Source organism: Ipomoea nil, unplaced genomic scaffold (genome assembly GCF_001879475.1).
Source record: "Ipomoea nil cultivar Tokyo-kokei standard unplaced genomic scaffold, Asagao_1.1 scaffold2280, whole genome shotgun sequence".
In the NCBI taxonomy this organism is placed as follows: domain Eukaryota; kingdom Viridiplantae; phylum Streptophyta; class Magnoliopsida; order Solanales; family Convolvulaceae; genus Ipomoea; species Ipomoea nil.
The window spans coordinates 3,463,679-3,535,767 of NW_017618708.1; the positions used below are offsets into that span (position 1 = coordinate 3,463,679).

At 40.2% G+C, this 72,089-nt stretch overlaps 2 protein-coding genes and 1 long non-coding RNA gene across 3 annotated transcripts in view; 1 reads left to right on the forward strand and 2 right to left on the reverse strand.

Moving 5' to 3' along the window:
- Positions 1-13,999: 13,999 nt before the first annotated feature.
- On the reverse strand, positions 14,000-15,076 carry LOC109150802. The gene has a single exon (XM_019298779.1). The coding sequence runs from the start codon at positions 15,074-15,076 to the stop codon at positions 14,000-14,002; it is 1,077 nt and encodes a 358-aa protein (XP_019154324.1).
- Positions 15,077-47,853: 32,777 nt separating this feature from the next.
- On the forward strand, positions 47,854-54,936 carry LOC109150702 (protein PRD1). The gene is made up of 9 exons (XM_019298687.1): positions 47,854-48,341; positions 49,213-49,322; positions 49,402-49,574; positions 50,023-50,355; positions 50,761-51,727; positions 51,821-52,529; positions 52,610-52,890; positions 52,964-53,630; positions 54,532-54,936. The coding sequence occupies exons 1-9, from the start codon at positions 47,910-47,912 to the stop codon at positions 54,769-54,771; spliced, it is 3,912 nt and encodes a 1,303-aa protein (XP_019154232.1). The 5' UTR covers positions 47,854-47,909; the 3' UTR covers positions 54,772-54,936.
- A 16,084-nt stretch (positions 54,937-71,020) lies between these two features.
- The window catches only part of LOC109150897, a 9,601-nt gene continuing 8,532 nt past the window's right edge, over positions 71,021-72,089 (reverse strand). The window contains exon 3 of the long non-coding RNA XR_002049245.1: positions 71,021-71,240. This is a non-coding gene — a long non-coding RNA (uncharacterized LOC109150897). The remainder of the gene's footprint in view (positions 71,241-72,089) is intronic.

A 72,089-nucleotide genomic window follows, 5' to 3' on the forward strand; every position in this document is an offset into this window, starting at 1 on the left:
TGGAAAATTTTTGAAAGAGATTCTAGCTAAGAAAAAGAAGTATGGGGAACGAGAGATGGTAGCTGGGGCACAAGAGTATCAAGCGTTGACCCCGGGAATTGGGAGGAATATACCTAAGCATAGAGATCCGGGGAAGTTCACAATTCCTTGTGTGATTGGAGGCCGACCTTTAAAGGGATCCCTTTGTGATTTAGGAGCTAGTGTGAGTGTTATGCCTCTTACTCTTTGTCAAGGGTTAGGGTTGGGAAAACCAAAACCAATCCAATTCACCTTAGAAATGGCGGACAGATCCATCGTAAAGCCTATTGGAATCCTTGAAGATGTCCCAGTTCGTGTGGACAAGTATTTTGTGCCTTGTGATTTTATTGTGATAGATGTCCAAAGGAACTTAGACGTTCCACTCATTTTGGGGAGACCCTTCCTAGCCACTATTGGAGCAATGATTGATGCAAGGAAAGGGTCCATGATTTTTGACTTTGGGGAGGAAAAGGTGGAATTTAATGTTCTTGATGAGCCAAAAATCATTGAGTGCAAGTCAATCTTGCACATCGATCCTACTCTCAAGGTGTCACATGATGAGTATTTGCATTTGAAGAGTCTATGGGGTGATGAGATCAAACTCGCGGATCAACCGGGATGAGCACTCCATAACCAGGTTAGGTCGAGCTAGCGACGTTAAACTTAGCGCTTCATGGGAGGCACCCCATGTTATCTTTTATTTCTTTCATATTTATTGCTTTCTAGTTTAATTTTATTGCTTTCTAGATTCATTTTATTTAGTTTTATTGCTTGCTAGTTCGGGATTATTTTATTGCTTTTTAGTTTTCTCTTTTCTCTTGTTCTACTTTTCTTTTGCATCAGGGATGATGCAAAGTTTTAAGTGTGAGGGGGAGGAATCATTAATTTGGGGATATTTCTAAATTTTTAAAATTTTTGCTTTTGCTTGGATGACTCATATGATATTTTTGGTGAATAAGTTACTTGTCTTAGCATGCAGTTACAATTATTCTCTCTTGTTGGTTTGTGGTTTGTTTTAGTGGTGCTCGCTGCATCTCAATTTGTGATGGATGATTTGAGGTGTAACACATATTTGATCTATTCTCTTGCCAATAGCTTTGTTAACCACTTAATAATTGGATTAGTTCTTGATCTTGTGTTTTGCATTGCTAGTGAAGGCTTATGTGAGATTCCGGTCATGTGTGTTTTGCTAGAACTTGCATCATTACTCCCTAAGTGATGTCTAAGTTTTGCATGTTTTGAAGTGATTTAGGCCATTTTTGTTTAGCCATAGCCTTTAAACCTGTCCCTATATATATATTTTTATCCTTCGTTTCCCCATTGTGCCTTTTGTTTGTTCAAATAAGTGCTAAGCACTTATCCCCCCTTTGTGATTGTTTTTCTTTGATTTACCCATTATTATAACCCTTAGCCCGTGGCCAAATATTTCCCTTCCACCCTTGAGAGAATGAAACTCTTATCTTTATCTTTTCCGTAAGAAGAGTTTTATGGAGTTGTGCTACGAAAAAAAAAAAAGAAAGCAGCTAGTGTTACAAATCTTCAAGTGTGGAGGTCATGAAAGTTTGGATTAAAATTATCTTGCTATATCCAAAAGAAGTCCAAAGACAAAGAAAAGAATGAGAAAAAAAAAAAAGATTGAAAGTTTTTGAGTTTGGATCCCCACTTTACCAAAGAGATGCTAAGTTCTTAAAAGAAATTTGCTCCTTGGTATTATGATTATCTCATCTCTTCCAAATTTTGAAAAGTTTAGATAAATTGTGACATTCTCTCTTTTTGATTAATTTTTCCATACCACTTCTTTGTTAGCCATCACCCGTAGCCCCATTACAAGCTTAATAAAGTCCTATTTGATCTTAGCATGCATTCTTAGATTTGATCTAGGGGAGTATGAAAGGCAAGCCTAAGGGATCTCATTCATGAACCGTATCTTGCATAATCTCAACTGAGTATTTGTGCACATTTGATCCTCACATGCTTTAAATTCTTGGTGCTTGGTTATTGGCTTGGAAATGGGTCTCTTATGTGCCAAACTAATTTGATTCTTGAAGCTTGTTATTTTGTAGCAAGTGGGTTGGTGGTTTGAAAGGTTGTGCAAGAGAGAGCATGAGTAATTTGTACGTTTTGACTTGTGATTTTATTCCTTAGTTTTGCTTGAGGACAAGCAAAAGCTTAAGTGTGAGGGGGTGATGTTATCACATCTGTGCTTGTTTTTATGGTTATTTTGAATCATCCAGTAACTAAGTTCTTTAATTTTGCTTATTTAATACATATTTTCCTTGCTATTATCATTTAGTCATGGTTCATACTTGTTTTGAATGTTTTACGGTGTTTGTTAGTGTTTTTGAACCATTCTAGGTCAAAGATATGAGCAAGGGAAGTTCAAGGATGAGTTTTGAGCAATTGTGGACAAGTTCGGGACCCAGAGGACTCGACGCGTCGAAAATTTCCAGTAGCATCAGAAGTCGAGACCATCAGGTCTCGACGCGTCGAGCGAGGCGTGAAGAGAAGCCTTAATCACGACAAAAGGGGCGTTGGCAGCAACTCAACTTCAATTCCATTCAATTCCAAATTTCCAATTCCAACTTTGATTTTATAATTAAATTCTTCCATTTTATTTATTTAAATATAGGAATTATAATTCGAGTCCAATTTTGTACAAGATTCCTATTTCATCTCAACTTTGTACCCACTATAAAATCCCTCCTTCCTCAACCCTAAACACACCGAGAGATTTTTAGAGTTCTTTGTAGACAAGAAAGAGAGAAATCAAGAGGCTCAAGTCGTCTTTGGAAGCAAGGAGGAAGCCAGGGAGATTTGGGAGAATCGCTTGGTTAATTCTTGTACTCTTCTGATGATTTGTAATCCTTTATTCACATTTGCTATGTATAATTTAGCCATGCTCGGCTAAATTCCTTAGGGATTTTTGGGTGAATTTGTTTATGAACCTATGTGCCTAGTTCGTTAATTTCTTAATATATTTATGTTTGGTTTTATGATTTGTGTTGCAATCTTGTTTTAATCTGTTGTTGTTGGTAGTTAAAGGCCTAAATTACTAGCTTCACAGTCATGTTTGTGTCACCAATGGGAGTTGGGGCATAAATTAGGGCACACACGATTGCACCTAATGGTTGGTCCTTGGGAAAGGGGAACTTATTAGGGGAAGTTTATTCTAGATTATTGCTCATCGGGAGATGGTAGTAATTAGGAATAATTGAATGTTGATCTTTGATCTTATTGGGTGTTTAAGCCATGGGAGTGGAAATTCACTAGGAATAGAGATTACGGGAGTAATTCGATTCCACTTTGCATTCCCACACAAATCTTAATTCCAAACCAAATATTACAAACGTTAATTGGCACTAGGTGATTAAACATTGTGATCCCAAGAATCCTATTTTGCTCTATTGTCTACAAAACCTTGCTACTTATTTTATTCTGCTTGTTATTTTATGCAATTAATCAACCTTCAAGTTTTGTTCGGACTAGTTTCATATGAGTAACCTAGTAGCTAGTGATTAGTACACCACCTCTCTGTGGTTCGACAACCCGAATACTCCGGGTATTATTTGTTTGCCCCAAATTACAGCAATCATACTTATATCAAAGAGTTTTCATGATGACGCAGTCTTGGAACACCAACATGTTATTAAAGGTTGGTGTTCATTTAAATTTAAATTCTTTAAATATTTTTTTTCTTTATAATATCAGCAGCATTCTTTCTCTTGTTTGTATTATATCAGGTTTTTAATATAGTTCTAGATAACCATTCAATTTTTCAGACTTTATATGTCTATATATGTAGTGGTCTACTTTGAAAGGTAAAAAACCATTCAATTTCTCAGAAGTTATATGCATTGGTAAGGTAAACAGTTGTATATTCACCTTGTACAAAACAATAACAGTGAAGGAAAATAATATTGGAATCTGTAACTTTAAAAAGACAGCATTAATTAGCCGAATTATGGACACATTTGTCAGCAAACGACATCGTATTACGTGGGCGGTAAAATGAAATAGACAGTAACTTATGTGCAAAACGACATCATTTTAAATGGGCGGGAGAATTTTTTTGGCAAGAAGTTTTTGCTTTATTATAGAGTTAGATTAGATTAGATTAGATAAAGATAAAGATAAAGATTTATTTATTTATAATTGTAGAATTCATATCTATTGTTGGTTTTATGACTTTGGATAGTCAACGGCAGGCCAACACTACCGTTAGAATATATATGGAGAAAATATACATATTTTGGGCCTAGAGCCCTACAAGAAATAAGAATTCTAGACTGCTTCATATTGAGAGTCTTAGTTACATAATAAGACCTAACTCTACCATATTAGAAATAATGAGTCCGATTCTAATTATATTAGGAATAACATGTCCAATCCTTGACAAACTCTTGGGTTGCTCTGTACTGCGTGTCTTTCTTGGGCTTCCTTGGTCCAGTTGTTTTCTTGGGCCGATCCATGTGGCCCAAGCCTAGTGTATCATCCATCATCTAGTCCCTCATTTTCTTGAGATTTCGTGAAATCGATGTCTCATGAAAGTATCTTGAAATATTCCTTGATCCGTTAATCAATAGTCCATAATAATGATAGTATCAATAGAAATAATAATAGTAGGGACGGAAACTAAAATGAAGCTGCTTAGTGGATATTCTCTTTTGTTCTCTATGTATATTAGTGCCTTCTGTTGTCACCTTGTGGGTCTCCTGTGAATAAGGAAAATTCAAAGCTGAGTTAACAAAAGTCAAACCTCATACACTCCATCTTCCTTGTAGTGTCTTGCGTTGTCAGGTATTGGAATCCACCAAATCAAAATGTGAAGAGGCAAAAGCTTAAGTTGGTCTTGTTAGAGACTTATCATAGGACGAAACGAGTCACCACCACCCTATAACCATTTCCTTCTTCCTTCCATTGGATATAAATATGTATCTTTTGCCTTATTTATTTATTTATATATATATATTTTTTTAATAGACATTACCTACTCCATTAAATAACATCTGCTCAGTTCCCTTTTTCTCTTCCTTGCATATGTAGCGGCAAGTTCCTCTAATATAGCCATGAAATGGCTAATCCAAGGATTCTAAATTTTAACTATTTGGTGTTGTAGAAGGTGAAACCTTATGCAATAAAGCAGATTATCCTTCTTCCTACTCCAAGTTTACTGTTGAGGCAAAGAAAGCTATTTCCAGATTCTACACTCCTTCTCTGTATCTTTCGATCCTCCATCCTCCTTTTTTGACGGTGAAGTGTGACCCTGACGGTGGCAACGTAGATTTTCAGTGCAACTCATCTCCTCCAAGCTGGTTGGTGTGCTTCCATCCGGAATCATAGATAAGCCCCTCCTGTGTTTCTCAAGCTACTTCCATTCTTCTCCATTTTTTTTTTTTGAAAAGACCGGACATTGCTGCGGCGGATCGGAACCATGCCAGTCGGTCGCTGCGACCGACCTGGCTTCGTTCACAGCTGGCCGAATTGGCCAGCTGTGACCATAACGTTATTTTTTTTTGTTTGTTCTATAATATGTATTGTATTATATATATATATATATATATATATATATATATATATATATATATATATATATAAAATAAAATATATATAGATTCTTCTTCTCCTTTTTTTTGTACATATATATATATATATATATATATATATATATATATATATATATATATATATATATATATATATATTTAAGAAAAATCTCTTCTTTTTTTTTTTTTTTTTTTTTTTTGAGAAAAAATACCAGTACGATTTGACGTAGTCTTGCTATTTCTTCTAGGGTTGCTTGTGGCTCCTCGGCTCCTGCATTTGTCATTCTGCGGTTAGTTCCCCACTCATTCGTCCTTTTGTTGTTTTCTTTGGGGCGGTCCTATGCCTAGGGTAGTTTATTCTTCTTCCGAGTCGCAGTCCGCATCTGGACCTTCTTCTATTGTTCCTGAGGACTCTTCTTCCTCGGATGCTAGTTCGCTTGCTTTCGCAGGCGGCCCCTCGGGGCCTTCTGTGGTGTCTAGTTCATTGCCTGGCCAGCTCGAGTCTAGTCCTATATTGTTGTCTTCCTGCTCCCCTTCTCCTTCTATCCATCGGGCTCTCGTTCCTCCATCTTTGCACATAGGTCGGTCTTCAGGCATTTGTTTGCCTGAGTCCCCCTCGTTTTCTCCCTTAGTGAGGGGGCCGGGTGACTTTGAGGATATCAGTCATCTCACCTCTCGTACGTCTGTACTGGATTCTGCACATTGCGAGTATATCCGTGTGCTACTAGGTCCTTCAGTTGATGTAGTTTTAGATAAGTCGCGGTTCATTCATGATCCTCCCGAGGGTGGTTATGTGGGCCTATCTTTTACGGCAGTTGTATATGGATTTCGTATTCCCCCTCACCCACTGTTTAACGAGATCTGTAGATACTTCCGTTTGGTTCCCGGTCAGTTGACTCCTAGGTCTTTTAGATTCTTAGTGGATTTTCTCAGGCGGTGTTGTCATCTCGATGTTCCTCCTACTCTTGCTCTTTTCATGCAGCTCTTTCATGTCGCTGTAGTGGGGTCCCGATCGCTGGGTTCTATCCAGTTCTCCCAGCGTGACGGCCTGCGTTTTTTCAAGGGTACTACGCAGTCCGTCAAGCACTGGAAGGAGAGTTTTGTTTTTGTTCGCCTTGCTGAAGGTACCTTTGACTTCTCCACTTCTTGGCCTTCCTCTTATTTCAAGTTAGACCGTCCGCCTACGCCGACTGGGGTGTTAGCCCGGCACATTCGGGCTTTCCGCAACTTTGGTTTGTGTTCAAACTCTGTTTATTTTATTTATTTTATTTTTTTTTATTTTTTTTTATATCATCCGCCTTGCTGACTACTTCTCTATTTTCCAGCTAGCCCTGGCGGGGGGTCGGATTCAGAGGCGGACACTCTTCCTATTCCATTGACTCGCCGACTGGATACGGTGATGGCCACCCGTGCGGAACTTCTTCGTGCGTAGTTTCATCGCCAGACTCGGTCACAAACCGTTCAGCCTCCTGCTTCCCCGTACCCTTCGGCAGCAAATTCTCCGGACAAGGGTAAAAGACCCAAGGGGGGATCTTCAGGTTTATTCCCTTCTTCCCCAGTTAATGATGTTGGCGTGGGGCTCGGTTTAGGTTCCTCCGAGGCCGCGATGGCCCTGTCAGATGGGGGGCAGGTTCGTCGACGGGTTTTGCAGAAGAGGGCTCGGGAGGAGCCCGACCAGGGTGGGCAGGCGCCACCGGAGTCGGAGTCGCGACCTCTGACCCTGACTGTGGATGGTTGGGAGGATTCCACCATGAGTGGCAAACGGCTTAACTTTAATCCCGTAGAGTAGAGAAATGGTGTTATCTTCCCTCTCGATCGGCAGGCTCTGAAGTATCTTGGGATTGATGATCTTCACAAACGGTTGATTGCTCAGCTTTATCGGGTGCGTTCATAATTGTCATAGCCTTCCTTTGGTTGTTAGGCTTTTCTTTTATTATGCTCTTCTCTCTAACTCGCTGGGTATTTTTCCTGTGACTAAGCTGCTTCGGTTGGCATGGAGACCTTCGAGCGTTATCGAGCGTGTTCCTCGGAGGCAGGGGATCTCCGCGCCCGAGTAGATGAGTTGTTTGCCCAGCTGACTGATCTTTCTTCCCGTTACCAGGGTCAGGTGCGCGAGGTGGAACTTGGCTTGGCGGCCAAAGCTGCGGCTCTAGGGGCGCAGCGGGCTGCCGAGGAGGGTCGTCGAAGGGCGGAGGAGTTGCTTCGTTCCGCCGTAGAGGATTATCGTGGTTCGGAGCTTTTTAGGCATGATGCTTTGGAGGCGATTCGTTAGACTCCTGAAGATTTGGCGGTAATCAGCAAAGAGTGGCTATCTACTCCCGCAGGTGTTCAGTATACTAGTGTCATGATGTCGGAGGACTATTATGAGGGGATGCGACATATGCAGGAGGATATCTATGGTATTATGAAGTCTGCTAATCCCCATTTTAAGCCGGTAGACTTGGGTTTCCCACCTCCTTACCATCCCTGGGTTGATCGTCATTTGAACGAGGAGCCTTCTGCGCCGATGGGTGTTGCCCCTGTTGTGCCTCCTCCTGGATTCGAGCCATTGTTGAGTGCGGGCGGAGGAGGAGAGAACCCTTTGGATCTTGGTTTCCTTACTTCATCTGCCGACCTTCAGGGATTCATTGGTGTTTCCTTTGGGGAGTTGGACCCAGGCGAGGTTGGGCAGGGGGAAACCCCAGGTTATGCTTCCGCTCCTTAGGGTACATGTGGCCTACTTTTGGTGGTTGTGGCGACTTCGACATTCTAGCTTGCCTTGTTACTTTTGCTCATACGCCGGGTAGTTGATGATTTGGTCGCTCTATTTTGTCTGTACGCCGGATAGTTGGTGGCTTAGTCGCTCTATTTTGTTTATTTTGCATGTACACCGGATAGTTGGTGCCTTGATCGCTTTTTTTTTTTTTTTTTTTTGTTTATGTACACTGGATAGTTGGTGCCTTGGTCGCTCTGTTTTGTATATGCTGATTTTAGTTTCAACTCATCAACTTTTTGGCTACCCTGCTCAACTTTCGAGAGCATCTTCCGTTCTCTGTCAGTATGTTGTTTCACCAAAGGTTTATTAAGAACGTCTCCCGTTCTCTGGTAGTATGCCCATCCACCAGTGGCTATTGAGAACGTCTCCCGTTCTCTGCTGTTATGCCATTCCACTGATGGCTATTGAGAACGTCTCCCATTCTCTGTTGTTATGCCATTCCACTGATGGCTTTGGAGGACGCCTCCCGTTCTCTATTATTATGCCATTCCACCAATGGCTTTTGAGAACGTCTCCCGTTCTCTGCTTGTATACCGTTCCACCAAAGGTTTATTAAGAACGTCTCCCGTTCTCTGGTAGTATGCCCATCTACCAGTGGCTATTGAGAACGTCTCCCGTTCTCTGTTGTTATGCCATTCCACTGATGGCTTTGGAGAACGTCTCCCGTTCTCTATTATTATGCCATTCCACCAATGGTTTTTTGGGAATGTCTCCCGTTCTCTGCCAGTATACCATTCCACCAATGGCTATTGAGAACGTCTCCCCTCTCTGTTGTTATGCCATTCCACTGATGGCTTTGGAGAACGTCTCCCGTTCTCTATTATTATGCCATTCCACCAATGGCTTTTGAGAACGTCTCCCGTTCTCTGCCAGTATACCATTCCACCAATGGCTATTGAGAATGTCTCCCGCTCTCTGTTGTTATGCCATTCCACTGATGGCTTTGGAGAACGTCTCCCGTTCTCTGCCAGTATACCATTCCACCAATGGCTATTGAGAACGTCTCCCGCTCTCTGTTGTTATGCCATTCCACTGATGGCTTTGGAGAACGTCTCCCGTTCTCTATTATTATGCCATTCCACCAATGGCTTTTGAGAACGTCTCCCGTTCTCTGCCAGTATGTACTCTATTTGACTGCTTTTACTGACGTTGTTTAATACTCTAATGACTTCTAGACTCAGCCTTATGTCCTATGACGCTCCGATTATTCTCCTAGAGCCTCTATATACTACACTAAGCCCTTCACCCTTAACTCCCCACTATTAGATTCTCCACCACCTGATATTGTAGGGCTCTTTATCCTAGTAGCCCCATTCATTTTGTTTCATCGTGAACTGATTATTGCTTCATGCGTGACCTTGTTTTATACTTGTCCATCGAGCGTTTGGTGAACCGCCGATTTGTGGTAAGATGAATTGGCTATTGATTTGTCGAAATGACCCGTTGGGATGACTAGCCGGGGTGATCATCCGTAAGAATTCTGGGGAGGTTCAGGTTGGTTTGGATAGGGTGTGAGTTTGTTAGCCCCTACAAGGGGCTAACTACGACCTAGCTTCTTTGAGATGTTGTAATGTGTTATGTTTTTGCGAATCATGAGATGTGTAATCCGAAATAAAGATATTTTATTACGAAACTAATAAAGGTAAATAGTACATGAGGATATTTGTTATGAAATTCTCATGCGGGCTACTGGTAAAACCTTTTGAGGCGATTTGAATTCCAAATACGCTCAATCAGCTTGCCTTCCATAGTTTCCAACTTGCAGGTGCCTGGTCTGATGATTGCCGAGACTCTGTAGGGGCCCTCCCAGTTCTTGGCTATTTTCCCGCCTTGATTTGGTAGGGCGGCTTGTCTATCTCTGAGTACTAGGTCCCCTATGTCAAAGTACCTAGGCTTTACGCGTGCATCATGGTATCTTTTTCACAGCTCGTTGATATTCCGCCATTCGGTGCTGAGCTGCGTCTCTTCGCTCTTCGAGGAAATTCTTTTCTAGTTGCAGTAGCTGCTCATTAGCCTGATCCTCATATTGTTGCACCCTACTCGTGGGGCATAGGACCTCGATGGGGACCTTGGCCTCGAACCCATACGTGAGGCTGAATGGGGTTTCCCCGGTTGCCCGTCGCGGTGTGGTTCGATGAGCCCACAGGATGTGGTCGAGTTAGTCCACCCATGCACCACCTTCTTCTTCTATTCGTTTCTTTAGTCCATCCATGATTGTTCTGTTCGCGTTTTCTACTTGCCCGTTTGCCTGGGGGTAAGCCACCAATACCTTGGTGTGCTTGATAGAATAATTTTCATAGAATTCTGTGAAGTCCTTGCAATCGAACTGTCGGCCATTATCAGTGATGAGATGCTCAGGCAGGCCAAAACGGCAGATCACTTTCTTCCACAGGAATTTGCGACACTGGTATTCGGTGATGGTTACCAATGGTTCGACTTCGATCCACTTAGTGAAGTAGTCAATAGCAACTATGCAGAACTTGTGGCGCCCTGGCGCTTGGGGTAGCGGTTCTAGGAGGTCTACACCCCACTTAGCGAAGGGTATGGCTGTGGTGACCGGTGTGTAGAAGGTGGCCGGTCAGTTTTGCTTTTCTGCAAACTTTTGACAAGTATGGCAACTTTGAATCCTTTGGATGCAATCTTGTGTCATGCTGGGCCAGTAATATCCTTGGACCAGTAATTTTCTGGCCAGGGTGTTCGCTCCCTGGTGGGCTGCACATATCCCGCTGTGGGCTTCCTCAATTACTTGCTTGGCTTCGCTTGGTGGGAGGCATATTAGTAGGGGTCCTCGGAAGAATCTTTTGTCAGCTGGTTGTCTACCAATTGGTAGGCTGGGGCCCTTCGCTTGATTTTTGCGGCCTGTACAGGATCAGACGGAAGTTCTGCATTCGTGATGTATCTGGTTAGATCTCGTATCCAGCTATCCGGAGATTGGATGCCTACTGGGGCTACCATTGCGATCAAGAGGGATTCTGTACTGGGCGCGTGGATGACCTCTCTCTTGCATATGTGAGCTAAGTGTCCTGGGGTACCTCCCAGGGAGATCTTCAAGAGTAGGTCAGCTTCTATGTTTTCCGTTCGGGGCACGTGTTGTATTTCGTAAGCGTTCAATTTTCCCAGCAATCCTTCAGTAACATCCTTGTACATCCTCAAGTTTTCCCCTCTAGTCTCGAAGGTGCCTTTGATTTGTCCTACAACGAGTCGTGAGTCTGTTCGAATGCGAAGTTTAGGTGCTCCAAGGGCGGTCGCAAGCCGTATGCCTCTGATCACTGCTTCATATTCTGCCTCGTTGTTCGATGCTTTGAACTGGTATTCTAGGGCATAGTATACTTTGAACCCTTCTGGTGAAGTTAGCATGATTCCCCCTCCACAGTGTTTGGTGCTGGCTGCTCCGTCTGCACTCATTTCCCACCAGGTATTCTGGCTGAAATCACTTGTCCCCCCCCTTTGGTCTCTTGATGTACATTCCACGATGAAATCGGCCAGGGCCTGTGCCTTGATGGAGGGTCGGGGTTTGTACTCAATCCCATATTGGGTCAACTCCATAGCCCATTTCACCATTCGACCGGAGGAGGTGGGGCTCCTCAGGATGCCGGCGAGTGGTTGGTCTGTGAGCACCTCTACGGGGTGGGCTTGGAAGTATGGGACTAACTTCCGTACTGTGGTGATCAGGGAGTAGACCATCTTCTCCAGGGGTGTATATCGTGTTTCTGCCCCTCTTAGTAATTTGCTGATATAATATATTGGATGTTGTAGCTTCTCTGCTTCCCGCACCAAAACGGAGCTCACTGCCTGCTCCGATACTGCCATGTAAAGGTATAAGGTTTCACCTTCTTTGGGTTTGGCTAGTAGGGGTGGGGATAACAGATATTTCTTTAACTCTTCGAACGATGCTTGATATTCAGGGGTCCATTCGAACCCCTCTCTTCTTTTGATCACTTCGAAGAATGGTAGAGAGCGCTCTGCCGATTTGGAGAGGAAACGGCTAAGGGCTGCCAGTCGTCCCGTCAGTTTTTGGATTTCCAGTAGGTTGGTCGGCGGTTGCATATCCAGTATGGCTTTTATTTTCTCGGGGTTTGGTTCTATCCCTCTCTGTGTGACCATGTATCCTAGGAATTTTCCCCCACGGACAGCGAATGCGCATTTCTTTGGATTCAATCTCAGTTTATATCTTTCCATGAGTTGGAAGCATGCTCTAAGGTCTCGAGAGTGCTCGGGGGCTTCTTTGCTTTTTACCAACTGGTCGTCGACATAAGCCTCCATGCTTTTCCCAAGCAAGCTGTGAAATATTTTGGAGACCATCCTTGTAAATGTTGCTCCCGCATTTTTCAGGCCGAACGGCATCACCTTATAGCAATAGACTCCATCAGGTGTCAGGAATGCCGTTTTTTCTTCGTCGTGCTCTTCCATAAATATTTGGTGGTAGCCCCGAAAGGCGTCCATGAAGCTAAGTAGTGCGCAGCCGGTAGTTTGGTCTACCAGTTGGTCTATTCGTGGAAAGGGGAAGGGGTCCTTAGGACACGCCTTGTTGAGGTCAGTATAATCGACACACATTCTCCATACTGGGGGCTTGGGTACTAGCACAACGTTAGCCACCCAAGCGGGATAGGTGACTTCCCTGAGGTGTCCGATCTCTAGTAGGGTGGAAACTTCTTTTTTTACGAATTCTCTTCAGTCTGCCGCTAGGTGCCTCTTCCGTTGCATGACTGGTCGAGTGGCCGGATTGACAGATAAGCGGTGGGTAATAACCGACCGGTCAATTCCAGGCATGTCTTCAGGTCCCCAAGCGAATAGGATTTTGTACTCTTTCAGTGTCTGTAAGATACTCAGGTGGACCTCTTCTGTTAGTCCTTTGCCTATCTTGATCGTTCTATCTGGTCTGGAGTCATCTAAAGCTACTTCTTCTAAATCGGCTGCGGGTTCCGGCCTTTCCTTAATCTCATCTCCTTTGGTTTTCTCGGTGATAGTTTGGACCTGCAGGTCGCGTTTCCCAATTTGTCAACAACAAAGGAGGTAGCATGATCGGGCCACATGGCGATCGCATTTAGCGATCCCCACTCCTTCGGGTGTTCGGAATTTTAAGCACAGATGCTCGAGCGACACCACAGCCCCCAGGTCCTCTAAACCCGGGCGCCCTAGAATTACGTTGTGCGCGGAATTGATGTTAACAACAACGAACTCCATGTCTAGGGAACGGACCCTTGGGTATTCTCCTATTTCCACAGACAAGGTGAGGCACCCCTCAGCCTCTACGCTATCTCCGGTGAACCCAGCAAATGGTGTCCGCACTAGGTGTAGTTGTTCTCGGGACAGTCCCAGTTTGTTAAATGTCTCGAGGTACATGACATTGACGCTGCTGCCAGTGTCTACAAATACTCTCCGGACGGTGGTCCCGTTGATGTCCACGGTGATGACAAGGGCATCGTGGTGTGGTGTTGGGCCGTCCGGGAGGTCTTCATCAGAGAAGGTGATGATGTCCCTCCGGCCTTTCTTGATGGGGGGTCTATGTTGCACTGCGCCTACATATAATTGTCTAGCCCAACGTTTCCTCTCGCGAGAGCTGTCTCCAACCGCAGGCCCGCCACAAATCATGTGGATCACACGCTTGTGTTTCCAGTTTCGATCGTCTTGCTCTTCTGGATTCCCCTCTTGTTAGTTGGGTGTTTTCTGTTGGGGCCTATCCCTAAGTTCGCCGGGAGGGTTCCGGGCTGGTGCCCATGGAAGTTTTCGCCATTGGTTGGGGCGAGTAGTCGATTGTCTTTTCTGGATAAGCTCCTCGATTTCTTTTTGTAGGGTAGTATTCTTCGGTAGAATGTCCTGTGGACCTGTGATATCGGCAGTATCTGGCTCTTCCCGCGGCCGGCCGTTCCTCCGCCTTTGTGGGTGGTGGTGGTAGGTTCTCTGTAGGTCGGGGTGGTTGGACCTCGTGCACGTGCCTTGCCCCGAGGGTGGCGACTGCTCTGTGTCGAGGGAGAGGTGGCCCCCGAATGACGTTAGATCTTTCTTCCCGTTTAGTCGGTCGGTCCGACGGACGCGTTCTCGTTTTGTCACGGGGTCGTTTCGCTTCTCGCCTTATTTTTTGTTGCAAAGCTTCTTCTGTTTCCGCGTATCTGTTGGCCCTCTGGACGGCCTGTGCATACGTGTCGGGGGTCTCCCTTCGTAGACTAGTGAACAGATCCCCTGACCGGAGGGCTTCCATGAATAAAGTGAGGGCCGTTCGGTCGTCCAGATCTTCTACAACCTGTACTTCCTTCTGCCATCTTTTTAGGAACTCTTTTAGTGTCTCAGTTTCTCCTTGTTGTATGGCAGTCAGGGTCATGAAGTGCTTCTTTGTTTTCATGCATCCTGCGAAGTAGGTTAGGAATTGTTCGGGTAAGGTTTCGAAGCGATCGATGGACCCTGGTGTTAGGGATAGGAACCAGCGCTGCGCTGCCCCGTCCAAGGTTGAGAAAAAGGCGCGACAGTACATGGGGTCCTCCGCCCCTATTACCATCATCTTTTCCTGGAAACCGACTAAGTGATCGCTGGGGTCCCCCGTTCCATCGTAAGTAGGCATTGTCAGACACTTGAAGTCTCTTGGCGCGCGATATTCTTGGATTTTCATAGAGAATGGACTGGCAGACAATAAAGATCGAGCAGTTGGTCGATCTCCCCTACCCTCGACCTTCCTTTGGAGGTCTCTCACCTCCCTGGCGAGTTCTGCCGTCCCTCGATTTCGGTTCCCCTGACCAAGTTCTGGAGTCTCTCCGCTACCCTCCATCATGTCTTGCAGAATTCTTCTTCGATCGGGATCCCCTTCCCTTGCCCCTCCCGTGTGAGAACCGGTTGCCTGGGTGACCTCCACCCGTCGCTGGGGGTTGAGCCTGACTCTTTGTTGCGGGCTTTCTACCGGGGGGTTTCCGAGTTCAGGCTGTGGAGCGGTTTCCCGTTGGTTCAGGGGCCCTAAGCGGTCAAGGACGGAGATTGCACGACGGGGTCCCTGGGGTGGAGCCGATCTCTGTGTTCTTTCAGGGGGCAAGTTCGTGTTGGGCCGTCGGTCGCCGGCGATCTGGGTGGTATTGTTTATCCGGGAGGGTTCTGGGGATCCTGCCCTTGCAGCCTGGCCCTGATGTAGGGCCGCTAAGTAGCATGCGGCGGCCTCTACTATCTCGGGGGTGAGTTCCACTGGCTGGGTCCGTGGGACACCAACGGCCGGTGGGCGTGCGTTCGAACGGACCTCTTCCTCTCTAGGGAAATATGCTGATCGTTCGGTACCTGTGAGTGGGGGCGGCTGAGGGTTTCTCTCAAATCTCTGACTGGTCTAGTGACTGCCTGGTTAGTTCGAGTATTTCGTTGTGTAGTTATCATGCTTTCAGGGTTTCGAGGGACGAACGATAACTTTTCGTATTGATCCCCACGGACGGCGCCAATGTTGGTTTTATGACTTTTGGATAGTCAACGGCAGGCCAACACTACCGTTAGAATAACGAGAATATCGGAAAAATATAGGAGAAATATATGGAGAAAATATAGGAACTTTGTATTGAAGAGTATTGCTCGTGAATAGAGAAAGTTGTCCCTTCTCCTCCATGTGAGGGGTCTATTTATACATATTTTGGGCCTAGAGCCCTACAAGAAATAAGAATTCTAGACTGCCTCATATTGAGAATCTTAGTTACATAATAAGACCTAACTCTACCATATTAGAAATAATGAGTCCGATTCTAATTATATTAGGAATAACATGTCCAATCCTTGACAAACTCTTGGGTTGCTCTGTACTGCGTGTCTTTCTTGGGCTTCCTTGGTCCAGTTGTTTTCTTGGGCCGGTCCATGTGGCCCAAGCCTAGTGTATCATCCATCATCTATATTATTAAAGTAAGAATTATAGAAATGATAAATTACTAAATATAACTATGGTAACATTTAATTAAAATCTAAATAAAATCAAACTTACCATTGAAGAATGTAGGAAAAAATATTGGGTATGCATGTGCATGGTAATAATAATGTGAAAAGATAACAGAAAAAACGAACATAACTGTAGGGATATTTTTGTCAAAAAATTATGTAGTACAACTTTTATAGCATAAGGTACAAAAGAAAAAGTTAATAGAAAAAATGAACATAAACCAGGAGTATAACCTGGATTGAAACTTATTATGTTTTTAAATAATATAATATCAAATATTTCTACCCTATTACAATTATGTCCAATTATTTTAATTAACATTGCAAATAATTTAACTCTTTTGATTTATTTATATACTAGTTTGGTGGTTATAATATTTAAATATAATTATATGTAGGAATAATATAATTACATTTTTTGTTATAGATCGGAGTTATATCTTTTTTTGAAAGTCAACCAATAAATGATTGTATTAATGGAGCAAAGCTGCAATAGAGTCAGGAGGGATTGCATCCCATAACATAGACTGGTCCTGAGTAAAAGCTAACGAAGCTAAAACATGTGCAGATAAATTAAGCTGTCTAGAAATATAACTTAATGAGCAACAAGTAAACAAAGCCACCATCCTCCTACATTGATCTACCGTGACCCCAACATAAGACAGTATAGTCGTTGATTCCTGGCGCATGACATTTCTGAGCTGTAGGCAATCGGTTAGTATGTCCACATCCACTACATTCCTCTCGAGCAACCAGGATAAAGCCTCCTTACAAGCTAAGGCTTCCGCCATAAAAGGCGAGACACAAGTTGGCAATCTTCCATTCCGTGCTTACACAAAGGTCCCGTCCGACATGAGGAGTACCATACCATAGGTTGCCTCCCCCGTTGCATGTCGGTAGCCAACATCTACATAGCACCTTGGCCTGACGTGGGTTCCTCCCTCCAGAAATTAACGGAGGAGATAATATTTAACGAGAAAGTTAACGGATAATCATATAATTAAGGATAAATTAGGAAATCTCAAGAAAAAATTAAAATCTGATCAATCTGAGACATTCATTTGATTAAAAAATTTGACCGTCATTTTTTCTACCAATTATAGGCCTAACTCTCTTTGGCTCATATTAGTATAGTAGATATAGTAGATATATATCGCTTAGTATGCTAGCTATTATAAAAAGATAGAGGTGGTAGAATACTAAAAGTGTGGTCAAGAGACCTGGACAAGTGAGCACTCAGCCATTAAGGCAACATCCCGTAGTTGTAACAATTGTAAGTCTTAGATCCCAAGTAAACTATATTGGCACATAGGGGCATTTCGAGAATCGTTAGAGGTTTTTAAAAAAGTAAAAACGATCGAGCTAGAAGTATTGTGACATGACTTGGGGACCCAAAAGGTCAAAGGAAATGAATAAAAAAAGAATTGTCGAGTGAGGACCAAGGGTAATGATAGTAGTCACGCCATTAAAGATCAACATGACATTTGGTATGTTGATAATATTTTAGTATAGGAATGTCCAAATCATGCGATTTTAATGGCATTGAAAAGCTTCAAAAAGTCATTACAAGAAAATTCACGAATCGCGACAGATATTAATCTGTCGTAATCTAGCGATAGATATTGCCATAAAATAGCTTCTATTGCAAATTTACGACGAAAACGGCGATGAAAATTAATTCTGTCGCGATTTTTTGCACAAAGAGAAAATAAAACTCGTGAAATCTTGCCGGCAAAATATAACGACGGAAAAGGCAACGGAATTAACGACGGAATTGATTCTGTTGAAATTTTTTTAAAATTTTATTTCCCTCTATTCTTAAATGGCAAGGTTTTTTTTTTAATCAAAAGAGTAAAAGACTTAAAACGGCAGATTGAGTCACGTAGTCGCCCCAGCCCTAACTCCCTTTTCCCTAATCTCTATCTGCCGCCTCCTGCCTAGGATTGAGACACATACGCCAGCCGCGATCAGCACAGACGCATCGTCGCGACCACCAACAACGACCAAGCCTCGTCACAGCTGGCAACCCACTCACCATCAGCCCCGATCACAGCCGACAACCCACTCACCGTCAGCCCCGGTCATAGCCGGCAGCCCGCTCACCGTTAGCCCCAGTCACAGCCGGCAGCCCACTCACCGTTAGCCCCGGTTACAACCGGCAGCCCACTCATCACGACCAGCCCCCGTCACAGCCGACGACCTTCTCCGGTTCAACGGAAGCAACATATTAAATTTTGGCTGTGCAGTTACTGATCCTGAGACGTTGTCTATGATTAAGAAGCTCTTATGCAATGGGCTCAAGGGAAGCAACAAATCTCGACATTGTAACACCCCAGATTTTCAAGACATTTTAAGCTTATATAATAAAGGTAATATCTCATTACATCCCAAAGTATATCATAAGTGTACGGGGTGCTATGCCACACCTGGGCTAGAGAACCCAGGTGCACAGGCTGTCTAACTAATACCCATTGAAACACAATGCATAATATGGCACACAGGCCGAAAGGGAAACTACTCTACTTCTACGCTCCAGTTCTAGCGCGCTCCAGTGCTCTAGTCCTCTGTGCCTGAAAGCCAAATATATCTGTTCAGCGAGAGATGCTGGTAACCCACTCCAACGCGTTGAAATACAATACATATAGAGATATATATAGATATACGAAAACCATTTTGAGCATGAAGATATATCCTACGAACTCTAGCTTTAAAACCGGGATTGACTCGACAGATAAGGTCAGACACAAGCAACAGTTATAACGAGCATATGCAGTTCACAACAGATAAGGCAGATAAGGCAAAGCATAAACAATGATCATAACCCAACATGAACAATCCACAATATAAACCCCATAGTCACATCCCCCAAGACACTCGTAATCACAACTCGTCCATGTCACAACACATAACACACTTTGTTGGCGCCACAGGACCAATCGCATGCCAATACATGAGGGTCAGCGCATATAGCTCTGACACGGCCCCGCAGCACCCTGCCCCGTATCGCAACACGGAGGGGTCGATCGCAACCGACCGATGAACTGCAGCTCATCATAGTGTTTGATCGCAACCAAACAGTGGACCGCAGCCCAAGAGAATGTCATCTGACCGCAGCCAGGAAAAAGGACGAACCGCAGCTCGTATAGAAACGTTTGATCGCAACCAAACGGTGGACCGCAGCCCAAGAGTATCAATCTGACCGCAGCCAGCTTCTGAACCGCAACTCAGGATAACCAATCCGATCGCAACCGAATTGGGGTAACACACACATAACACTTAGCAAGCACATGCAACCCACATTACACATTAGGAAGGGGGAGAAAACGTATAACAAAACCTATGCGAGATCCATCACTTACTAAGAATAGTCCTAAGGGGTTCATACTTCTTCCACATAGGTCAACGGGATACCAATTCAACTAGCATGCAATATAATAGACTCATAAACCTACGAACGGTACCCGAAACATCAAACTAGACATAGGCACGATAAACGGAGTCCGTTGGGACACCACGGGGAACGGGAAACATCAAACGAGGAAGCCGGGATCCCGGGTGGGATGAATTTCCAGCGGGTAGCCGGTGGGTGGGGGGGGCCACCCGCCGGCTGCCCGCCGGTTTTACTGTTCCGGGCAGCGGGTCGCCGGCGGGCAGCTGCCCGGCCGCCGGCCACCCGCTGCCAGGCGGTGATTCTCGGCACCGGGTAGGTGGCGGGTCCCCTACCCCCCACCTACCCCCCCACTGACTCTTTTTCATCAATTGCGCCCCGGGAACCGTTGTGGAACCCAAAACCATGCTTAGACGCTTTACAACGCAATTAACGACAACACGTAGACAATTAACGGATCAATTACGAGAAACGAACGACACCTAACCTATCATGCTTTTCTAAATATAATCAACACCCAAACATGCGATTTCCCCACCCGATAATCCAAGAATAAGATCATACGATACAACCTAGGGTTCTAATCACTTTTATATCAACAAGAATACGGTTCGTCTTCTAATTGCAAGATTCGGTAAGAATAACACATAAACATCAAGAGCATCACATAATTATCAAGAACAACGCATAATCATCAAGAACTCCATATAATTACCAAGAACACCATAATTATCCAGAATCTCCCAATATCAAGATTATCAAGATCCCCCATGGGATCATCACATCAATTACCAATAATAATCATCATAACTTGCCAATACACAATAATATGGGGAAACCCTAAGGGGGAATTATAACTATGAAAATAGGTTTTGTTGAGACATGGGTTACCTCTTAGCCTTAATTAATTCCTTGGCTATGAAGGATCTTTCTTTAAGCTTCCTTGCTTTCTTGATTTCTCCTGAGGGGATTCTTGGAGCTCTTTTGGGGTAGTGGGGCGTTATTTTTGTGGGAAGTTCTAGGTGCCTCCTAAGTCCCCTATTTATATATTTAGGATTCCTAATTAGGAACTAATATTATAGGCTCGCTAATTCTATTCCTTTTGGAACTAAGGATTGGGTTTAGGGGTTGGGTTTATATATGAGGGCCCATGGACTATGGTGGGCCTTTTTCCCTAATTAATCATTATGATTTATTCTTTCTCTTGGGCTATTGATTAATTAATTAAATGGTTTTAGGGTCCGTAACACGGGGTGTTACACTCTCCCCCCCTTACAAGGGGCTTCGTCCCCGAAGCCCGGTGTTATAGTCCATCCTTTCACCCCTAGACACCTCGTAGCTCGGCCTCCTGATTAGGGTTGCGGCCTTACGTTTGTCTTGGCTTGGGGTAGGCTGAACTTTTGATGGTGTTGTGATAGAGAATTTTTCGGTTGTACCTCGGTTTCCTGCGCTGGAACTGGATGCACCGCGAGTGCCCAAGGCGGCCTCGATTGCTGCTACCCTTTGATCGAGTGCGCGTGTGGTGCGAATCAAGGATGAGAACCCTTCTTCCATGATTTGATTCTGCCGGTCGAGCTGAGCGAGTATGCGTTCGTTGACCGAACCCTCATTTTGTCCCCTCGGGTTCCCTCCTGGCTGTGGGTGCACTGACGGGTTAGGCCCGTCTTCCTCCTCTTGTCCCTCATTTCCCTCCGTACCTCCGCAATCTTGCATGGCTCGCTTCAGCTTTTTGTTGGAGATGTCCAATCGATCAACCAATTCCCTACGTTCCTCCTCGGGTTTTTGGCAAATTTCTTCGAGGGTGAGATAGTGTCCTCCCTCGGTGTAGTAGATGTCGTTGCGGCGGAAGTTTTGGGCATTGAAAACCATGCCGTTGGCGGTTTTGACCTCGGTGTGGCTTAGGTCCACCCCCTTTTTCTCCATGATCCAACTTAGGATCATCCCGTAGGGTAGGCTAAGCCGGTTGTTTGTTTTGCAGAACTCTATGTGCTTTAGCATGAGTGCCGGCAGGTTGAACTTGATTTTATGTTTTAGGAGATACGCAAATGTGCACTCCAAGTGTAACACCCCAGATTTTCAAGACATTTTAAGCTTTATATAATAAAGGTAATATCTCATTACATCCCAAAGTATATCATAAGTGTACGGGGTGCTATGCCACACCTGGGCTAGAGAACCCAGGTGCACAGGCTGTCTAACTAATATCCATTGAAACACAATCCATAATATGGCACGCAGGCCGAAAGGGAAACTATTCTACTTCTACGCTCCAGTTCTAGCGCGCTCCAGTGCTCTAGTCCTCTGTACCTGAAAGCCAAATATATCTGTTCAGCGAGAGATGCTGGTAACCCACTCCAACGCGTTGAAATACAATACATATAGAGATATATATAGATATACGAAAACCATTTTGAGCATGAAGATATATCCTACGAACTCTAGCTTTAAAACCGGGAATGACTCGACAGATAAGGCCAGACACAAGCAACAGTTATAACGAGCATATGCAGTTCACAACAGATAAGGCAGATAAGGCAAAGCATAACAATGATCATAACCCAACATGAACAATCCCCAATATAAATCCCATAGTCACATCCCCCAAGGCACTCATAGTCACAATTCGTCCATATCACACACATAACGTACATTGTTGGCGCCACGGGACCGATCGCATGCCCATACATGAGGGTCAGCGCATATAGCTCTGACACAGCCCCGCAGCACCATGCCCCGTATCGCAACAAGGGGTGGTCGATCGCAACCGACCGATGAACCGCAGCTCATCATAATGTTTGATCGCAACCAAACAGTGGACCGCAGCCCAAGAGAGTGTCATCTGACCGCAGCCAGGATAAAGGACGAACCGCAGCTCGTATAGAAACGTTTGATAGCAACCAAACGGTGGACCGCAGCCCAAGAGAATGTCATCTGACCGCAGCCAGGAATACCAATCTGACCGCAGCCAGCTTCTGAACCGCAGCTCAGGATAACCAATCCGGTCGCAACCGAATTGGGATAGCACACACACATAACACATAGCAAGCACATGCAACCCACGTTTACACATTGGGAAGGGGGGTAAAGCATATAACAAACCTATGCGTGATCCATCACATACTAAGAGTAGTCCTAAGGGGTTCATACTTCCTTCACCTAGGTCAATAGGATACCAATTCATCTAGCATGCGATATAACAGACTTATAAACCTACGAACGGTACCCGAAACATCAACTAGACATAGGCACGACAAACGGGGTCCGTTGGGACACCACGGGGGTCGGGGAAACATCAAACGGGGAGGCCGAGGTCCCGGGTGGGGTGAGATTCCAGCGGGTAGCCGGTGGGTGGGGGTCCACCTGCCGGCTGTCACTGTTCCGGGCAGCGGGTGCCCGGCGGGCAGCTGCCCGCCCGCCGGCTGCCCGCTGCCGAAGCTGCCCGAGAACGCCGCGGGTAGGTGGCGGGTCCCCTACCCCCCCCCCCCCCACTGACTCTTTTCATCACTTTTCGCCCCGGGAACCGATGTGGAACTCGAAACCATGCTTAGACACTTTACAACGCAATTATCAACAACAAGTAGACAATTAACGGATCAAATACGGGAAACAAACGGCACATGGCCTATCATGCTTCCCTAAACATAATCCACACCCAAACATGCGATTTCCCACCCGATAATCCAAGAATAAGATCATACGATACAACCTAGGGTTCTAATCACTTTTATATCAACAAGAATACGGTTCGTCTTCTAATTGCAAGATTCGGTAGGAACAACACATAATCATCAAGGATACCAATTAATCATCAAGAACATCATAATCATCAAGAACAACACATAATCATCAAAATCCCAATTAATCATCAAGAACATCATAATTATCAAGAAACTCCCAATATCAAGATTATCAAGATTATCAAGATTCCCCATGGAATCATTAAATCAACATCAATAATAATCATAGTAATTCGCCATTTACAATCATATGGGGGAAACCCTAAGGGGAAATCATAGCTATGAAAATAGGTTTTGTTGAGACATGGGTTACCTCTTAGCCTTAATTAATTCCTTGGCTATGAAGGATCTTTCTTTAAGCTTTCTTGCTTTCTTGATTTCTTCTAAGGGAATTCTTGGAGCTCTCCTGGGGTGGTGGGGCGTCTAGGCGTGTGGGAAGTTCTAGGTGTCTCCTAAGTCCCTTATTTATATATTTAGGAGTCCTAATTAGGAATTAATACTATAGGCTTGCTACTTCTATTTCTTTCGGAACTAAGGATTGGGTTTAGGGGTTGGGTATATATATATGAGGGCCCATGGACTACGGTGGGCCTTTTTCCCTAATTGATCATTATGATTTATTCCTTCTCTTGGGCTTATTGATTGATTAATTTAAATGGTTTTAGGGGCCGTAACACGGGGTGTTACACCAAGCTCCCCACATCCTTGCTCTTGTTATTGGTGGGCAAGAGGCTATCGGTTACAATCATAACCAATATCTTTTGCTCTGCCGATAGCCACTTTCGGTTTGGTCGAGTGGCCGAGGTGAACCCGTCCTCTTTCCCGAGTAAGTACCCAAGATAGTCCTTGTATCCCGTGGTTTGGGTATCAATCCACCCCTTTCGGTCATAGTCAGACACACCCGTGGTGGTCAATTTCAAGAGCTTGGCCAACCGGCCTTCGGAAAGCACAATTTCCTTGCCACGGACCTTGGTGGTGATCTCTATCTTGTCACCCCGTTTTGTGGCCACAAGATGTTGATAGAACTCCTTCACCAATTCGGGGTATGTGTCCCCTTTGATGGTGAGGTATGCATCTAAGAGTCCTTGGTGTTTAAGCATATCGACCAATTCCGGAGAGAATTGGTCGGGTTCAAGACTTTTACCTCCGATCACGGTGTAATCAGCGTTGTTCAATTCCGGGGTGCGGATTCCGAGGGGCTTTTTCGGCATCGTGAATCTCTCTTTGGTGGTGAGAAATTCCGGCAAAATTTCCGGTAGCCTTTCCGGTGAACCTCCGGCGAATTTTTCCGGCGGGGCGGCGAGGCTCCGGCGTGTCTTTCCCGGTGGCCGAGCGTGCGGCAATTCGTGGTGCTCCGGTGGAGGGCCGGTGATGGTAGACGATGGCCTTGGCGAGGGAGAGAGGCGGCTTCGGGGCGGTGCGCAGCAAGGTAGCGGGCGGTGGCCGGGCGGTCTTCGGGCGAGGGCGGCTGGGCGCTGTTGCGGTGGTGCAGCGGCGCGGGCTGGCGGGAGGCGGTCGGACGGCGGCGGCGTTCGTGCGGCGGTGGCGTCGAGTGGTTTGAGGGTGGTTGCTATGGTGGGGCGGCGGGTTGTGTGGGAGAGAGAAGGAGAGGGAGTGGGGAAGGTGAAGGGGAGGAAGAAGGAGGAGAAGGGTTTTTGATTTGGGGTTTTTGTGGGTTTTAGGAACTTGGGGGGTTTAACAAGGGAGTATCCCCTTAAGGTTTCAAGAAACACTTACGGGTTAGCGGTTGAGGCCTTGACTTGTAGAGGGGAGGTCCAAGGTTCCATTCCTAATGGTAACATTAAGCATTTCTTGATGGTGTGATTTTTGTCTTTTTCCTCATTTCGTCCTTTAGTGGAGGAAAGGTTAGGTTGATAGTATAACTTTGTGTTTTACCTTTGTAGTGGAAATTGGAATTTGATCGAGAATCTTCATTCGTAATAATTCCGAAATAGTTAAGCTAAGTAAGCTGTCTTTACGACAAAAGAAGGGGGGGGTGGTTACAAGGGGGTGTGACGGCTTATCCTAGACAGTATTCGTTTTCCTGGTTTTCTTCTGCGGGGTCCGTATGGTCCTCGTCTTCCGGGATTGGGTTTTCCTCCCCGAGGTCCTCCTCGTTCCCGAGGTTGGCTTGAGTGTGGCTCATGACAAATACCTTCCCGGGAGCGCCGTAACTCCCTTGATGACCGGTGCCCCCGTGTTGACCCACGGTGGTGGGGCGTGGTCTTTGGGGTCGAGTGCACTGGAAGGCCTTGTGTCCTTCCTCTCCGCAATTGAAGCATCACCAGGGGTTGCCTGCGCAATCCTTGCCCCTATGGCTTTTGTTGCATCTCGGGCAAGGGAAGCTTCTTGGATTAGCTTCGTTGTTTCCCAGGGTCGGTCTTTGGTTGGGCGGGTTGTTCGTCCTTGTGCCGGTGTCGTTTCTCGTTCTTTTCACTGGCGGTGCCCCACTTCCGGTGTTTCTTCTTCGTATTTGTTCCTGAACTCCGCGTTGGAGTAGTTGGATCCGATAGAGATTCGCGGCACTGGAGTAAGCCTCGTTGAGGGTCCGAGGTCTGCTTACCACTAGCGCCTTTCGAGCTTCGAAGTTGAGGCCCGACACGAATCTCTCTATCTTGGTTACCTCGGTGGGGACTAGCTCTGGCGCGAAGCGTGCCAGCTCGAGGAATCGTTTATGGTATTCTACGACGGTGGCCGTTCCTTGTTTTAGATGAAGGAACTCTTCGTACATGGATGCCTTCACATGGGTTGGATAGAATCTCTCTCGTAGTCGTGTCTTGAGGTCCTCCCAATTGAACCCCGGTTCTTGTTGATAGGTGGGTCCCTCGTGGATCCACCAGAGGTCGGCCTCGTGCCCGAAGTAGAACGAGGCTATCTCTACGCGGCGTTCCTCTGGGCATTCCACTACTCCAAAAATCTTATCAAGCGTCCGGATCCATTCTTCTAGGACCGCGGGATCCTCTTCTCCCGAAAACGTGGGTGGTCGGTGATTTGAGACTTGTCGGGCGACGTCCGAGTTTGCGTTTGATGGAGGCGGTGGGGGCCTGTTGTTGCGAAGGGCCGCGTCACTTAGTGCCTGTGCGACCTGTGTTAGTTGCTGTAGAGTTTGGGTCAAGGGGTCATTAGTGGCGGGTTCCGGAGTCCTTGATTGTCTTCTGTTCGGTGCCATGCTATCGTCCTTCTGGTCAGTGTTTATAAGAATGTTAAGTTACAGTTCGATGCACTTCTGGTGAAGTGATAAGTGGGGAAGGGTTTTAGAATGGGGAAGGGCAACGTGTAGGGAAGTTATGTGTAGGTTTCACAATCTCACCGCGCGTCCTAAGATTCCTAAGTCCTATGTTCCTAGGTACTTAGAGTTCAAGCCTAACGTCCTAAAGTCCGGTCTTAAGAGTCTTTTCCTAGGGTCAAACTTAGGCTCTGATACCAACTGTAACACCCCAGATTTTCAAGACATTTTAAGCTTATATAATAAAGGTAATATCTCATTACATCCCAAAGTATATCATAAGTGTACGGGGTGCTATGCCACACCTGGGCTAGAGAACCCAGGTGCACAGGCTGTCTAACTAATATCCATTGAAACACAATGCATAATATGGCACGCAGGCCGAAAGGGAAACTACTCTACTTCTACGCTCCAGTTCTAGCGCGCTCCAGTGCTCTAGTCCTCTGTGCCTGAAAGCCAAATATATCTGTTCAGCGAGAGATGCTGGTAACCCACTCCAACGCGTTGAAATACAATACATATAGAGATATATATAGATATACGAAAACCATTTTGAGCATGAAGATATATCCTACGAACTCTAGCTTTAAAACCGGGAATGACTCGACAGATAAGGTCAGACACAAGCAACAGTTATAACGAGCATATGCAGTTCACAACAGATAAGGCAGATAAGGCAAAGCATAAACAATGATCATAACCCAACATGAACAATCCACAATATAAACCCCATAGTCACATCCCCCAAGACACTCGTAATCACAACTCGTCCATGTCACAACACATAACACACTTTGTTGGCGCCACAGGACCAATCGCATGCCCATACATGAGGGTCAGCGCATATAGCTCTGACACGGCCCCGCAGCACCCTGCCCCGTATCGCAACACGGAGGGGTCGATCGCAACCGACCGATGAACCGCAGCTCATCATAGTGTTTGATCGCAACCAAACAGTGGACCGCAGCCCAAGAGAATGTCATCTGACCGCAGCCAGGAAAAAGGACGAACCGCAGCTCGTATAGAAACGTTTGATCGCAACCAAACGGTGGACCGCAGCCCAAGAGTATCAATCTGACCGCAGCCAGCTTCTGAACCGCAGCTCAGGATAACCAATCCGATCGCAACCGAATTGGGGTAACACACACATAACACTTAGCAAGCACATGCAACCCACATTACACATTAGGAAGGGGGAGAAAACGTATAACAAAACCTATGCGTGATCCATCACTTACTAAGAATAGTCCTAAGGGGTTCATACTTCTTCCACCTAGGTCAACGGGATACCAATTCAACTAGCATGCAATATAATAGACTCATAAACCTACGAACGGTACCCGAAACATCAAACTAGACATAGGCACGATAAACGGAGTCCGTTGGGACACCACGGGGAACATCAAACGGGGAAGCCGGGATCCCGGGTGGGATGAATTTCCAGCGGGTAGCCGGTGGGTGGGGGGGGGCCACCCGCCGGTTTTACTGTTCCGGGCAGCGGGTCGCCGGCGGGCAGCTGCCCGCCCGCCGGCCACCCGCTGCCAGGCGGTGATTCTCGGCACCGGGTAGGTGGCGGGTCCCCTACCCCCCACTGACTCTTTTTCATCAATTGCGCCCCGGGAACCGTTGTGGAACCCGAAACCATGCTTAGACGCTTTACAACGCAATTAACGACAACACGTAGACAATTAACGGATCAATTACGAGAAACGAACGACACCTAACCTATCATGCTTTTCTAAATATAATCAACACCCAAACATGCGATTTCCCCACCCGATAATCCAAGAATAAGATCATACGATACAACCTAGGGTTCTAATCACTTTTATATCAACAAGAATACGGTTCGTCTTCTAATTGCAAGATTCGGTAAGAATAACACATAAACATCAAGAGCATCACATAATTATCAAGAACAACGCATAATCATCAAGAACTCCATATAATTACCAAGAACACCATAATTATCAAGAATCTCCCAATATCAAGATTATCAAGATCCCCCATGGGATCATCACATCAATTACCAATAATAATCATCATAACTTGCCAGTACACAATAATATGGGGAAACCCTAAGGGGGAATTATAACTATGAAAATAGGTTTTGTTGAGACATGGGTTACCTCTTAGCCTTAATTAATTCCTTGGCTATGAAGGATCTTTCTTTAAGCTTCCTTGCTTTCTTGATTTCTCCTGAGGGGATTCTTGGAGCTCTTTTGGGGTAGTGGGGCGTTATTTTTGTGGGAAGTTCTAGGTGCCTCCTAAGTCCCCTATTTATATATTTAGGATTCCTAATTAGGAACTAATATTATAGGCTCGCTAATTCTATTCCTTTTGGAACTAAGGATTGGGTTTAGGGGTTGGGTTTATATATGAGGGCCCATGGACTATGGTGGGCCTTTTTCCCTAATTAATCATTATGATTTATTCTTTCTCTTGGGCTATTGATTAATTAATTAAATGGTTTTAGGGTCCGTAACACGGGGTGTTACAGACATAATCTTTTAATATATCATTGTTGTTTGTGAAGACTATTGTATTGTACTTTAGACTCTAATTGACTATTATTACTTACTAAATGTGGATTGATAATGTATTATTACTTAAACTTAATGTGGATTGATAATGTTTTAGAATTATGTTATATTTTAAAATTAATAGTGTTTTAGTATATCATTGTAGTTTTATATTAATATTTTAAAATCTTACATTACTATTTAAAAATAATAATTTTAAATAAATTTTTAAAAATAATTAAAAATACGACAGAATATTTGTTGCACTAAATGTGACAGAATCGCGAAATTGTGCGACAGAAGAAATAATATGGCAACGGAATATTCGTTTCAGATATGGCGACGAAATTAGCGCCGGAATCATTTTTGTTGCCCAAAATGCGAAGGAAATATTTTCGTCGCAAAATTTGCGACACCTTGTTCCGTCACCTTATTTTGCGACGGAATTTTTCAATCGTGTACAAAAATACGACAAGTCAGTTGACGACGGAACATATTCCGTCACAAAACGGGAAAGGCGACGGAACTTTGCTCTTTCATTCCGTCGCGATTTGCGATTTTTCTTGTAGTGTTAGGGTTCAAGTGAATATTGCAATTCAATTCATTCCAATTTCAATTTAGCTTCAATCTACATTGGAATAGAGCTAAGTTTTCATTACTTACATTTCAATTCCTTCAATTTTACTTGTGTTTTCAATACATGAAATTTCAGTGTGCCTTTACTTTACAAATGTAATCATGAATAAATAGATTTTCTCTTAGATTTGGATTAAGCAAAATGTAATCATGAATAAATAGATTTTCTCTTAGATTTGGATTAAGCTTGCTCTTATATATATTATAGATGCTTCTATGATTTCAATTGCATAAAAAGAATATGTATTGAATTAGCTAGAATTCTTGTTGTAAGTATGCTATAATTTGATCTCTTGTATTATTTAGGGTTCAGTTATGTTTGAAAATCTTTGGAATTGTGTGTAGCTATAAGAATAGGACACATAATTAGACATACTACATACTCACAATTTCAATCTCGCTTTGAAAAAACAGGATTGGAAGAAGATCAACTTTGTGGATTATATGTTTGATAGATTGTTTCAATTAGAATTGAATCGCCATAAGAGTATGATTCTTTGCTAATTGGTAGTCCAATGATTCTTTGTTACCTCTTGATCCTTGCTAAATCTTTCAATGATCACCAATTAGACATCACATAGCATCTATACAAGAGTTGGCCTAGTCCAATTCTTTTCTATTGTTCATTACTTGTTACTTGAATTGTTTCCATTATCTCCCTATACTAATCTACAAGAACTGTTTCTGGTTGATTAACTTGCTTTCTATTTGACCTTCCTTTTAGTCCATTCTATGAAAACGCAATCGGTATGCCGTGGAACCGTGTCCACCTTGCAAGATTATGTTCATAATTACAGAACTATGTGTTCAAAATTATGTTCACAACTCTATTTTCATAATTTTTGAACTATATATTCATAATTATGAACAGTGGACATGGTTCCACGTAGGGGTGTGCATCGGGCGGTTCGGTTCGGTTCGATGTTGGGATTGGCTAAACCGCTCGAATTTCGATTTGGTGAATGTAAAACCGGTCCTAGCTTTTTATATATTAAATCATTCAGTTTTTAAGTTTTCGGTTTTGATCGGTTTGGTCGGATATCCGACTACTGTTCGGATTAAGCAAAATAAAAATAAGAATAATAAAACTTTAAAAATTTAAAGTAAATTCAATTAAAAACTAAACCTAAATTCTAAACTAGTGTACACAAGTACAGTGTACACATAACACATTAGTGAGTAGTGACATTGCAATTTTATTTTTTACAAGACAAAATGCCTTAATGCCAATATGCCATACCAAAAAACCTTAAAACCCCAAAAATGAATGATTTACAGTTTACAGTTCACAAAAAACCAGAATTACAGATTTACAAATCCACATAGAGATTTGCACAATTCAATCAACCATTCCAGATTTCCAGCATGCAGATCAACAGATATCATACAAAAGCCATCCAGATTCCTAATCACAAAAAGCCATCATGATTCATGAATCTTGATCCTACTCTAAATCTGTAAATCTGTAATACTCCTAGTGTTCTAGACTGCTATTCTTCTTCCTGTTAAAACTTAGTGCAATTTAGTAAAGGAAACAAACAACTAAACAAGTAAAAACAATAAGTCAATAATAATTACTTAACAAATGAGAAAATGAGATTATAAAATTGGCTCAGTAAGCATATTTGTCCATATCAATGTATGGATTAAGGGAAAATTGCTTCAAATCTTCAATATCACCATGAACAATTGAACATTGAGCAACATACCAGCTTAATCCTTATTTCAGATCATTGGTGGAAGCTTCATCATTGCCAATTTGCCATAATATATCAAAAACTCATAAGATAACATTACCAGAATTACAGATTTACAGTAATGCAAAACTGCAAAAGGCAGCAACTGTACTTACTCTTACAAGTTAGTAAGCTACCAAGCCTTTACAGTCCAAACTGTAAATAGAACATTACCATTTTACAGGATTTAAGATCAGTGGTTAGGGGCCAAAAACTCATCAAGGGAAACAACTTAAAGTCACCAAGTCTCATTGCCTTAACATCAGAATATAAAGTCAGTTGAATAGTTGAATACAAGATTAAGATATTATTATATCATATAAAGTATAGAGATTAGAGAGATTGGAGAAGACAATTACAGGAATACTTGGAAGTGTAGAACCACAAGTCCTCCCACCAGATGCACTTCTACCATCAACACTAAATTCTGCAATTAAATCAAATAAGTAGAAGATTGTTAGAATTCAATTCAATGAAAAAAACTTAAATTGAATGATTGAAATAATACATTATTTTATCTTTCTCAAATCTTTCTAATTCTTCTAGATTTTCATCAATTGAAATGGGGGGTATTTGGCAGCCTAAGACAATCCTGAGTACATACCAAGGCTTCCACAATTTTAGGAGTCAAAGAACTCCTAAAAGGATCTAAACCCCCCCCCCCCCCCCCCCAGATGTACTAAAGGCAGATTCTGAGCCAACAGTTGAAATAGGTATAGCTAAGATATCCCTAGCAATCTTAGAAAGGATAGGAAACCTTGCAGAATTGACCTTCCACCATCTCAGTATATCAAATGAACCTTCATCTTCAGTTATTGCCTCACTCAAATAATATTCCAACTCAGTTACGTTTTTTTCCTCCCACCAGTTTCCATTCTTTGTTTCTTAATTTGGGCCTTCAATAGATGTTGTGGCCTCCCAACAGGGGCAGAAACAGACTTAACAACAGGAGTAGCTATAGAACCAGAACCAGTAGCTGCGACAACAGTAGGGCTATAACTCACAGCATAATCATCATACAATTCATTCAAAGCAGCCAACAATTTCTCAAGGTAATCTTTTACTTTTTTTCTCACCATACATATGAAGTACTTGAGTTGGCATATATTCTAACTTGTCCCTGGGGTCTAAAATGTTTGCAAAGAAAATCATATAATTCATTTTGTCAATATCACCCCAATATTTTTCAAATTTTGCTTTCATGTTAGCCCCCCATTAGTTTCACAGCCTCATCAGCTTCCACCATTCCATTCAAGATACAGTATAGATAAGATATTTTAGAGAAAAAGGTGTTAGCTGTCACATATAATGACCCTGAAATTATGATAGTCATCTCATAGAAACATTTCAACAGCTTATCCAAGTTGTTCACAGACTCCCAATCCAGAGAAGTAGGAATAGAATCACCCATATCAGATTTAAAAGAGTTTTCACTGTATTCATAGTCATCAAATACTTTCTGGTAAATCAAAGCAGACTGTAACATCAAATAGGTGGAATTCCACCTTGTTGGCACATCAAGACACAAGGATGGTTTTTGCTCAATTCCACTATACTCTGCCAAATCCCTAAATTTCTTCAACCTAGAAGGAGAGTTTCTAACATATCTAACAACCTCCCTAACCCTCTTAACAGCAATATCACATTGTTTTAGATCATCTTGTACCACCAAGTTCAGAATATGAGCAATGCATCTCATGTGAAGACACTTACTCTTCACACTAGATGATCCTCAAGACAACACTTTCCTTCTTAAAAAACCAAGTGCAACATCATTTGATGAAGCATTATCTACTGTCACAGTAAACACATTCCTCAGCCCCCACTCTATCAAACAACTTTCAAGTGCTTTTGCAATATACTCACCCTTATGTGATGTAACAGGGACAAAAGAGATAATTTTTTTATGCAGCTTCCACTTCTCATCTATAAAATGTGCAGTTACAACCATGTAGTTTATCCTCTGAATAGATGTCCAAGAGTCAGTTGTAATACTGACTCTTTGAGTGTTTCCCTTACACAAGCACTTTAACTTCAATTTTACTTCTTCATAAATGACATTGATATCCCTACTGATTGTCCACCTAGATGGAATTTTAAACCTAGGATAAGCCACTCCAATGAACCTCCTAAACCCTTGCCCCTCAACAAATATAAAGGGAAGTTCATCTATGATAATCATTGTGACACCCCGTAATCCAAATTCAATTAAGATATAAATTAAGTAATTAATCCTAATCCAATTGGTAATTTAATTCCTTAAATTCCTGAAAATTCAATAGTCGGGGACTAGTAATTGACTAGTCAACCCAAAGTCAAGTGTTGTACCCAAAGCTTTGTGAATAGTTCCCTTGTTCCCTTACACTCTTTCATCTTAGTAAGGGTAAAGAAGACATTTCCCTTATGATTGTATTCCAAGCTAACCTAGAAGATATCTTTCATTTCTATCCTTACACTTTCAAAGCAAAAAGCTCTTCCTTCTCTCTAAAAACCTAGCTAGCTTTCTCTCCAAGCTAAGGTTAGGCTTCCCAAGATCTTCAAAGTTTGTCTCCAAGATTCCACCTTTCCTACCTTTGAGCAACTAGGAGGGTAAGATCTATGTTCCTTTGGTGTTTTTAGTGTCTTCTAAGGTATCTTTTCCTAAAGATGAAATCTTTATGATCTTTTGGTGTGTTCTTGAAGTGGGTGTGGAAGGTGAACCTTGTTAGGGGCTTTGAGAAGTGTTAAGTAAAGGTTTTTGTCTACAAGAGGTAACCCATGCTCTACAAAATCTATTTTGCTTACCTATATGATGATTTATTGGATTCTACAATGGATTTTGCTATTAAATGTGAGTGTTGATGCATTGTCTTGTGAAAATGCATATCTAGAGCTTGTTATTAGGGTTCATGTGTGCCATTGCTTGGTTATTCCTTTGATTCAAGTCATTCTGTTGTATTTGGCGAGATTTGGCATGTTTTGGACTTGAATTTGAGCTTGGTGTTGAAAATCCCTGAAGGGATATTTTGGTACAGGATATTGTACCCGCGGGCGGAACGGCGGGTAGGGGTCCACCCGCCGCCCCACCCGCGGGGTACGTGGTGTGTGGGAGTGTGTTCCCGCGGGCGGAACCATGAGTGGGGGTCCAACCGTGGACCCACCCGCGGGGTACATATGTGGCTTGTTGGGGATTTGTTCCCCGTGATTCTTTTGACTCAGTATTTGGTCTTTTGACTTCCCGATGTTCTTTGTGGAACTATTTGAGTGTCTTTTTGATGTTTCGTGTGTCTAGAACTATATGGTAGGATTCCATGTAGGTTTTGGTGTCTTGAATCGTGCTAAGTGTTCAACCTTGTGATTCGTTGAACCATGGTGAGTCTTGTGTATTCTTCGGAACTACTTTCGGTTTACCCATTTGATAAGCATGCTAGTTCGATGTTTAAATGCTCGCGTGTGTGTTGTTTGTCCTTTCCTATTGTGGATGATGACTTGTGTTAAACATCGTAGTTGTCGGATTGTGATCCATTCCTTGATTGAGTATGGTTTCATATCTTCGTTGTGATCCGTTGATTGATTCCTATGATGGTGTCGTGTGTGTGGCTGTACTTGGATTGCACGATTAATGGTATGGGACATTAGTCACCAAGGTACGTCAGTGGTCTTCGTGGTGGCCATGACACGATTATGGAGCTTGTGACCTAAATGATGGGTTCACGTATTTCTTGGGAGGCATGTGTTGCCGTGTGTGTGATCGGTACCCACGTGTACTATGAAATCGGTGGTCATGTTGGAGATTGTCGGAGTGGGGACGACGGTCCTCGGAGGAATAAGGTTGGACTTGGTGTACAGGGGTCCTGGAGGTAAAGGTTGGAACTAGCTATAAGGTTGGGGGTAGCCATAAGGTTGGAATCGGGCATAAGGAAGGCATATCAATTCGTGATGGGTGATGTGACGAAGGCAAGTGTTGCCGTTGTGTAATTCTAAAATCGTGACGAGTGATGTCGCGAAGGCATGTGTTGCCATTGTGTGTCTCTTATTCTCTTGTGTTATGCATGTCGGGTGTTATTCTACTGAGTGATGGTAGAATACACCTTGAGCCGTTCTTGTGAGTCGTTGTACTTCTTGTGGTCTTGGGATGTGTTCCCTTATCTTCGTTGTGAGTGTATTGAGTCTTGTGATTGACTTCTATCTTGGCTTTGAAACTTATATATACTATATTCTGTTTTGCAAATGATTTTGTATATATATCCTATCTATGTATGATATTTCACATGTATTGGTGGGTTACCAGCATCATTCGCTGACCGGGCGTCGTCCCATATATTTATGTGTTTCTTTCAGGTGCCGAGTAGAGGCGAGCGCGATCTTGAGACGAATAGTATAGATCCCTCTGACCTTGTAGTATGTTTTGGCCTGTGTGCCCTTTGCTAGATTTTAGACTAGTTGTTGTTGAACTTGTTCCTTTATAGACAGATTATGTTGATGTTGTTTACGCCTGTGCGTTCACCGTTGTGTGGACATGGCATAACACTCTACGTTTTCCATTTATTTATCAGTTAGACTTCCGCTGTGTATGCTTATTATGGTTAGATTATCTGCATGATTAAGTTTTAAATTGGTATGGAAATCGGGGGTGTTACAGTTGGTATCAGAACCTAGGTTTGAGCCTAGGATGATAGGATCTAGACCCCTAAGTGGTTAAGTGTGGTTTGAGACCTTAAGGTGACCGTAAGAATCTAAGTGTTTAGGCTTAGGATTCTTAGGATGCGCGGTGAGTTGAGTGTTGTTTATAGTTGTTTGCTTGTTTGTTGTCTTGTTGGTAACAGTGTTGTTGTTATAGAAGTTTCGCAATGCCTCCCCGTCAGCGTGCACGTACACCGGAGACCCCGACGAACGAACAGCTTGCCCAGAATCTGCAACAGCTTACGCAGACTATGCAGACCCTCAGCGAGGCGTTGTTGCACAACAACCATCTCGTGCCACCTCCGCAGCCTGCCGGGCGTAGGGATATAGGACGTCTTGTGTCGAGCCATAGATCTCCGACGTTCGCGGGTGAGGAAGACCACGTTGTTCTTGAGGAGTGGGTGAGGACGTTTGACAAGATATTTTATGTTGTTGGGTGCCCAGAGGAGCGGCGAGTGGAGCTTGTAACGTTCTACTTCAACCATGAGGCCGATTTGTGGTGGGTGCACGAGGGCCCAACTTGCCTCGAGGAGCCCGACTTTGATTGGACTGCCTTGAAGGATCGGATGCGTGAGAGGTTCTATTCGGCGCATATTCGGACCGCGATGTACGAGGAGTTCCTCCATCTTCAGCAAGGTTCTTTATCGGTGGTTGAGTACCACAAGAAGTTTCTAGAGCTCGCTCGCTTCGCCCGTATGCTTGTCCCTATCGAGCTCACCAAAGTTGAGAGATTCGTAGCCGGCTTGAACTACGAGACACGAAAGGCTTTAACCGTGAGTAGGTTGAGTTCTTTGAATGAAGCATACCTGAGTGCCGCGGACTTGTATCGGGTACAGCAGCTACAGTGTGGTTCCTATGAGCTTGCAAGGAAAAGGACTGAGGGTGGTGGATCTTCCAACTTCAAGAGGCCATGACAGAATTTCCAAGCTAAGAATGCACCTTCTCTAACTCAAGGAACACCCCGAGCAGAGTCCGGGGGTCAATCCAAGGCGTTCGCTTGCCGGAAGTGTGGGAAGGATCATGCAGCCAAGGATTGCACCGGCTTTGCGTTTTGATGTTTTCGTTGCGGAGATAGAGGTCATAAAGTCGCCGAGTGCCCTCAGTAAGCCAACCATAGGGCGTTGCCACCATCTACGGGATCCGGAGGAGCGACAGGAGGGAGCTCGAGCCGTGGAGCAGCCGGGGCTAGGCCATCGGAAAGGGTTTTCGTTATGGGGCGATCGCAGGCGGAGACCAAGGGCTTAGTTGAGGAGGAGATAGCAGGTAACCTCTTTTCTAGCCTACCCTTGTCTTTGGAACGCACCTTGTCTCTTGTTGCTTTTATGCGTTGTCTTGTTTCCTTCGTTGTCTGTTTGAGATGTCTTGTTTTCCTTGCCGTGTTTTCCCAATAATGTATGATTCTTTTAATCTTAAGTGGAAGCCTTACATAGAGTTAGTTGTCTACCCTTAAAATGAGTCATGTTGAGTTAATTCCATAATCTTTGCACATGTACAAATTGTAACCCGTCCTTCTTGTGAACCACCTAAATTTACCCAAGTACTCTTTGAATTCGGAATAAGAATCCATAGACTTTTCCTTGTAAAGCCTAAAAAAACTAAGTAAATCTTAATTGGTGAGCTTAGAATTTCGAACCCGGGTATATCTTTTGCCAATCTAAACCTTGAACCACTTGAGCTAGTTATGTTTGTTAAACCTTATCCAAATTAAATTCCATTTGATTCATAAACTCTCACTTTACCCAAAATCCCCAAATTAAATCATCTTCTTTTCCCAATTTTTCCCCAAAATCCCAAAACCCTTATTTCTTTTCCTTCCCCCCCCCCCCCCCTCTACCCATGAGACCAGCCGAGAACACCCCTCCCTACCCGTCACCACCTACCCATCGCCGATCTGCCGCCGCCGTCGTCTGCCGGAGTGCCGCCGTCGCCGTCAGGAGCCACCTCACCGCCGCTGGGCCAACACAGCGAGAGTGATAGAGAGCAGCGAGGGAGAGAGAGCAGCGAGAAGAAGAAAGGAAGAGGAGAAAGCCTTGGGTCCTTTTTGTTGAAGTTCGGGTCACCTTTTAATCATGCCTAAAAGATCAAGTTTAGCAACGAAAGTGGAATGGGTGGATGTCAATTATCTTGTTCTTGAAGGTAAAGCTTTCGACCCGGAATCTTTTCATAGTTCCTTGTTGGATATGCTTAGATATCAAGGTTTGTTAGATGGGTTTCTCGCCATAAGGGCTGAGACATACCCAATTTTGGTTAAGGAGTTTTACCGTCACATGGTTGTGACAAATGAGGGAGGAAAGCTTGAAATCACCTCTAAAGTGAGGGGTGTGAAATTGGTTCTGACAGAGAAAAGGCTAGCTCAGCTCTTAAGTTTGACCGCTATAGGAGTTTCTCTATACAATGGTAAATCATGGATTAGTACGGACACCATGGGGTACCGGGACTATTTGAGTTATTTGTTGGGTCGCACGAGTGGTTTCACTCAAGCTTCCAGACCGGAGAAGAAGTGGTTGTCTGCCGAACAAAGGATCTTGGTTATGCTTGTGTCAGATTGTTTGTTGCCCAACAACAACAAGAGCCGGTGTTGGGAAAGTTGGAGTGCACATTTGCTTTTTGTCTGAAGAACATGGTAAAGTTTAATTTGCCTGCCCTGATGTTGCAACATATGGTTTTCTGTCGAGACAACAACTGGAAGAGCCTACCTTATGGGATGGTTTTGAGTTGGATTTTCGCCAAAAAGGGCGTGAGTGTTGAAGGTTATGTGCCGAAGAAAGTAGGTAAGATGGTGTTGGATGCTATCAACCTGCGGAGTTGTAACTTGTTCCAGTTGGATGACGGTGATTACATCACCCTAGAAGACATTGCTAGGAAAACCCCCAAAGAGAGAGATGAGTTGGCGGCTAATCTAGAGATTCCCGTCGGGAAGTTGAACCTTGCGGTCCAAAGCTTGGGAGGTGATGTAGGGGACGATGTTGAAGTAGACCACGAAGAAGAGGTGGAAGCGGAAGAAGTTGCCGAGGCTGAGGAAAGTGACCCGGAAAGTGAAGAGAACCGAAGGAGAAGAGAAGCTCGAACTAAGAGGGAGCACGATGCTATGACGCATGAGGACCGTGTGGTCACCCTTCTACGTCAACAGAACCAGATGATTGAAGAAGGTTTCACTTTTATGAAGACGAAGTTTGTTGCTGTCCATCAAAAGTTAGACCAGATAGAGGCCAGCTCGAGCCGAAGAAGAAATGATGACAAGGAGTCCGAGGAAGATACCGATGAATCGGAGAGCGAGTTGTTCTAGCGCGGTGTTGTGGTAATCCCGCTCACCTTTCCTTAGCTTGTTGTTACCTTTCTAGTTGTTGTTACCGTTGCTAGTTGTTTGTTGTTTGCTTCGTGTGTTCATTTTTGCTTGCTTGTTTGGTTGGGAAGTTGGTTTTGTGGCTTGTCCTAGGAGCTAGTTGTTTAGATCTTGTGTGTTGTTTAGAGGTTTGGTGGTTGTGTTTGGCTTAGAGTTTGATATGTTCAGTATCCTCGTTGATTAAATTCTTTCAATCCTTGCAAGGCTATGACTTCATACTTGCTTTCGATACCTTTTGAATCCCTTAAATTTTGACCAAAAGGGATCTTCTTGACGTTCTTGTCACATTAACGTTCCATTTCACCGTTTGTTCTAATTCCTCGTACCCAAGCTTCGGGGACGAAGCTTCTTTTAAGGGGGAGAGTATGTGACAGCCCGTAATCCAAATTCAGTTAAGGGATTAATTAAGTAATTAATCATAATCCAATTGGTAATTTAATTCCCTAAATTCCTGAAAATTCAATAGTCGGGGACAAGTAATTGACTAGTCAACCCAAAGTCAAGTGTTGAACCCAAAACTTTGTGAATAGTTCCCTTGTTCCCTTACACTTTTCATCTTAGTAAGGGTAAAGAAGACATTTCCCTTATGATTGTATTCCAAGATAACCTAGAAGATATCTTTCATTTCTATCCTTACACTTTCAAAGCAAAAAGCTCTTCCTTCTCTCTAAAAACCTAGCTAGCTTTCTCTCCAAGCTAAGATTAGGCTTCCCAAGATCTTCAAAGTTTGTCTCCAAGATTCCACCTTTCCTACATTTGAGCATCTAGGAGGGTAAGATCTATGTTCCTTTTGTGTTTTTAGTGTCTTCTAAGGTATCTTTTCTTAAAGATGAAATCTTTATGATCTTTTGGTGTGTTCTTGAAGTGGGCGTGGAAGGTGAACCTTGTTAGGGGCTTTGAGAAGTGTTAAGTAAAGGTTTTTTTCTACAAGAGGTAACTCATGCTCAACAAAATCTATTTTGCTTACCTATATGATGATTTATTGGATTCTACATGTGATTTTGCTATGAAATGTGAGTGTTGATGCATTGTCTTGTGAAAATGCATATCTAGAGCTTGTTATTAGGGTTCATGTGTGGCATTGCTTGGTTATTCCTTTGATTCAAGTCATTTTGTTGTATTTTGTGAGATTTGGCATGTTTTGGACTTGAATTTGAGCTTGGAGTTGAAAATCCCCGAAGGGATATTTTGGTACAGGATGTTGTACCCGCAGGTGGAACGGCGAGTAAGGGTCCACCCGCCGCCCCACCCGCGGGGTACGTGGTGTGTGGGAGTGTGTTCCCGCGGGCGAAACCACGGGTGGGGGTCCAGCCATGGCCCCACCCGCGGGGTACATATGTGGCTTGTTGGGGATTTGTTCCCCGTGATTCTTTTGACTCGGTATTTGGTCTTTTGACTTCCCGATGTTCTTTGTGGAACTATTTGAGTGTCTTCTTGATGTTTCGTATGTCTAGAACTATATGGTAGGATTCCATGTAGGTTTTGGTGTCTTGAATCGTGCTAAGTGTTCAACCTTGTGATTCGTTGAACCATGGTGAGTCTTGTGTTTTCTTCAGAACTACTTTCGGTTTACCCATTTGATAAGCATGCTAGTTCGGTGTTTAAATGCTAGCGTGTGTGCTGTTTTTCCTTTCCTATTGTGGATGATGACTTGTGTTAATCATCGTTGTTGTCGGATTGTGATCCATTCCTTGATTGAGTATGGTTTTATATCTTCGTTGTGATCCGTTGATTGATTCCTATGATGGTGTCATGTGTGTGGCTGTACCTGGATTGCACGATTAATGGTATGGGACATTAGTCACCAAGGTACGGCAATGGTCCTCGTGGTGGCCATGACGCGATTATGGAGCTTGTGACCTGAGTGATGGGTTCACGTATTTCTTGGGAGGCATGTGTTGCCGTGTGTGTGATCGATACCCTCGTGTACTATGAAATCGGTGGTCATGTTAGAGATTGTCGGAGTGGGGACGACAGTCCTCGGAGGAATAAGGTTGGACTTGGTGTACAGGGGTCCTGGAGGTAAAGGTTGGAACTAGCTATACGGTTGGGGGGTAGCCATAAGGTTGGAACCGGGCATAAGGAAGGCATATCAATTCGTTATGGGTGATGTCACGAAGGCAAGTGTTGCCGTTGTGTAATTCTATAATCGTGACGAGTGATCTCGCGAAGGCATGTGTTGCCATTATGTGTCTCTTGTTCTCTACTGTTATGCATGTCGGGTGTTATTCTACTAAGTGATGGTAGAATACATCTTGAGCCGTTCTTGTGAGTCGTTGTACTTCTTGTGGTCTTGGGATGTGTTCCCTTGTCTTTGTTGTGAGTGTATTGAGTCTTGTGATTGACTTCTATCTTGGCTTTGAAACTTATATATACTATATTCCGTTTTGCAAATGATTTTGTATATATATCCTATCTATGTATGATATTTCACATGTATTGGTGTGTTACCAGCATCATTCGCTGACCGGGCGTCGTCCCATATATTTATGTGTTTCTTTCAGGTGCCGAGTAGAGGCGAGCACGATCTAGAGACGAATAGTATAGATCCCTCTGACCTTGTAGTATGTTTTGGCCTGTGTGCCCTTTGCTAGATTTTAGACTTGTTGTTGTTGACCTTGTTCCTTTATAGACAGAGTATGTTGATGTTGTTTACGCCTGTGCGTTCACCGTTGTGTGGACGTGGCATAACACTCTACGTTTTCCATCTATTTATCAGTTAGACTTCCGCTGTGTATGCTTATTATGGTTAGATTATCTGCATGATTAAGTTTTAAATTGATATGGAAATCGGGGGTGTTACAATCATTTCTACCAAGGATCTCGTAATGGTTTCCTGATTAAATACCCATGTCCCCAACTCTCCCACAGTTGGTTCAGATGCATCACTAGTAGGAACAGCTTGAAATGTCAGAATGGACTGCCTAGTATCTTTAGCGTGAGGGTTTTTCATACAGCTAACCATGTGGTTCCTTAAAGATTTAGTACCATGTTTTTTTTTTATTGACATTGATACAACTTTGCACAATAGATACACTTTGCTTCTATTGTAACACCATTACTATCAGAAATCTTTTGAAAATGATCCCAAACTCTTGATCTGGCTTCAACCGCTTTCCTTTTCTTTGCAGGAACTGCAGCAGTATGGAGCACAGTCTGTTGAGTATTTGTGTCAACAGTTTGGGCTTCCACTGTTGTTGCTCCTTTAGCAGAAGAATTGGTAGGTTCACAGCCAGTACTAGGTATACTGATATTGTCCATCTATAAAGTGTGGAACATTATCAGTGCACATAGTAGGAGATGAGAAATCATAATACACAATCTCAGAAGTGCAACATATAATATATTAACATTTAAGACTAAACTGTGTAGCACTAAGAAGTGCAACACAATTTCATATTTCCATCAGGCATTCATCAAACATTTGAACTATCAAAGACAACAAAAGGTCTCTCATCTCTGAATGCTCATCATATGGACAACACATAGGCAGTTAGGCACTTATCATGTATTCAAATAAATGACACAATTAGCTTCCACATTTCAGAGGCAATATATATCATAATATTTAAGGGTCCTCAATCCATAAACAAGAAAGACAACAGAGATGATATTTTCACTTTTCCGTAGGACTGTATTTCACATTTTCACATACTCACAGTCACAGAGTCACAGAGTGTACATGTGACACCACGTAAATCCGGATTCTATTTAGGGATTAATTAAGTAATTAATCCTAATCCAATTGGTAATTTAATCTTTTAAATTCCTGAAAATTCAATAGTCAGGGACTAGTAATTGACTAGTCAACCCAAAGTCAAGTGTTGTACCTAAAGCTTTGTGAATAGTTCCCTTGTTCCCTTACACTCTTTCATCTTAGTAAGGGTAAAGAAGACATTTCCTTCATGATTGTATCCCAAGTTAACCTAGGAGACATCTCTCATTTCTATCCTAACACTTTCAAAGCAAAAAGCTCTCCCTTCTCTCTAAAAACCTAGCTAGCTTTCTCTCCAAGCTAAGTTTAGACTTTCCAAGATCTTTAAAGTTTGTCTCCAAGATTCCACCTTTCCTACTCTTGAGCATCTAGGAGGGTAAGATATAAGCTCTTTTTGTGTTTTTAGTGTTTTCTAAGGTATCTTTTCCTAAAGATGAAATCTTTATGATCTTTTGGTGTGTTCTTGAAGTGGGTGTGGAAGGTGAACCTTGTTAGGGGCTTTGAGAAGTGTTAAGTGAAGGTTTTTGTCTACAAGAGGTAACCCATGCTCTACAAAATCTATTTTGCTTACCTATATGATGATTTATTGAATTCTACATGTGATTTTGATATGAAATGCGAGTGTTGATGCATTGTCTTGTGAAAATGCATATCTAGAGATTGTTATTAGGGTTCTTGTATGCCATTGCTTGGCTATTCCTTTGATTCAAGTCATTTTGTTGTATTTGGTGAGATTTGGCATGTTTTGGACTTGAATTTGAGCTTGGTGTTGAAAATCCCCGAAGGGATAATTTGTGGTACAGAGGTGTACCCGCGGGCGGAATGGCGGGTAGGCGTCCACCCGCGGGGAACAAGGCGTGGGAGTTTGGTTCCCACGGGTGGGGGTCCACCCGTGGCCCCACCCGCGGGTACGTATTTTGGTGTTGGGCGGGAATTTGTTCCCCGTGATTCTTTTGACTTCCCGATGTTCTTTTGTGGAACTATTTGAGTGTCTTCTTGATGTTTCGTATGTCTAGAACTATATGGTAGGAATCCATATAGGTTTTGGTGTCTTGAATCGTGCTAAGTGTTCAACCTTGTGATTCGTTGAACTATGATGAGTCTTGTGTGTTCTTCAGAAGTATGTTGGTTTACCCGTTTGATAAGCATGCTAGTTTGGTGTCTAAATGCTAGCGTGTGTGGTTTGTTCTTTCCTAATGTTGATGATGACTTGTGTTAATCATCGTTGTTGTCGGATTGTGATCCATTCCTTGATTGATTATGGTTTCATATCTTCGTTGTGATCCGTTGATTGATTCCTATTGTGGTTTGGTGTGTGTGGCTGTACTTGGATTGCATGATTAATGGTATGGGACATTAGTCACCAAGGTTCGGTAGTGGTCCTCGTGGTGGCCATGACGTGATTATGGAGTTTGTGACCTGTGTGTCAGGTTCACGTATTTCTTGGGAGGCATGTGTTGCCAAGGCATGTGTTGCCATGTGTGTGATCGGTACCCTCGTGTACTATGAATTAGTGGATTTTTTAGCGGTTTGTCGGCGGATGAGGACGACGGTCCTCGGAGGGAAAAGGTTGGACTTGTATGTACAGGGGTCCGAGAGGTAATGGTTGGAACTAGCTATAAGGTTGGGGGTAGCCATAAGATTGGAACTGGACATAAGGAAGGCATATCAATTCGTGATGGGTGATGTCACGAAGGCATGTGTTGCCATTGTTGTGTATTTCTCTATTTGTGAGATGTGTTGTCACAAAGGCATGTGTTGCCAAGGCATGAGTTGCCAATGTGTGTGTCCTTATTCTCTTGAATTATGCATGTCGGGTGATATTCTACTGTGTGATGGTAGAATACGCCTTGAGCCGTTCTTGGGTGTCGTTGTCACTTCTTGATGTCTTGGGATGTGTTCCCTTATCTTTGTTGGGAGTGCATAGAGTCTTGTGTTTGACTTCTACTCTTGGCTTTGAACTTATATATAATATATCCCGTTTCGCAAATGATTTTGTGTATATATATATATATATATATATATATATATATATATATATATATATATATATATATATATATATATATATATATAATCCGGATCAGGTGAGGACCTAATCTTAGGTGAGGACGTGAGGACTAATCTTGTGCGTTTGTTTTTTTATTTGGATGGTCCAGATTTGAGTTCTTGAGATGACATGGATTGATCTTTTTTGTTAAAGTGGGATAATAGTGTCTTTTTCTATTTTTTTTTAAGTGTGAACGCATGTATAATCCTAGGCCAAATTGGTTTCCTATTTTCTTGGATCATCACCGTTGCAATTTGGAGCCGCGATTTCTTCATCATTGATTGAGTGTTCGCCCATGCAAACTAATCAGTATTTTTTATTTTTTTTCGCTTGTTCTTTTGAGTATAATATTGTCTATATTTGGATTGTCGTGTATATGTATAAATGCCTGGGTAGTACGAGTGTGCATTCGTGTGTGCTGATTGTGCAACCTAGTGTTGTAAGTTGTGCACTATGGGCTAGGGAGTTGTGCATTATAGCACATAGTTCAATGCATCGTAGAACATTGGATGTTCACTGTATGATTTTTTGGCGGAGTTTGAATGCACAACAATGAAGTTATTGATGCACAATACTCAGTATAGGAATGCACAACACTCAGTATAGGAATGCACAACATTTTGTATAGGAATGCACATCTTTTAATAAGACTGATTTACCCTAAATTTATATATTTTAATATTTTAAAGGGATTTATTTTCTTAATCCGTGTGATTTGTTTCTTTTAATCTCAATCATACATCATTCTGATTTAATGGTCTAGATTAGTCCTCACGTCCTCACCTAAGATTAGGTCCTCACCTGATCCGGACCCTATATATATATATATATATATATATATATATATATATATATCCTATCTATGTATGATATTTCACATGTATTGGTGGGTTACCAGCATCATTCGCTGACCAGGCATCGTCCCATATATTTATGTGTTTCTTTCAGGTGCTGAGTAGAGGCGAGCGCGGTCTAGAGACAGATAGTATAGATCCCTCAGTCCTGTAGTATGTTTTGACCTGTGCGCCCTTTTGCTAGACTTTAGACTTGTTATTGTTGACCTTGTTCCGTGGTAGACAGATTATGTTGAAGTTGTTTACGCCTGTGCGTTCACCGTTGTGTGGACGTGACATAACACTCTACGTTTTCCATCTATTTCATATTTAGTCTTCCGCTGTGTATGCTTTTATGGTTAGAATTATCTGCATGATTAAGTTTTAAATTGGTATGAAAATCGGGGGTGTTACAATACAACTTGTGCAAGTAAATAAATAATATTTTCAGTAGGACTGTGCTTCCACTCACAAATCACAATAACATTTTCAGATATTCATAATATATCACATTATCACAAGTTCACAAGAATCACAACCCTGAATCTCATATTATATCACATAATTCACATTATAATGAATAAATTAAAAAATGAAATAACTAGGGTTGGAGATTTACTTCTTTTCTCAAAGAATTTCCCCAAGAACAAGGGCCTTCAAGCAACGTCCAGCCGTCCACAAGTGAGTCAGTCAACAACTGAACAAAGGTTCAGGCTTCCACCACAGACTCACAGAGAGTCAAAACTCAAGACTCAAGAGTCAACAGACTCATCGACTCAAAGAGAACACCAGAACAGCTAAGACCCTAGAGAATATTGAAGAGAGAATCAGAGAAAGGGTTTCCATCGGACTATCAGAATCTCAGAGAATGAGAAAACTCAGAGACGAAGTCACAGTCTCATAGACACAGACTCATAGAGTCATAGTCTCATAGAGAGAACTCAGAGAAGTCATAAACTGAGAACTCAAGACAGAAATAGAGAATCAGACTATCAGAGAAAAGGCTTCCACCGGAGAATCGGAGATTCTGAGTCTCAAACTCTCAAAGATTGAGAGAACTCACTACCCAGGACTCATAGAACGGGAGAACTGAGAAACCCTAGGTTGAGACTTGAGAGTCGAGAGAGAAATCAGAGAATGAGAGAGTGAAAACTGAAGGGCCAAGTCTGCGCAGCCTACATATATATAAACTATGGACACGGCGCCGTTTACTGCATACCCCTATCTAACCCTAGGTTTCATCGGGTTGTCGGACGGTTCGGATGGGCAAACACAAGACCCTAACCGAATTCATTAAACCGCTAAAATGGCTGGCTTGGTTCGGTTTAATGAATTCGGGTGCCGATTCGGTCTGGAAGGGTTAGTTTACCCGATCGGATCGGGTTGACCTGACGGTTTAATCGGGTTTGCATACCCCTAGTTCTACGGCATAATTTGTTGGCGAAGTTATTTAATTTTCATCTCCAATTTGCCTCAACTAATTTTTCATCTCCAATAAATAAGATTTTGGCTTCACATTGACTCAACTAATTTACATGTTCCCAAATACTTGTATTAGAGAGTTGCCGACGAAGTTATTTAATTTTCATCTCCAATAAATAAGATTTTAACTTCACCTTGCCTCAACTAACGCCTACACTAAGGCTCAAACTCTAAACACCTCCCACATAAGGGGACAACCAGATACCAGTGGACCACAATCCACTTGGTATATTAGAGAGTTGATTTAAAGAGAGGAAACTCTAATTTAATTTGCAAAAACAGAGTAATTAATTTCCTCGACAATCTGCTCCCGCCAAGCAGCATTTGAACAATTGAACGTCACTTCTCACCCACTACTACCCACGCAGGTAAAATGTCCTTAACGATCTCTCAGGCTGCGCCACCACCCGAACCACCGCAGACATGTGCTCAGGGCCACCGCACGACGCTGATCCTTCCAACGGAGGAAGGCGGATCGATCTGCCTGCTCTGCTTCTCCAACCTCATCTCTAATCCGAGATCGCCAACCGTCCACGTCTCTTACGCCCTCTCCCAGCTCTCCATTGCCCTCTCGCAGTCGCAATTTCGCCACGCCTTCTTCACTTTCCACTCCCACTTCCTCATCTCGCCTCTAGTCGCCGTCCTCTCCTCCTTCGACGACGATCCGATCGCTCAGCAGACGGTGGATTTGATCGTCCAGATTTGCGAGGCGGCCAACTTCGAGGTGTTTCAGGAGTTCGTGGCTCGTGTTTCTGATAGGCTCTCAGCTGGATCTCTTGCTTGGAGTCGGCGCCAGCACTACACTGTACGCAATGTTCTTTTGGAGGATTTTTTTCCCCCTTAGTGATGTTTGCTTGAGAAATTGTGCTGTGAAAAATACCTCAACAATGGCACAAAGCACAACTCAGTTTTGTTTATTTCCCTCCGCTTGATTAAGGTCACCTGGCATGACATTTCAATGTTCATACTTGTAAAAGCTTATAATTAAGCATCCCGGGGTTATTTGATTTTGTTTGATTGAGGTAGAAACAAAATCAGCGTTGGAAGTGCCTCTTTAGTCGACAAGACGAGAAGAATTCATGGTCCCTGAATTCTCTATTTAAAGTTTAAATTAGAGCATGTACACTTCTTCGATCTATTAAATTTTGATTTGGTCTGATTTTTACTGATGCCCTTTAATGTGTCTTAAAAGCGATTAGTAAGTTTGGTTTGTCTAAACTTTCTTCAAAAGCTGTGCGCAACTTCAAACACAGCTTCCTGCTGTGTGTGATTCTTGGCAGCTATCACACCAGATATTTTTCTAGTTAGAGAGAAAGATCACTCCTAAAAGCAGCCTTATCTTATATACGATACCACCGCATTTTCATTGATAAAAGATCTTATTAGCTTACTAACAAAGTCATTGATAGTCATATTAAATCACCCCTTCACTCTTCTCTTATTTAATGAGAAAGAGAAATCTCCTGTTAATAATTAGATATGACTATAAATGACTTTGTTCTTAAGCTAATAAGATCTTTTATCAATGAAAATGCTTTGATCATTGAGACCTTAATTAATCTGCTTATTTCCACTGCTTGTTTGGAGAATTCTTGTGTATACTTTTGTTGAACAAAGTTTTCCTCTGATATAAAGTGGTCAGGTCATTTCATGAACTTTGTTTTGTGCATGGACAGCTTCACTGCTTAGGTGTGCTCTTGAATTCTCAGAAAAATGAAGCCTGTGCGTCTATTAAAGACACAGATGCCCTCATTTTCAACCTTGCCAGTGGTCTTCAATTATCTAGGTGATGATCAAAACTTTGAATTACACTTCTCTTTTTGTCCTAAAAGTAAAACCTCAAGTGCTTCCTTCTTTTAATGCAGTGAGGAGATTCAAGCAGAGATCCTGTTTGTCCTGTACAAAATATTTCTCCTGCATTCTTATAAAGACTATAACTGTAATGAAAGCTTATTCTTTCATTACCCCAAGCTAGTTTGCTTATCCCTGGAAGTTCTCATGAAAGCTGAAAGTGATGATCTTCGCTTGAACTGTGTAGGCAAGCAACTTCTTCATACTTTCCATTTAGTTTGCATTTTTCTTTGCACTTTTTATTATCCTTATTGTACCCATGGTAGATATTTGATCTTTAAACTGAATGAAGTAATTCTTCAGAGGGTATCTTATTTTAAAAGATTGTTTTCCCAATTTTTAGGAAATGATTTCTATGTTTTATGAGTATTCTGATGCATGAACAAACTACTGTGGATTACTTTAGAGTGAGTGATTTCTCTTTGGTGTAGTGCTCAAGAGCTTAACCGTTGATCAATAGAGATCTTGACTTCAACCCTAATTCCCTGTGACATATAATGCAATAAGGAAATTATGACCCTGTAATTACTTCACTGCGTTACTTGTAGCAACACAGCATCATCATTATCATGCATCTGCAAGATATTCAGTCTCTTTATTTCATTTTATAACTCTTTTCTTGTTTGTATGTTTAGCATTTCTGACAGTTCTGGCCCAGAAAGGCTTGTTTCAGATTACATCCATCAATGATGCAAGGAGGAGCGCTTCCTCTGATATTAAAAGTTTGATGCAAACAGCAGAAGATGCAATGGACAACCCTCCTCTAGTTCTCTTGTTTGCAGAGGCTGTCAAAGGCCCCCTGCTTTCTCCAGATAGTCAAGTTCAAGTTGCAACATTGGACTTACTCTTTCTATTTCTCTCCTGGGAAGATGTCTCTGGAAAAGAAATTGAAGTGTTTGTGGAGCAGAACATTGCAGATTATGCATTTGAAATATTGAGATTGTCAGTAGACTCATCTCAATCAAAAGGTGCTTGAACAGCTAGTATTCTTATCCTAGGGCTTCTTGTAAAGAATCAGTTATTCTCTGCAATGTTGATCATTATCAGACATCTTCCAACCCAACTTGTTTGGGATAAAGGTTTAGTTGAGTTAGTTTATTTACTGATTTCTAAAAGTGAAGTTCTGTAATCATCAGATCAATTGACACAAAAAATATTTAGATGACAAAGTTAGTGTGTTGCATCAACCTTGGCAGAAAATTGATGATAGGAATTGCATTTAGCTGCTATTTTCCCAACCTTTAGATAATGTTTACAATTCTAGCATCAGAAGTTAGCAGAGGCGTCAGTTGTCATTTTTCATAAAAGTAATTACATCATTGGTCTTGTAAACTCTCTCTCATCTTTTTATGAATTACTCTATCAATTTGCAGGATGCAAAGATTCTCTGATTAGTGCTTGCATTCAGGTTCTTGATCTTTTGTCTATTGCTGAAAAAGCATTTATACAAAGACTAGCTACTGGATTGGCAACCCTGGTTCCTGTTCTTCATCATGTTGCTAATGTTCCTTTTCACCCTGTACAAACTGAGACACTGAAGCTCGTATGGACTTGTGTAACAAACTGGCCAGGAATAGTATCCAAATCTGATATTGAAGAAATAAGCATGATCTTGAGTGGGATGCTAAGGAAAAATATTGATGGGGAGATTGGAATGTCTCCCAGGACATTTACTTTGGTTTGCTCAATACTTATTGCTCTTATGAAATGCTCATCTTCCAATGGGGTTTCAAGCTTCCTTGTATCAATTCAAGATGCATCAAGAAATGCTATTTTAACTTGTTTAAGCCATTATGATAAATATCCAAGTCAAATTTTGCACTCCCTTTACCTGCTGAAAGAGGCATATGTGTACAGTCATGGAGAAAATCTGACAAGCTCCATTTGTACAGAACTAAGAGGGGGAATTATAGATATATGTAAAACACATGTATTACCATGGTTTATGAGGGCCCTTAATGATATTGAAGAGGAGGATATTGCAGTGGCAGTTTTCGAAACTTTTCATACAATATTGCTAGAAGATTCTGGTACTGAAACCAAGATATTTGCAAATATTCTCTTCTCATTCTCCTGGTTCAGTTTTTCATTTGGATTATTAGGCTTATTTCCCACAGAAAAAATGAAATGGAGGGTTTATCTTTTGTTCAGTTTATTGTCAGAGGCTCTTATTGGTGATGATTCTGGGCAGTGCATTAGGGATGCTGCCCTTCATTTGCCATCTGACCCTGTGGATTTGCTCTTTCTTCTTGGTCAGAGAAGCTCCCAAAATCTTGAGCTGTCTTGTTGCCAATCTGCAGTGCTAATGTTGCTGCACATTAGCTCTTTGAATGATGATAGGTAATATAATTTGCTGACTACTCTTTACCTCATCCAATTTTCAAAGTTTACATCCTCCATTAGCATTTGCTTTTTAATCCTTATCCTTGTCAGGATTGCTGAAGATAAGCTTGTCTTAGCTTCCCTGGAGCAATACATTATACTCAACAGCAACGAATATCTGTACGGTTCTGTTTCTGGGATGTTCAAATTGCTGATAAATCTCTACGCGCTATATAGGGCGCTGGCCAAGATGAGCTACCAAATTGCTTACAGCCCAGAAGCAGAGAGGATCATGTTTCATCTATTAGCTGAAAAGGAATGGGATTTGCTTACCATGAGAATCCATTTGACATCTTTGCAATGGTTGTTCCAACAAGAGAGAATCTGCAAGTTGTTGTCTCTCCAGATTCTGAAGTTTTGCAGATACAACTTGAAAGGACAGCAGATGGTTATCCAACAGAAAAATAATCAGAATATAGATTTACGTGTAGTAGCAGATCTTGTAGCATCTGGGGATAACTTTGCTGGTCTACTTTTTGTTATTGTTTTGGGAGAGTTGGTAGATGAAGTTGACAAAGAGATTGACATTGGCCTAGTTTTAAGAACAATACAAGATGTAATTGAAATATCACCAGCTGCTTCAGCTCAGTTATGTATGCATGGGATAGGTTCTGCATTTCAGAAGTTATATTATCAGTCTAGATATTCTTCTTGTCCAGATATATTCCTCGCCACTTCAGAACTAGCTTTCAGGATTCTTCAAACAGTAAAATCGGAATCAATTTCTGATGATGACATTTGGGTTGGTATAGTAGTGAAGGTAAAGAAGACACATGTAACTATTTTATATAGTGTAATTCCTAACAGTTTAAATTCATGAAGCCTTTTGTCATTTTGCAGTTGATGGACTACCTCGTCCCCTCGGTGGCTGCAGATGGATGGAGCAGGGAAACTCTAATAGTACTTGGGATTTTCTCCTTGATTCTACATCATTCTACAGATCAGAAACTGGTTGAGGCTTCAAAAAGCATACTTATGAGTACCCCTTTGGTGTCAATGATCAATGACACAATTACAGAGGCTTGTTCTAAGGGACCTGCTCTAATTGACCATGATGAAACTACAAGAACTGGGGAAGTTCTAGTTTTTGTGCTTGCATTACTATTCTTTGCATTTAGGAGGTAAGTGGTTTCTTATGTAATGTTTACACTCATCTGCCTTTCATTGCCAAACTAATCGAATTTGTTGCATTAGTTCATATGCAATTTTACCAGGGATTGTGGACTGTCAGCATCTACTCGATAACAGCAGCTCGGAGCAGCCTCTACCCTATACAAGCATTAAGTGCCATGACTTGTGCAAGTTGATTCATTTTGGTTCCTATATAATAAAACTGGTTGCCTCTTATCACCTTGTGGAGATTTTTAGCAGAGTATCAGAAACCAATGCAAGAAAGCCAGATGGATTAAAATTCAAAAGAGGATATTTGTTGTCTGCCAGCGCGGTATTAGAAGGCCTGATCTTTTCCAGTGATATTCAAGTTTCAATGAATTGCTCCCTCTGTCTGTCCATGATGATTGGGTGGCAAGATTTGCAAAAGCAGGTGCCCTCCATTGAAAGGGACAGCTGGTTTCGGTTGATTGTAGAAGAAGTGGCAGTGTCTTTGGCAGTTCCATGTTTGGCCTCAAAATCCTTCAGTATCCACCACAAGCCAGCGATTCATGTTGCAGTTTCATTGCTGAGAATGAAGCAAGCTCCTCCATGGATGTCTTCAGTGTTTGATGAATCCTGCATATGTGGCATTATCAAGAACATTTCTGCATCTAATTTGAGCCCTGAACTGGTGCTTTTGTTTCGACAACTTCTTAATTCCGGGTATCTGAAGGATGAACAGATCTCAAGCTTAAATCGCGTATTCCAGGTAATATATCTTTGTTTCCTGCTTTTCTTCATCATATTTTCAATCTATCTCGCGAGGTTCAGAAACTATAAATACATTTTATGTTAACAGTTCCACATTAAAAACATATAAGACTAATATATGACTTTATAAGATATATATGTTAGACGAGCTAATAGGTTGAATTCAATCTTTTATGGGAGTTGTTATATCATGGACTATAGTTCACCTTGCAAGATGAACCCTGATTCTAAATACTTGTGAATACAAAACAAGGTAATCAATTACATATATGTTAACATGGTGCGTTCGTAATATACAAATTGTGAATTTTTAAAGGGTAAGGGTGTGTTTGGTTCGCACATGGGAATCGAAATCGAAATCGAAATCGAAATGGATATCAAATACTTGGTAATGGTTTTTGCATGTTTGGTAATAGAGTGAAATGAGAATGATTATCAATAATACTGTTTGGTTATGTATGATCCAATAATGGGAATAAAGATTATAAGAATACAAGAACACAAAATCAAGACAATTGATTCTAATATAAAGACATCCAAAACACTAATATGAACAAAAGATAAAAACAAAAATCTAAAAGCACTAATCAAAGGGGATGAAAAGTAATAAGAGAATGAAAGGGGATGATACCCTTATTTTATTTGGGTATGAGTTTTTCAATTAAGGGGTATTTGAAATCCATAGTAATGTTTTAAAAACTTGTCAACCAAACACACCCTAATTTGTGAACATTTAGTATGTAAATTGTGAAGGTCCACATAATAATTTGGAGTTTTACTATGGTTTGGCCTATATGCATTATAGTACAATTGAGTGATCTTGATCTAATCTTTAAGATTATAACATGGTATAAGAGAAGACAGAGGAACATTACAACAATAAGTCTTGAAACGTGCAGGAATGCAGAAGATGTATGTACAGAGAAAACATTGGAGAAGTTAGGACAGAGGAGCATGCCAAGAACAAAGTGGCAGCAGCTATCCTAGGCGATTTAAGGAATGCAAGTGAGTTTCTGATTGATCTCATGAAATCTCAGTCGTCAATTCATAATATTGAGTGTAGTGGAAGTCAAAGTGAACATAGGAGATTGTTGGAAGAGATAGACTTGTTTTCAAAGTGTTTAATGGTTGACGATTAAGGCTAAAAGATATGTACACAAAAGTGTAATAATAATTTTATAGATGTTAGGACTTAGGACAAAAATTAATGGATGAGAGCTGCTTAGATGAAAATTATGATAGTGAATATATTTCTATTGTTTGTCCGGACATATGATCAAAAGAGGTTAAATGCATTAATTCCATTTTTATTTTTTGAATTACTGTTGTTTTCATTCTTTTTATTGGATTACTTTTGATCTTTCAATTTAAAAAAATAATAATAATAACCAAATTTACTTTAAATAGAATGGATTGTTTTCATATAAAAAGTGATCATTTCAAATACTTTAGATTAAATTTAATTTATTTGAAAATAAGTTAACCTATAAGAAGTAGTTTGATACTTTGATTGTAGAACAATAACTAAAAGTGGGAACGATAATATAATTTAATTATTAAAAAGTACTAAATATTTTTTAAATTAAGTGCTAAAAGTAAATTACACATAAAAATAAGTCAAAGAACAATAATCAATGTATATTCCCAGAATATCCAATCAAAATTTATTAGTTGAAATGAATATTATATGATGCGAAAGAAAAATAAATTAATTAATATTTATATAGCCAAAGAGTTTTTTCTCTCTAAAAATGAATGGAATGTCTGAATTTTAGTGGTTGCAATACTAGTCATTTTTTTTAATGCTACTAGCTCTATTACAATGTAGTATCTGTTCATATACTTTCTCAACCTACTATTATGTAGTTGAAGTGGATAGTTTTGATTAAATGGAAGTCTAACCCGAGTACCATTAGACCACATAATCTTGATAGTAACCTGATATTTCATAAATATACTGTTTATTGTTGTTCTTTGTCCTATTTTTATTTTTTAATTTACTTTTAATTCTTATTACTTTTAACATTTTCACTTTTAATTATTGTTTATGGATTGCAATCGAACTACTTTTGATTTCTTAACTCTTTTTAAAAATGAATTAAATGTAATCCAAAGCATTTGATGGTGTGGTACACTATCATTGTAGAATTATATTTTGATGACAATTTTTTACACCATGTAAAAAATGGTGTGAAATGTGGCCAAAGTCACTTTAGCCCTATATACTACAAAACAAAATTTCACTATTAACAAAACATTATTCCTCATTGTACTAAATAGCCACAAGTAAATTTGTAATGTTTGGATTTAGTTTTAACTTAATCAAAACTATCCACTTCAACTTCACTAAACTTGACTCATTTACTTGATGGTCTTGCAGAGAAATTTTATAATACTCTGCATATATTATTGTTGCTTTACAAAATTAAGTTACGTAATTATACTTATATTTTTTGAAGTATGTAAAAATATAAAAAAAAATTACTAAATTTAATCTCTTATGTATTGAAAATTAAAATATTATTCATCAACGCAAATACATATCCTCTAATATAAAATAGCAATAAGAAGCAGTAAATGCTTAATTGCAACAAGTTCCCGCCCAAACAAAAGTGACGTCGTTTGGCCTAGAGAATATAGCGGTAACACACTTTTAATTAAGTTTACATTTAGATTATATTTACAGTAATGTGTTTGTATTAAAGACTAACTAATGTTGAACCACCTTTTTGGTTTCCCAGATTTGTTGAAAGTTGTTCCTAATAATTTTAAATCTACATGGGGCCGTTAGAATTAAATGCTCTTATACATACAATTTTCGAATAGATACATCTGATATTGAAACTGGGATTAAATTCAATTAAATAAATCATAAACCTAAACCAATACATATAATATTGCAAATCAATTCAAAAATCTTCACCTTTTCTACTTTGTGGCGTTTCATTCTCCGGTGCACAACCGTTATTGTATTCAATAATGGTTGAATTGCTTTGGAACTCTACATTCTCCAAGCCTATTCGAATTTCGAACTCTTCAGCCTTCAAAGATGTCCTATAAATAATGGTTACTCTTCACCACGAAAATGGCTCCACTCTGTATATTAGGATAAGACCTCAGTCAAATTACGTATAAGAAAGCTACTCCGTATTAGGTTAAGTTCTTCCCCGACATGGAGGTAAGTTCTTTTATATATAAAAAATATATATTATTCCTTAAAAATATATATATTATTCCTTTTTGGATTGAAATACAAATATTTATTTAGTTTAGCCAAATACAGGTAGAGAGAGTTTAAGTGATGCAGTTTTTCAAGCTATCTGGCAGAAACATGAAACCAGCAATAGTAAAGACATCAAATGTTGGTTTAGTTTAGTTTTTAGTACAAAAATCAAACAAGTTATCAATATATTTATTACTTACAGTTCTATTAAATTAACTGGACAGTGGGTTGGAGAAGTTCCACTAACAATATGATTTTATTTGTCATTGTAGGTGTGCTGTTTGATGGAAAGGAAATAAATCAGATCCAGCAATACAAGATTCTATCTCCATCAGAAGGCTTAGAACATAGATCATTTGTAATGGAGCAAAGGTATTTGGTTAGATTCTTAGAAGTAGTTCTTATAATTAAATTCCAGAATGTATCATAAAAAAAAAACACTTCCTGGCTAATGCGTGCAACACAAATTTATTTTCCTAATAAGTTTGAAACTAAAAAAAAAACAAAATTTATATAAAGATGTATAGTTTTTAGCGAATGGACTACTTATCTTTATCGTATTTGTCTTTCTGCCTTTAAATCCAAGCTTATGAAATGCGAAATCTGTCTGCATGTATATCTACCGTGTTTCTTGTGCTTTTCTACACCTATATTCATTCGTTTTTTGCTGGTCAGGTGTAGATAGATCCGTAAATAAAGAAATTTGGGTTTAGGATTAACGGATTTAAATGAATTTTGTTCGTGGTATGTAATTAAAACGTACCGTGTGAGAAAGAACCTTTGTCTATACCCATGGTAGACGAAGCTCTTTAATCAACACAGTCTAGGATCCAGGCTGTACGGCAAATTTCCATAGCCGTGTTAGGATGGTGAAGCGAGGGAATTTGAAGAAGTTTGCAAGGAGTCTTGGCGTTAAGTAGGAGAGTGAAAGTCGACTATAATCTCTGCCTTGATTTCCATTTCTGTCGACCGAGATACTATTGCTGCTTAATAGAGAGGAAGCCGATGGGTAAATGGGGGAAGGGTATTGGGTTGAAATGGGTGAGCTGAGTATTTACAATCGTTATGCGTTGGACCCGTGTCCTGTGTCCAGCATGTAACAGTGCCGTTAAGCATTGTTATCTCTTCTTTTTTCTTTTTTTTTTTTTTTTTTTTTTTTTTTTTAAATTTCAGACCGCTTCGTTATAGGAGTATATGTTCATAATTTTATTACTATATGTTAATAACTGTACATTCATAACTCCATAACTGTATGTTCATAACTCTATAACTGTATATTCATAACTCCATAACTGTACATTCATAACTCCATAACTGTACATTCATAATTTTCGAAGCTCTATGTTCACAATTTTAGAGCTCTATGTTCATAATTTTATCACTATATGTTCATAATTGTAAGTTCATAATGTCAGAGCTCTTTGTTCATAATTCGATCAATAACTATACATTCATAATTCCATAACTGTAGATTCATAATCTCATAACTGTAGATTCATAACTCCATAACTGTACATTCATAATCTTCGAAGCTCTATATTCACAATTTTAAAGCTCCATGGTCATAATTTTATCACTATATGTTCATAATTGTAAGTTCATAATGTTAGAGCTCTGTGTTCATAATTTCATAATTGCATAACTGTACATTCATAACGGCATAATTGTACATTCATAATAAAAAAATAAAAAAAAAAAAATAAAAAAAAAAAAACGCCGTTAACGGCAAAACACGCGTGATTTTTTTTTTTTTTTAACTAAATGACGCGTTTTTTTTTTTTTAAAAACGACGTCGTTTTCATTGTGGACACGAATCCAGGGCATAATTTGCCGAGTATTTATAGTTGGGCTAAATTATTACTTTGTGCTACAAATAAGTTTGGGCTCTGACTCATTTTCTGGGTAGTGTATATGGGATAGTTATGCTGTGCATCCGTATGCACCATGCATGGTGCATACGGATGCCAAAACAACGTCGTTTTATTAAAAAACGCGCGTCTCCCCTTTAAAAAAAAAATCAGGTTTGATTCCCAGCAACAACATTATATTGTTCATTCATTCTAGAATTTTAGTTCATAGATTATGGAATTATAGTTCATTGATTATGGAATTATAGTTCATCGATTATGGAATTATAGTTCATTGATTCTGAAATTTTAGTTTATAGATTATGGAATTTTAGTTCATTCATTCTGGATTTTTTAGTTCATAGATTAGATTATGGAATTATAGTTCATCGATTATGGAATTATAGTTCATCGATTATGGAATTTTAGTTCATATGTTGTTGCTGGGAATCGAACCTGATTTTTTTTTTTTAAAAGGGGAGACGCGCGTTTTATTAAAACGACCTCGTTTTTACATCCGTATGCACCATGCACAGCATAATTTGCCGTCTATATGTATGTGTGTGTGTAATTTATATTTAGATTTATGTTTATAGTTTGAATTTTTTTTTTCACAAAAAAAAAAAAAAATATTCCATATATTAGTTGGCATATCATTGTATGATGTTTTGCTTTTTTGTTTTCTTTATTTATTGTATAAGTGATATGCTATTATGTATTGGGTTATGTTTAGTTTATAATTGTGTACCTTCTAAAAAAGTTTAAAACATACTTTTCAATTACAAATTCTTTAAAGTGTAATCTAATTATTTGTGTTTTTTTTTTTACTAATTATTTAATAATTTGTAATTTTGATTAGTTCGTTTAGTTGTAATCTGATTAATTAATTTTGATATTGATTAACTTTTTATAGCCGAAATAAAAATTGATATAGTTAATTGTAGGTTGTTGCTTCAAAAGTTAGCAATTCAAATGGTTTAAAAGTTTTAATTTGTAGTAATTTAGAAAAATGTTGTAAGGCAACCACTAATGTAGTTTACAAATTAAAGAAGTTTTTAATAATTTATAATTTTAATTAATTTTTTTCTATTATTATTGATTAAATTTTTAAAGACAAAATAACTATTTATATGAGATGTTAACATTTATGTTTATATTTTTCATACCGTGCATCACACGGGTATAATACTAGTACAATAAATAGTCAATAAAAGTATACGATAACACTCTCATGCATGTACAAATATCATAATTGTTAATCCAACACTCAAAAATAAACAAAATAAATAAAAAAAAAATCAACAAAAGGCCTATAACCATGTACAACCAATTAGGGTTGGGTGGTTCGATGCGATTTTATTGAACCAAATCAAATCGCTTCAGTTCGATTTCGGTAAGGTACCAATGTTAGACTAAAATATCACATGCATCACTATAATATGTGATAATAGGATTGACTAACCTCCAGCCATAGTTCTTGATACGGTTGAGCGATCCGGACTGTTGCAGAGATAACGAGTATTTTGTCTCTCACTTTACTCAGCTCTCTCTAGATGGTGTATGAGGTATGTAATGTGAGCAGTGAGAGGACTAGTGACCTTATATAACCACTGGTCATCATTGTGGTTGATTGTCTTTAGGTCTCCTAAACCCTAACTAGACTCCTAATCATAATGGTAGTCTAGTTATTAGGTTATTAGTGTTGCACAACATATTAAATACTGAATATTATCATAACTTATCCTAATGTTATAATAATAGTAACGGATAAACGTTACATTCTCCCACTTGGTGCAAGCACTACCACTCAATAACAGAAAAACACCAACCATAATGATATGTTCTCATTAGCACGAGTAGTATCCATTATGATCAAATGCAAACTGCCATTGAGCACTTAATTAGGAAACAAAACCCAACGAAATAAACCCTTTGTTTATTCCAAGTCCCTGAAGTACATTTTCTCATCAATATAAAGTAAATGAAGGTGTACACACTTAATTGAGAAAATGTCTGAATGCCAAAGAATTTTATTAAAACTGAATGTATATATACAAATTACAAATTGGGCGAAAGTCCCATTTTCTGAATCAGATCCTTGAACTTAAATGGTGGCATGCCTTTAGTCAAGGGATCTGCTAACATCAACTCAGTATGAATGTGTTCAATAAATACAACTTTATTTTTGACACGCTCCCTAATTGCTAAGAACTTGATGTCAATGTGCTTAGTTCGACTTCCACTTTTGTCGTTCTTAGTTAGGAAGACTGCAGCTGAGTTGTCACAGTAGACTTTCAATGGCTTAGATATAGAATCCATAATTCTAAGCCCAGAGATAAAATTCTTTAGCCAAACACCCTGTGAAGTAGCCTTGAAACAGGAAACGAACTCGGCTTCCATGGTAGAAGTAGTTATTAAGGACTGTTTAACACTTCTCCATGAGATAGCCCCACCGGCCATAATGAAGACGCACCCAGAAGTTGATTTTCGAGAATCAACACAGCCAGCGAAGTCCACGTCTGAATAACCGACAAGATCTAAATTGTCCGTCTGCCTAAACTCAAGCTTGTAACCTTTGGTTCCTTTGAGATACCTTAGAACCTTCTTTACAGCTCTCCAATGGTCTAACCCCGGATTGAGTTGGTAACGCCCTAGCATTCCAACCGCAAAAGCAATATCCGGCCTCGTACAGACTTGAATATATCCAAGACATCCAACTGCTGCAGCATAAGGGATGTTCTCCATGGATTCCTTCTCCAAATCATTTTCGGACATTGGTCCAAACTGAATCTATCCCCCTTAGATATGGGAGCAGCGTTCGGTGAACAATTTTGCATATGAAATCTCTCTAAAACTTTGTTTATATAGGTTTCTTGAGATAACCCCAGTATACCTCGGGACCTATCTCTCTGAATTTTAATGCCAATAACATAAGAGGCATCACCCATATCCTTCATATCAAAGTTCTTAGAAAGAAATTGTTTCACATCACGAAGCATCCCCTTATCATTGGTGGCAAGTAAGATGTCATCCACATATAAAACAAGGAAGCAAATTTTACTCCCACTCACCTTCTGGTATATACAGTTATCTGAGGGATTTTCAGCAAAACCAAATGAAGAAATTACCCCATCGAACTTGATGTACCATTGACGGGAGGCTTGTTTTAAACCGTATATGGATTTCTTAAGCTTACATACTAAATGCTCACCACCCCTAGAAGAGAAACCTTCAGGTTGTTTCATATAAACCTCCTCTTCTAGATCACCATTTAGGAAAGCGGTTTTCACATCCATTTGTTGCAACTCAAGATTAAAATGTGCAACTAATGCCATAATGACCCGAAGTGAATCTTTCTTTGATACAGGAGAAAAGGTCTCCTTGTAATCGATTCCTTCTTTTTGAGTAAATCCCTTGGCAACAAGCCGGGCCTTGTATCTCTCAATGTTGCCTAATGAGTTTCTTTTAGTCTTAAAAACCCATTTACAGCCAATGGCCTTAGCCCCATTAGGCAACTCAACAAGATCCCAAACTCCATTGTCCTTCATGGAATTCATTTCATCTTTCATAGCTTCTAACCATAAGTCAGACTGTGCACAATTTGTGGCTTGAGAGAACGTTTCGGGATCATTTTCAGCCCCTATGTCAGATTCTTGTAGATACGAAACATAATAACTAGGAACTGCTGATCGCCTTATTCGAGTAGACCGTCTTAAAGTTGGACCCTCATCACCTTGTACAGGCTGCGGGGCAACTACCTCTTCAGGAACTGGTGGCAGTTCTTGAATCGGTTCAGTCTGTATCGGCTCAGAATCTTGCTGTATATCCTGAGTTGGTTCAACCATTGGTTCGAAATCTAGTTCATGCAGTTGCTGTAAGTCCTGAACTGGTTCTTCCAAAGGCTGATCCTCAACAGTTTGTGGAATCTCAACGGTAGGTGGTATATCTGCAGGCAGAACTAAAGGAGCACTGCGGATAAGTACAACCCACCAGATGACGTAGAGGTCGAGAGTCAGTATGACCGAAGGAAGGAACTAAGTCCTTAAACCGATCACTCCCACTAATCGAGTCATCTTCAAGAAATTTAGCATTCCTTGATTCCATTATCCTAGTAGTATGAGATAGACAATAGAACCTATAACCCTTAGAAGATTGTGCATATCCAATAAAGAAAGCACTAATCGTCCTTGGGTCAAGTTTCTTCTCGTGTGGGTTATATATCCTCACCTCAGACGGACATCCCCAAACACGCATATGTTGCAAACTCGGTTTCCAACCTTTGAATAACCCAAACGGTGTCTTAGGGACAGCCTTGGTTGGAACACGATTTAATATATACGTTGCCGTCTTAAGTGCTTCATCCCACAACGACTTAGGAAGCTTAGAGTTGTTAAGCATACTCCGCACCATATCCAGAAGGGTCCGGTTTCTTCTTTCAGCTACACCATTTTGGTCCGGAGAACCAGGCACGGTGTACTGGGCAACAATCCCATGCTCTTGAAGAAACTTAGCAAAGGGACCAGGTGCTTGTCCATTCTCAATATATCTACCATAGTATTCACCACCCCTATCAGACCTAACTATGTGTATTTTCCTGTTACATTGGTTTTCAACTTCAGCTTTAAATGATTTAAAGGCATCCAATGCTTCATGTTTATGATGAAGTAAATACACATAGGAAAATCTTGAGAAGTCATCAATAAAGGTGATGAAATATTTCTGACCAGGTATTGTCATATCAGGATAACATATGTCAGTATGAATAATTTCCAATAACGTTGTACTTCTATTGGCACCTTTCTTTGACTTGTTTGTCTGCTTACCCTTAATGCAGTCAATGCAAGTCTCAAAGTCAGTATAGTCTAGAGAAGAAATTACCCCATCGAACTTGATGTACCATTGACGGGAGGCTTGTTTTAAACCGTATATGGATTTCTTAAGCTTACATACTAAATTCTCACCACCCCTAGAAGAGAAACCTTCAGGTTGTTTCATATAAACCTCACTCTTCCAATCACTCAATCAATAACAATTGATATTCCTATCCTTAATTATGATAATCACAAAGAGTGGAAAGACGCTGTTCTATTGAATTTAGGAATATTAGGGTTTGATTATGCTCTTCGCATTGAGAAGCCTGCTGAGTTTACTGCGGAAAGCACTGAGGAACAAAAAACGCTATACGGGCGATGGGCAACAGCCAATCGCTTAGGCGTATTCCTCATTAAGTCTAAAATTGCCAGAGAAATTCGTGGTCCCGTCGATGATATTGAGGACATTGAGCCATTACTTAAGGGCATCGATGATCAATTTGTTGACGCAAACAAATCTCTGGCAAGTACCCTGATAATGCAGTTTATCAATATGCGTCTTTCCACTGTCAAGGGAACGCGGAAACACATCATACAGCTCAGGGACATTGCGGCTCAATTGAAGAAGTTGAAGATTATTCTTCTAGATGTCTTTGTGGTGCACTTTGCACTAAATACCCTATCTCAGGACTATAATGCATTTAAAATTTCCTATAATACACATAAGGATGAATGGTCTATCAATCAATTGATTACCATGTGTACTCAAGAGTGACTGTAAAAGAAAATTGAAAGCTTGGTTAGAATATTTTCGAGGCACAAAATTAGAGAGAGATACTGAAGTACATAATATTACCAATGTAAAATTATGCAAAAAATAAATTTGGATGCCATAAAAATTGCATGTGGGCTAAATTTTTACGCATAATGAATTTACCAAAACTGAATGGTGGAAACGGAATGGGTGCGATTTTAATTTTTCCACCCTTAATGATAAAACTACCAAAACTATATGCCGATACATAATCCCTGTGGGCAAATTATGATCATAGTATGGTATTTCATCCTAATTAACCCTACAAATATAACAAAATTGCCTGTGGGCTAAATTTTGCCATATCACGCAAAGTGAATTACAATATTCTTGCATTAACTTTATGTGAGTAAAACTTAATATGTAATTTTGGAAAAATTAAAGATGCTGTGGCTACTCTTTAATTAACCAAAGAACATAATCACATTAGCAAGAAAACCTAATAAACAAACAGATTAAACCAAAATATGATAGACAATCCATAGGTATACTCCCAGGAAAGTTGGTCGAGACGAAGCTCGGTTAAAAACCAACTCCTTAGATAGAGTAGTGTCGCAAGGGGACTAGTAGCAACAAGGCTTTTAAGTCAGGGCCATAGAACTAGTATTCCTCCCCAAGAAACTTCCCTAATTCATGTGTTCTCATTTTTGAAGTAAAATCGTTTGAGAGATCTAAAGAGTAGTTTCACCTATGGATAATGCTTTGAATAGGGTAAACTACGAAGAATTGTTTACGTACTTTATGTGCTTTAGGAACTTTATAAAACACGAGTGGAGTAATAACTGAAGATTGAGTAATATTATGCATAATCTAACCTGAAAGGCACTAATTCACCTAAAAGGCACTAAATCATGCATAGCATATAATTCAGACCTAAAAGGCTCAAAATTTTTCTTAATGAGCATTCTTTTCTACAGGCATAATTATAATAACAGTCAAATAATTATTGCAATAAAGAGATAAATAGCATGCTCAGATTGGATTAATATTTGATGCACCGTCGGTGTATAGATGCTATACACCGGCGGTGAAAGAGAAGATGCCACATCATTAAAAAACAAAGTTAATATTAACTGGGTCCTTTTTTGCAAAATATCTAAAACTTCATTTTATTAGGTAAGTTTTTTATTTCTAATTAATTAATATATCTACTCTTTTAAACATATTTATTTCTTGATTATTATATATCTAATTATTAACAATTTTACACTTTCGTTATCAAAAAAACAAAAAAAAAAAAAAACAATTTTACACTTGTAGGTTCAATTCTACGACAGTGAGAAACGAAGCCTGTATCATCCTTATGAGGCAATTTATATCCTGCACCAGGGCGCGCATTGCATTGTGCGCCTTGATGCAAAACGGCGTCGTTTCAGATTTTTTTTTTTTTTTTTGAAATTTCGCTACCCTGTGTTGGCGGTTAATTTTCTTTAAAAACAAAATTCGTGTTCAAAAATGTATATAATTTTATACTAGAATACACATAATTGTATACATGAATGTACATAATTGTATAACAAAATACACATTTTTTTAAAAAAAAGATAATACATATAATCTAACATAATACATAATATACATAAACTTTTAATATAATAAACATCAACTATTAACATAATACACATAAATTTCCTGTTTCGGATGTACATAATTGTATAAAAAAGATGTACATGATTGTATAAAAATGTACATAATTGTATAAACAAATACACATAATTGTATAAACAATGCACATAATCACGTCAACTCCCTACATAACTTACCAAAATGATATCGTTTTAGGAGACGCGAGGCACACAGTGCTACGCGCGCCGTGGTGTAGGGTGCTAGGATATAACGACCCTCCTTATGATTGACAAATAATGTTAAAAGGTTCTTTACTTAAAATTTATAATTCTAATTGAACTGAATTTCTAAACTATAATATTTATAATTAAGAATTTTTAATTTTAATTAACAAAAATCATCTAACTTTTTATATATATCTAAATTCTTATATTTATTTAAATCCCTAAACTCCTAAATTTAAATTACAACCTTAGTCATTATTAGAAACAATTCGTGGCTCCTCACCAAATTTGTGGCTCGTTTTATGTTTCATCATCCTAGTTTACAAATTTGATTTTTTACATTATTGGATACTGTTGTGTTGAATTTACATTTTAACTTTTTAATAAGTTTTAAGATATAATTTGATTATTATATAATATTTGATTAAGTGTTGATTTTTTTACATTATTGAATATATATTCTTACAAGATGTTGCAATTGTTTGTAATAGTGACTAATGTTGTAATTTAAATTTAGGGGGTTAGGGGTTTAAATAGATTTAGGAGTTTAGATAAATATAAGAAATTAGATGATTTTTGTTAATTAAAATTAAATTTTTTTAATTCAATTATAATTCTTATTAATTTTAAGTAAAGAACATGTTAACAATATTATTAATCATAAGGATGATACAGGTTTCATTGTCACTGTCGTAGAATTGAACTTGCAAGTGTAAAATTGTTAATAATTAGATATATAATAATCAAGTAATAAATATGTTTAGGAATGTAGATATATTTTGTTAATTAGAAATAAAAGACTTACCTAATAAAATACAAGTCTTAGATATTTTGCAAAAAAGGACCTGATTAATATTGACTTTATTTTTTTAATGATGTGGCATCTTCTCCTTCACCGCCGGTGTATAGCATCTATACACCGACAGTGCATCAAATATTAATCCGCTCAGATTATGCATATTACTCACAAATACTCCACAATTAAATTGCAACACTTAATACAATTTAAACTGAAAAACATTATTAAATTAAAATTCAACTGAAAATTAAAACTGAATAATTATTCAAAGTTGAATAATAATTTAACAATAGACTTAATATAAAAAAAATAAAAAAAATTTCAATTGGATAATTTATAATTAGAAGAAGTCCAAATATGATGAAGATATTAAACTGAATAAATTGATGTAGTCCAAATATCAATTCAGATTTGACCCAAAACCAAAACAGGTCTAGTAAAAAAATTGTTATTATATATATATATATATATATATATATATATATATATATATATATATAAAATAATGAGCCCAGGTCTAGCCCAAATAGCCAGACCTGGCCCATTACACCATCATCTTCATTCACCTTCTTCGTCTAAAAAACTACAGCAACGCTGACCAAAATAATTATCCAATTGTTGTGAATTTAATAATAATAATAGTAATATTATTATTAGTGAGAGGAAGAGAGGATTGCTATATTTCTTATATATTGCTTTTGATGTGTTTTTGATACAAGGAGTGAAGGGGGGTATTTATACTATCAGGACTAGGAATAAACAAATATATAATTTGCATAACATGAATAGATGTTGAAGCTAGTCTAGTTGGTTACTCAGCATGTAGCTTTGCCTTGTCATATATTAGTGCACGTGTTCCATTCCCAACAGCTACAATTTTGACTTGAGTATTGTGCTCTTCAGGAGCAAGACTTCTTGTTCGTGCTTGCTCCTCCTTCTTATGTTTGTGCTCCTGCTCTTTCTCCTTCTTTAAAGCAAGATCACTTGCCTCATTAAAAACCTTGCCAAAGAAAAACCCAGTGGGAAAAAAAACTTTGGTCAAGGGAAAAAGAGTACAATAATATGCTCCCCCTGATGAAGACATCATTGAAGATCTTTAAGATGACGCATACCAATTCCACAGACTAATTTCTTGAATGTAGTCGTAGGTAATGCTTTGGTGAACAGATCTGCTAAGTTCTCACTTGAACGAATCTGTTGAATAATGATTTCACCTTTCTTCTGGAGGTCATGAGTGAAGAAGAATTTTGGTGAAATGTGTTTTACCTGTCTCCCTTGATGTATCCCTCCTTTAATTGAGCGATACATGCTGCATTATCTTTAGCATTATCTTCATATATTGTTGTTGGAGTATTATCTAACAGTAAACCACATGTTCCTCTAATATATCGAGTAATTGATTTAAGCCATACACATTCCCGGCTTGCTTCATGGACAGCAATTAGTTCGGCATGATTTCAAGAAGTGGCAACAATGGTCTGCTTAGTGGAACGCCAAGATATAGCAGCACCTGCACTTATAAACAAATAACCAGTTTGGGATCGCGCTTTATGCGGATCCGAAAGGTACCCGGCATCTGCATACCCAACCAAGTCACATTTGGAATCTTTTGTATAAAATAATCCCAAATCAATTGTTCCTTGGAGGTAGCGAAATATATGTTTGATGCCATTCCAATGTCTTCTTGTTGGACAAGAACTATACCTTGCCAGCAAATTAACAGAAAATGCAATATCAGGCCTTGTGTTGTTAGCAAGGTACATTAGTGCGCCTATTGCACTAAGATATGGTACTTCTGAACCAAGGATTTTTTCATTATCCTCCCGAGGTCGGTAAGGATCCTTTTTCACATCAAGAGTTCGAACCACCATTGGACTACTCAATGAGCGAGCCTTGTCCATATAAAATCTTTGAAGAACTTTCTTGGTATAATTTGATTGATGAATAAAGATACCTTTATTCAAATGTTCAATCTGTAAACCAAGACAAAATTTTGTTCTTCCAAGATCTTTCATTTCAAATTCATTTTTCAAATAATCTACTATTTTGGGAATTTCCTCAGGAGTCCCGATGATATTCATATCATCAACATAAACAGCGATTATGACAAATCCATGCCCAGATCTTTTTATAAAAACACATGGACAAATTTGATCATTGGTATAACCTTCTTTCAGTAAATATTCACTGAGTCTGTTATACCACATTCGCCCTGATTGTTTTAGTCCATATAAAGACCTTTGTAACTTTATCGAGTAAAGTTCTCGAGGGCTTGTTTTATGCCTTTCAGGCATTTTCAGTCCTTCAGGGACTTTCATGTAAATGTCACTATCAAGTGACCCATACAGATAAGCTGTTACAACATCCATTAGTTGCATTTTTAATCTTTCATGCACAGTTAGGCCAATGAGGTATCGTAATGTTACAACATCCACAACAGGTGAATATATTTCATCATAATCGATACCTGGTCTTTGAGAGAATCCTTGTGCTACGAGTCTTGCTTTATACCTCGTAACCTCATTGTTCTCATTTCTTTTTCTTACAAAGACCCATTTGTATCCCACAGCTTTTACCTCTTTAGGTGTTCGGACGATTGGGCCAAATACTTTTCGTTTTTCAAGCGAATTCAATTCTGCTTGAATTGCTTCTTTCCATTTAGGCCAATTGTCCCTATTTTGACATTCATGAATGGATCTTGGTTCATGTTCCATATCATCATTCATGATACTCAATGCTACATTATATGCAAAACAGTCATTCACAATGACTTCATTTCTATTGCATATATCTTCAGCATTAGTATAATTCATCAAGATCTCTTCATTTTTCTCAATTTCTGGCGAATGAATCTCTTTAGGAATTTCATTCCTTTCATACTCATTTTTATGAGTTTTCGCATTTTTCTCACAAAGATCATTCTTTGTATTGACCTTTCTTTTTCGAGGATTTTTATCCTTCGAACCAATAGGTCTTCCACGCTTTAAGCGTACTTGAGATTCATTCCCAGTTTGATCTTTTGGAATGTCAATACTAGCAAGAACATTAGTTGCTGGGATATAAGATTTTGTTACCCTTTTCGGATCAACAAATGCGTCTGGCAGTTTATTTGCCAATTCACGCAACTGAATTATCCTTAGAACTTCTTGTTCACATTGTTGAGTTCTAGGATCTAGATGAAGCAATGATGGAGTATTCCAAGTCAATTTCATCTCCACAACTTTATTTTCTCCTTTCAATGTTGGAAAGGATGCTTCATCAAAATGGCAATCTGCAAATCTTGCAGTAAACATATCTCCCGTTAATGGCTCAAGATATTTAATTATCGAGGGAGATTCATAGCCAACGTATATTCCCAATCTCCTTTGAGGACCCATTTTAGTCCGTTGTGGTGGAGCAATAGGGACATATACTGCACAGCCAAATGTTCTCAAATGAGAAACATTAGGTTCCTGACCAAAGGCTAATTGTAATGGAGAATACTTATGATAACTTGTCGGCCTAATTTGAATTAGCGCCGCTGCATGCAAAATAGCATGCCCCCATGCATTTGATGGGAGTTTACTTTTCATAAGTAATGGTCTAGCTATCAATTGTAGCCTTTTGATAAGTGATTCTGCTAGACCATTTTGCGTATGAACATGCGCTACCAGATGTTCAACGTCAATCCCAAGTGATATACAATAATTATCAAAAGCTTGGGATGTAAATTCTCCAGCATTATCCATCCGGATTGATTTAATTGGATGGTCAGGAAAATGGGCTTGCAATTTTATTATTTGTGCAATCAATCTCGCAAATGCCATATTACGAGATGATAATAAGCACACATGCGACCATCTAGTTGACGCATCAATCAGGACCATAAAGTATTTAAATGGTCCACTATGTGGATGTATCGGTCCACATATATCACCTTGAATTCTTTCAAGAAATGACGGTGATTCTATACCAACTTTGGTTGGTGATGGCCTTATTATTAATTTCCCTTGAGAACATGCAGAACAGAAGAATTCATCTGTTCGAAATATTTTATGTTCCCTCAAGGTATGGCCATTTGTGCTTTCGATGATTTTTCTCATCATCACATATCCTGGATGACCCAATCGGTCGTGCCAAATCTTAAAATCATTTAAATCAGTAAACCTTTAGTTTACTATAAGATTGGCTTCGATTGCACTTATTTTTGTGCAATATAATCCAGAGGGAAGAGCATGGAATTTTTCCATCGCATATTTCTTTCCCGATATTGCCTTTGTAATTTGAAGGAATTCTTGATTCCCTTCTTTTATAGTCTCAACATGATATTCATTTTTTCGAATATCTTTAAAGCTCAACAAATTTCTTTGAGACTTTGGAGAGAACAATGCATTGTCAATCATCAATTTTGTTCCCCCAGGCAATAATATATAGGCTTTTTCAGAGCCTTCAATCATTTTTGCACTACCACATATTGTAGTGACATATGCCTCATTTCTTTTCAAGAGGTTAAAATATTTTTCTCTTTTGAGAATTGTATGTGTGGTTGCACAATCCACAATACATACATCTTCTTCATCTGCCTTAGATTTTATCACAAGTGATGATGTATTCATCTTATTTCTTCAACAAGTACAAAACAAAGAAATAACATATATTAGAAATATTACAAGGATAACAAGAAGGAACTAACAGGTCTCCAAGATAAAAACATCAGACTTGATGTTCAACTGGCTCAATGAAATCTTCCACATTCAGCTGTGTGATATCAAAATCGTTATCCATGAAAACATTGTTGGACTCTATATTTTTTTCTTTTCCTTTCAAGGAAGCTTGATAGAGATCCACAAAGTGCTTTGATGTACGACAAGCGCGTTCCCAATGGCCAGTCTTGCCACAACGATAACATATACTTTCATTCTTGGGATAATTTTCACGCTTTTCCTTGTCGTATCTTGCACCAGCACTTTCCCCTTTTCGGTGGTAACTTTTATTTTTGAAGTTTTGACCACCATAACGATTTTGACCACGACCGGGATTTTTACCACGGTATTTTCCATGACGACGACCGCGTCCATGGCCACGACCACTGCCCTTTGTATTTTCATTATACAATGATACCTCATTCACTTCAGGGAATGGGTTTGAGCCAGTAGGGCGTGACTCGTGGTTTTTCAACAACAGCTCATTATTT

Bases quoted from the DNA above. Each gene is read 5' to 3' on its own strand.
- LOC109150802 (XM_019298779.1), bottom strand. From the start codon at position 15,076: ATGGAGGGTAGCGGAGAGACTCCAGAACTTGGTCAGGGGAACCGAAAT.
- LOC109150702 (XM_019298687.1), top strand. From the start codon at position 47,910: ATGTCCTTAACGATCTCTCAGGCTGCGCCACCACCCGAACCACCGCAG. The intron at 48,342-49,212 runs GTACGCAATGTT...GTGCATGGACAG, and splicing joins GTCGGCGCCAGCACTACACT to CTTCACTGCTTAGGTGTGCT. The intron at 52,891-52,963 runs GTAAGTGGTTTC...TTGTTGCATTAG, and splicing joins CTATTCTTTGCATTTAGGAG to TTCATATGCAATTTTACCAG.